At 40.0% G+C, this 60392-nt stretch overlaps 11 protein-coding genes across 11 annotated transcripts; 7 read left to right on the top strand and 4 right to left on the bottom strand.

Moving 5' to 3' along the window:
* The first annotated feature begins 15046 nt into the window (after positions 1–15046).
* Positions 15047–15773, top strand: K441DRAFT_338152 (uncharacterized protein). Its single transcript, XM_067641249.1, has 3 exons — positions 15047–15401; positions 15464–15606; positions 15709–15773. Exons 1-2 carry the CDS (start codon positions 15233–15235, stop codon positions 15574–15576), a joined length of 282 nt encoding a protein of 93 aa, XP_067507394.1. The 5' UTR covers positions 15047–15232; the 3' UTR covers positions 15577–15606; positions 15709–15773.
* Positions 15609–23236, bottom strand: K441DRAFT_693767 (pre-mRNA processing splicing factor 8). The gene is made up of 2 exons (XM_067652669.1): positions 19861–23236; positions 15609–19781 (listed from the first exon to the last, which is right to left on the bottom strand). Exons 1-2 carry the CDS (start codon positions 23024–23026, stop codon positions 15868–15870), a joined length of 7080 nt encoding a protein of 2359 aa, XP_067507393.1. The 5' UTR covers positions 23027–23236; the 3' UTR covers positions 15609–15867.
* An 83-nt stretch (positions 23237–23319) lies between these two features.
* K441DRAFT_693766 (60S ribosomal protein eL34) lies at positions 23320–24440 on the top strand. Its single transcript, XM_067652668.1, has 4 exons — positions 23320–23472; positions 23547–23560; positions 23667–23790; positions 23943–24440. Exons 1-4 carry the CDS (start codon positions 23449–23451, stop codon positions 24123–24125), a joined length of 345 nt encoding a protein of 114 aa, XP_067507392.1. The 5' UTR covers positions 23320–23448; the 3' UTR covers positions 24126–24440.
* A 2616-nt stretch (positions 24441–27056) lies between these two features.
* Positions 27057–30673, bottom strand: K441DRAFT_654723 (uncharacterized protein). The gene is made up of 4 exons (XM_067647731.1): positions 29274–30673; positions 28046–29184; positions 27501–28003; positions 27057–27445 (listed from the first exon to the last, which is right to left on the bottom strand). The coding sequence occupies exons 1-4, from the start codon at positions 30330–30332 to the stop codon at positions 27438–27440; spliced, it is 2709 nt and encodes a 902-aa protein (XP_067507391.1). The 5' UTR covers positions 30333–30673; the 3' UTR covers positions 27057–27437.
* Positions 30674–30761: 88 nt separating this feature from the next.
* On the top strand, positions 30762–32738 carry K441DRAFT_654722 (uncharacterized protein). The gene is made up of 2 exons (XM_067647730.1): positions 30762–31532; positions 31600–32738. The coding sequence occupies exons 1-2, from the start codon at positions 30929–30931 to the stop codon at positions 32547–32549; spliced, it is 1554 nt and encodes a 517-aa protein (XP_067507390.1). The 5' UTR covers positions 30762–30928; the 3' UTR covers positions 32550–32738.
* A 176-nt stretch (positions 32739–32914) lies between these two features.
* Positions 32915–33263, bottom strand: K441DRAFT_545381 (uncharacterized protein; the record flags this gene model as incomplete). Its single annotated transcript, XM_067642810.1, has 2 exons — positions 32915–33125; positions 33214–33263. The coding sequence occupies 2 exons, from the start codon at positions 33261–33263 to the stop codon at positions 32915–32917; spliced, it is 261 nt and encodes an 86-aa protein (XP_067507389.1).
* A 703-nt stretch (positions 33264–33966) lies between these two features.
* On the top strand, positions 33967–35276 carry K441DRAFT_674577 (glycoside hydrolase family 115 protein; the record flags this gene model as incomplete). The annotated part of the gene is made up of 2 exons (XM_067650768.1): positions 33967–34483; positions 34567–35276. The coding sequence occupies 2 exons, from the start codon at positions 33967–33969 to the stop codon at positions 35274–35276; spliced, it is 1227 nt and encodes a 408-aa protein (XP_067507388.1).
* A 686-nt stretch (positions 35277–35962) lies between these two features.
* Positions 35963–37175, top strand: K441DRAFT_684975 (uncharacterized protein; the record flags this gene model as incomplete). The annotated part of the gene is made up of 4 exons (XM_067651832.1): positions 35963–36053; positions 36134–36281; positions 36343–36838; positions 36873–37175. The coding sequence occupies 4 exons, from the start codon at positions 35963–35965 to the stop codon at positions 37173–37175; spliced, it is 1038 nt and encodes a 345-aa protein (XP_067507387.1).
* A 1620-nt stretch (positions 37176–38795) lies between these two features.
* Positions 38796–39827, top strand: K441DRAFT_674576 (uncharacterized protein; the record flags this gene model as incomplete). The annotated part of the gene is made up of 3 exons (XM_067650767.1): positions 38796–39104; positions 39306–39729; positions 39796–39827. 3 exons carry the CDS (start codon positions 38796–38798, stop codon positions 39825–39827), a joined length of 765 nt encoding a protein of 254 aa, XP_067507386.1.
* Positions 39828–50576: 10749 nt separating this feature from the next.
* Positions 50577–50759, top strand: K441DRAFT_477508 (uncharacterized protein; the record flags this gene model as incomplete). The annotated part of the gene is made up of 2 exons (XM_067641887.1): positions 50577–50633; positions 50655–50759. Coding segments are annotated over 2 exons (162 nt in total), but the record flags the coding sequence as incomplete, so codon positions are not given.
* A 6324-nt stretch (positions 50760–57083) lies between these two features.
* K441DRAFT_473521 (uncharacterized protein) lies at positions 57084–57245 on the bottom strand (the record flags this gene model as incomplete). Its single annotated transcript, XM_067641869.1, is given in 2 exon segments — positions 57084–57137; positions 57150–57245. Coding segments are annotated over 2 exon segments (150 nt in total), but the record flags the coding sequence as incomplete, so codon positions are not given.
* Positions 57246–60392: the final 3147 nt, after the last annotated feature.

The raw sequence follows: 60392 nt of genomic DNA, 5'->3' as shown, positions 1-60392 counted from the left end.
GCGTAACCCTTATAAATCTTAAAGTAATCGTGCTTAGTAGAGCTAAGTGAGTTAATAGCGATATAGTTTAAAAGGATTTTATTAAGAAGAGCTTCGCTTTTAATAGATTTTTAGAGAGCTTAACTAGCGTAAGTTTTACGGCCAGATTGTTATAGAGGTGGTTTTAAAATTAGATTCCGAGTCGTAGGTTCTAGATCCTATAACGTAGATTCTTTATATAGTTCTTAAGGAAGTGGTAATATTAATATAGGATAAGGATAAGACGCAAACTAATAATTCTCCCCCTACGGATTAGTATTATACTCCCCCTACTACTTATTCTCCCCTTAGAACGGAATATCTTAAGCTTTAATAGTCTTAAAGATAGTGATGTCCTTAACTCTATATACCTGCTAAGACTAAAAGTCCTATACTTAGTAAATAAAGTTCCCTTTAAAACTAATAAGAGTAAACTTCTTAGCTCTTAGTCCTAGCTTATTAGACTATATAGGTTTCTTATAGCAGTAAACTATAGAGCTAATAGTACGTAGGTGGTTAAGGCTAGGCTTTAAACCGTAGCGCTTCTTATATAGTGTAAGATATAAGAGCGGAGCTAAGGGACTTTAGTTACGCAGATAGGCTACTATTTAAATAAGTTTAGGCCAGAGGTTTTGTAGTAGATAACTATAGATACGTAGGCAGCGAGCTTTTATAGTAAGCGTTCGCTAGTTATGCTTCGCAACTCCGTTCTATTTAGGTAAGTTAGCGTAAGAGAATTTAAGCTTAATACCGCGAGAGATAAACTAGTTCTTTATAAGCCAGTTATCTAATTTACCGTTATTAGATTAAACCCTTTTAAGAGGGCTAAGTTGCTTTTCTAACTAGGTAATATAGTTCTTAATAACGTCTTAAATGCTATAAGCCTCTTTTAACTTAAGGAAACGGACCTCTATCTATCTAGTATAATTATTGGTAAAAGTAATAGCGTACTTAAAGCCTTTAATGCTGACTGGCGTAAGATAGATAATATTAATATAAACCAGTTCGCCTATAGCTATAGCACGCTATTAAGGGCCATAATTAAATAATTTATGCCTTTTTAAGACGGTATAGGTTTTATAGTTAAATAGATTAGTAGGAAGTCCTAGACGTCTTATATCTGCGAAATTTAGGTAGCTAAATCTCTCATACTACCACTAAGAGTTATAATCTAAGCCTATTAGTAAAAGAGTAGTATATAGATTATTTAGTTTATTAAGGCGGTAAAGTCCTCTTTATATAAAGAAGTGCGCCAGTTTTATTTTATCCCTAGTACATAAAAAGCAGTCTATAGTATTAATAGTTATCCTATTTCTTTAGTAGGTAGAGCTAGATATAAGGTTAATAAAGAGGTCTAGAATATAGAGCATGTTACGGAGTCTAAGTATATTATTACCCTATGGTAGAGATATAATAACGTTAATGTTACTATACCTAGTAGCGTAGGTAATGCCGGTAGCGGAGTTAACTTTAATCCTATATTCTTAAAAGTTCTTAAAAAGCTTACGATCCTTATAAGTATGGTATATTACTCTAGTATTAAAATACTATCTATTTGGTTAAGAATCTACTATGTTATAAAGCATAAGGATCCTTTTATAGTTACTTAAAAAGTTAGTTAGTCAATCGTTGCTTTAGTTAAGTAGAAAAGTTTCATTTTAGGCAAGGCACCTTTTCTTACTCTTAGGTTTGCTAGTAGATATCTTTATAGCCCTATAATTGCAAGTCTAGTAATTAGGTAACTTGTAAAAATTACACTATTTTTTATTAGGTGTAGCGGTAGGTACTATATAAGATTAATTTAGGAGTAGCTAAGCGCCTAGTGACATTACGGACGGCTTGTTATTAACTAGTTAATAAGCTTCCTTATAGAGTTTAAGGCCAAGGAGTTCTGTAATAAAATTGTTAAGAGTAGAAGGCGTGTCCTCTTTATAACTAGGCGTAATTTTGCTATCGCGGAAGTTTTAATAGTAATTACCTAAGTTATAAAGAAAGATACCAGTTATCTAAGTATCCGTTACCCTATTTTATATAGGCCTAGTATAAGTTAGATTTAAGTAAGGTATTTCCTTAAAAAGTTGCTTTATCTATTTAGCAGTAGCTTTATATTTAGTGCAATATTCTTTAAGAAAGTCGCCTAAATGCGTATTAATAAGCGCCTTAAGTCTAAGGTGGTAAGAGACCCAGCCAACTTTTATATATAGTCCCTTAAGTATTTCCTAGGCATGCTTCGCCGTTTAGTTTTTAATATATAATTAGAGTTTAAGGCTAACCAATTCGTATATTAACTAGAAGGCTTAAGATTCCCTAAGAGTATACTTTTCTTTATCTTTTAAAGAGGCGTTATTAGCTAAAGTAGTTACTTCGCCAGTAACGTACTTTTAGAGCGCTCTTAAACAAAGCTTATAGCGTTTTTTAGTAGACTATAAGAGGTAGTTATCTTGGCCTTTAAGGATAATGCTAAGACATTTCTCGTTGGTAGGAGTTTCTAATATAGTAAAAGAGACAATTAGTATATAGGTTAAGAGATAAGGATAAAGTGGTAATAATCCTCTTTAAGGATAAAGACTTTCTAATAGTTATAGCTTATCTATCTTAGTGTAGTCGTTATCTAATTAACCACTAGAAAGAAGGCCGTTAGAAGTTAACGCGAATATAAAGGGGTCGCTAAGGCGCTAGTAGTAAGCGAGCTAATAGCGATTTTCTATCCCGGGGATGGAAAATCCTAATTAGTTAGCATAAGTTAGGGTCCGCAGAATATAGCAGAGTTTAGCAGGTAACGCGCCCTAGCGCCGTTATAATTTGGTGTTGGTTAACCACTAATAAGTATCCTTTAAGTTATTGCAATTAATAGGCCTTTTTTAGGGTATATTAAATACCCTATAGCTTAAAAACTTATAAAGCGGATAGCTTGTAAGGCAGGCAGCTTATAAGGTAGATAGCTTATAAGGTAGCTTATAAGGTAAGTTGCTTATAAGGCTAGTAGCTTATAAAAATAAGGCTTAAGCTTATAAAAGCTAAGGAGCAAGCAATATACGTTAAAAGGAGTTAAGGTTTAAACGCGTTTTTTATACTAATTTAAGTCTTAAGGTATAAGGATGCTAGAGGGCGTATTTAACTTAAAAAACTAATAATAAAAAGGCGTAAATTGCGTTAAGCAGACCGGGCTTATAACCTATTGAACGCGTAGGTTAAGGCAAGCGTGATTGCAGAATATCAAGTATAAGAAGTGGTTGATTAAACTATCTGAGTAGGAGGTTGAGATAAAAGGTTGACGACAACCGAGTCACGTGATATAATATCGGGTGAAAATAACATCTGTTGCCTTTTTAATATAATGGACACAGCTTTCACTCTCTGATATCCACTTATAAGATGTAATATAGTTAACGAAGTTGTTGTCCATTACTGTTGACCTGAATCGGATTCTCTTACCACCGCCTTACTGTCTCTGATGCCTATTACCTTATGATTCACCACCCTATTTCTTACCGTCTGTTTCTGTTGCCTGCACTACCTTATGTACACCACCTCGGCGCATCTCGTTGTAAGTGCGTGTCGATCAAGCCTTCCACTAGCCGTATATAGATTGATCGCCGATATCAAATGGAAATATCCGAACAACCTCACCTCGTGATTGTAGAGCTCAAGGCTAAAGTATTAAGTAACGATTAGGTGCTTACCCGGTAGAGTCGTGACGAGGCTCTTTTTAATTTCATATTACTAAACAATATTCGCGATCATAACCCGCTTTCCTTACTAAGGAAGGCTTATACGCCTCTTTAAGGGGTTGTATACAAAATAGTAGAGAGTAGGTAATAGTTGGGATAGGTAATTAGGTGAGCGAGTAGGACAAGATTAATGAAAAAGATTTATATCGCCTTATTGTATATATAAGGCGACGTAATTAAAGTCGGAGTTGCTATATAGCTAAATAGTAGATTTAGGTGAGAAAAGCTTCATTTAATTTTGATATTGGGTGTTTTTTTAAGCATGCTAATCTATCGGAGATTAACCCCATTTTACCTACGATCGGCAGCGCTAGTAAGCACTTACAACGAGATGCGCCTGGGGATGGTGTATAACGTAGCTGACCGGGAAGCGAGCCACCCCACGAAGCGAGCCACATATGGAAATGCCTACCATTTCTAATTTTATAGCAAATTACACCAAAATCAAAAAGCCTTAGCACATTACACGATGCCAAATTAATCCTTGCCCTCTCGTGAAGCCGAAACTACTATATAAAATATTATATAAGATCTTTCTTCTAGTATTAAGCCGTCGATTTATAAGGCCTCTAGCGCATACAGAGCACCTAATCTATCGTTAGACATCGTCCTACTAGCTATCTCCTACAACACAAAGCTTACCTAGGTTTATTATATTCTTTATAAAAATAGTAAATTATTAAATAGCTGTATAAATATTAATCCTAAGACCTTCCGTTAAAGGCTTATATACTTTTAAAAATAGTTTATTCCCTTTTAAGCGAAGGCCGTATTATAGGTAAGCATTAGAGGCAAAGATTTATTCAACACTACGGTCTTAGCACTATACTAAGTTATTAGCTTAACTGCTAGAGAGCTTAGAATGGCGATCTAGTAGTTATATATAATTAGTTTAGGTCCTTCTATACTATACGTAAGCAATATTAAGTTAAGTATTTAATAATTATCTATAAGTTTAACAAAAAGGGGGTATTACTAGGCCTTATAGCGGTGGCCTAAATAATTATATCGGGTAAGATATATAGGGAAGGGTTAAAAAATTAAACAGTTATATAGTTAAGTACTTGTAAGTTAGTATCTATAATTAAAACGATTTACGCAAATAGCTCTCTACCGCCTACCTTCTTAATTTAGAACGCGTAATACTACTAGGAAAGATAGTATTAAATTAGTAAATAAAATAAGAGCCTTTGCGGATATATATACGCTATCTTCCCTAGTAGGTAAATAGATAACTCTTTAGGCCTATATTATATCGAACATTATAATAGATATATAGGACATTTTATAAAAGATTCTAACTGTAAAATATAGTAATATTGCCTAATTTTAGTAGATAATTATTGGAGCTACCTTACCTAGCAATTTGTTAAGTATACGCTCGCGCGTAGAACTATCTTAATAGCTTTACTACCTTATTTAACTTATAAGCTTTAACCACTAGATATAGGTTATTTTAGGCCACTTTCTTACTACTATAGGGAGTAAGTAGATACCTTCTATTAATATAGCCACTTAGGCGTTAATAAAGAATTTTTTTAAAGCTCTACCTAAAGGTGTATTGTAACGGAACCTTATAGCAAGAACTACGATAGGCTCGTTATTGGGCTAGGTGTGTAGGAAATGCAAGTATAAAAGTCAACAACGTAATAATAACTAGTAGAGTGGTTGCCTAATAGATTAACTCTAATTATATTCTAAGAATTACTATAAGGAAGGAACTATCTAGGTAGGGACTAAGGGTCCTTAAATACACAACCGTACTCCTATAAAAGTCATTACTCTATCTACTCTGTCTACTCTATTTACTCTATAATAGATCTTATAGATTATATAGATTATACGGATTATATTACGTAACTCTACTTACTATTCCTCATTATATAGTTCCACGGGTTCTATCCTAGACCGTGCTTATATTAACTAACTAGCTTCTTCTAATTCCTCTTTAAGTAGTTATAATATCGTACTTAAAGCGTCCGTAATACCATCTCCCTCCTCTCTATCTTCGTCTTTGAAGATTTAAAACATCTCTAAGTCGTTCACTAGAGGTGTAATATCCGTCTAATTAATTTAGTTAACATTATTACTTATAATGCCTAAAGCATCCTCTCTTTCTTCTACCGCTTGCTAGTCTCGTACTATTACTGCGATATTATCTCTTAGTGAAATAATACTATCTCCGTGTTCTTATTACGCAAGAGAGGGGTTAGTCTATATTACGTTAGCAAGTCCTTCCTCTTAACAACCTTCCTCTTGTTTGGAGTATACTAAGGCGAACGTTCGTTTGTCCTATAACGTTTATTCTATTTCTAACGCTAAGTATACGCGTCCTATAACTCTTAGTAGTCTTTAAGTTCCCTAAGTAATTTATTATAGGGTTTTATGTTTAATTTAAGGCAGAAAAACTTAAGGGTAATCTTGCCGCAGCGCTAGTAAAAGCCTATCGTCGTTCTAAAGAATCTGCTTATACCCTTAAGGCTTAACAATCTGCCTTTATAAAAGTTTAATATCTTTAATGTGTTCGTAAGAAGGTCTATTTTAAGAAGTAGAAACTTATAGAATAAGGTTTATAGGAACTAGGTAATAAAAGAACGGATTCTCCTCTAATAGAGAAGGAAATAGATCTAAGTAGTTCGGCAACTACTCTTCTTAGGTCCCCCTTAGGTAACTTATTCTTTAGCGATTTTTCTTTATTAATGCTGCCTAACCTAATCTCTTCTAATACTTCTATACCTTTCTTATAGCGTTCTTTAAATTCTCTAGTGGCTCTTAGGTAGTCTTAGTGTAGCCTATCTACTTAACCTTATACTATATTTTATCATCGATGTCCTTATAATTAACAATCTTTAAAACTTGCCATTCGTCTTCTTTTTGTTCTCTATACGTGTCTACTTTATAGACCGGTGGCTTAACATTCCTATATGCTAGCTCTAGCATTGTGATATGCTATATAGGGTAGATCTTTATTTTAGCTAGTAGGTTTAACTTAAACGTAACTAGTGAAATCCTCTACGTAATTTTAAAAGGTCCTAGTCTAACATAATCCAATTTCTTACTTAGTCATCGACTCTTGAAATTTTTGTATAGTAACTATACTTTATCTCCCTCCTTAAGATCTAGTCCCTTAGATCTCTTAGCATTATAGTACTTTTTTATTCTCTACTATACTATCTTAGCTATCTCTATAAGGTCTATATAAAGATTTATTAAATCCTTTATTCTTTCTTTAGCTGTACTACTCGTTTTCTTTACTTGCTATAGTAATAACAATATTCTTAGCTTATATCTATAATTTGCCTTAAATAGTAATGTGCCTATTCCTTCTTAAGGTGTTATATTATATGCAAACTATATAACTAGTAATAGCGATACCTAATTATTCTGTATATAATTAATATAATGCCTTAGATACTGTTCTAGTGTCTAGTTTAATCTTTCTATTTAACCGTCTGTCTGCGGATAATATATAGTGGAAGTTACTACTTAAACTCCTTGCTTCGCTAAGAATACTTCCTAGAATACTGCTATAAATCTTAAATCTCTATCCAATATAATCTTACTTAGTGCTCTATATCTTATAAATACTTCTTTAACATAGATTCTAGTAATATCTTCCGCTAAGATTTCTTCTGTATATACTATAAAGTATCCCTACTTTATAAGCTTATCCACTATTACTAGGATTACGTTATAATCCTATCCAGTAATAGGATCTCTTAATTTTGGCAACTTAATAATAAAGTCCCATAATATAACCTCCTATAGTCTCTCTAGTATTTTAATAGGTTATAGCCCTCCATACGGCTTATACCTCGTTAGTTTATTCCTTTAGTAATTTAGATACTCTTTAGTGACCTTCCTAGCTATTCTTTAGATTCCGTTAATAATATACTCCTCCTAGAGTCTTAATACTAAGCCTATAGCTCTATTATGTCCTTAAGTTAGTCCCTTATAGAAGTCTTCCATAAACTGCTCTGCTATACTTCTTAGGATATACTTCGCTTCTTAATTTTTGTATATATCCGTCTATAGGTCTTCTAGCTGTTTTTCTAAAATCCTTTATACCTAAAAGCTTTCTAGTGTCTCGTAGACTTTCTCTAACTTATTCTCTTAAGTTGCTATAATCTTTGGATAATTATACCTAATTAATCTATCTGTATCTTTTCGCAGTAAAGCCCCTAATAGCTTTTCGTTATTTTATAGTTTAGCTTTTCTACTTAGAGCGTCTGCTTGTGCATTTTCTATACCTTTAATATGCTAAATCTCGAAATAGTATTCTATAAGTATCTCTGCCCATCTAACCTGTCTTTAGTTAAGTTCCTTTATTATTAGGAATCCTATTAGGTTCTTATAATCCGTCTTAACCATAAATAGTTTCTCTATGCCTTATAAGAATGCTCTCTATTTCTTTAATACTATAACTATACCCAACAACTCCTTATTGTAGATGTTATAGTTTAACTCTAGTGGTGTTATCTTCCGACTATAGTATGCCACTAGGTGCTATCTATTTTAATGTCTTTATATAAAGCACGCCCCTAGTATATAGTCTAATATATCTATTTTTACAACCGTCTCTAGTCCTAGTTAATAGATCTTAAAAACTAGCCCTTAGGTAAATAACTCTTTAATTTTCTTAAAGAGTCCCTACTATTTCTTTCCCTATACCTATAGTTCTTCTTTCTTTATTAATTATATAAGTGGCTTAATATTCTTTAACTACTACGCTATAAACCTCCTATAGTAATTGCAAAACCCTAGAAATAATCTTAATTATATAACGTTTTTTAGTTCCTGCTAATTTACTATAGCCTCGATCTTCTTTAGATCTATACTAAGTTAGCCTAGTTTAATAATAAATTTAATAAAATTGGTCTTCCTAATAAAGAACTCGCATTTCTTAATTGCTACTAGTATCTATTCTTCTTATAGTCTCTTTAAAACCCATTTAACGTGTTCCCCATGTTCTTCCTTAGTTATTAAGTAGATAATAATATCGTTAAGATATACTATAATAAATTCATTTAAGTGTTCTCCTAATATATTGTTAATACGCTTCTAGAACGTTACTAGTACGTTTATAAGCCCAAATTGTATAACTAATGGTTTGTATAGTTCTTCCTTTAACCTAAAGGCTGCCTTCTATTTATCGCCTTCCTTAATCCTAATCTAATAGTACGCCTATCTTAGATCTATCTTTATAAAGATTTACGCATTGCCTATCCTATCTTAGATTTCGCTAATTAAGGGTAAAGGATACCTATCCTTTCTAGTAATGCTGTTTAACTATCTATAGTTGATACACAGCCTTAGTTTGCCATTTTTCTTTAGTATAAATAGTACTAGATAACCCGCTAATGACTGCGATGGTCTAATATATCCCTTTTATAGATTTTCCTAAATAAACTCTTTTAACGCTCTACCTTCTTCTTTAGTAAGCTTGTAGATTGGAAAGAACTTTAGACTTATTCCTGGTTTTAACTCTATCTTATAGTCCTATACTGCATATTCTAACAGCTTTTTACTTTCCGGTAACTATAGTTTTTTACTATACTTATAGTATCTCTTTAGTATATAACTTAGTCCTTTTTCTATTTCTTTATAGGTTGCTCCTATTTAATACTATACCAACTTAGCTTGTTGTTATATCTTACGGCGTTAAGTATTTTTAATATTAACTTAACCTGTAATCTAATTAATCCTTAGATTATATTTCTATAACTAAGGTATACCTAATACTGCCTCGTCCTGTCCTAATAGTAGGATATTAAAAGACATCTTAATTTATCTCCCTTCAATAGTTATCTAAATAGGTCCTATTTTAAGATTAATAATCCCTCCTCTATAGGTTATTAGATCTCCTAAAATTGTAACTAATAGGTAAGGTTGCTTCTTTTGTCTGTAAGGTAATCCTATTCTCTTAACTATTACTAGTAAGATATGGTTTCGCGTTACTTTACTATCTATTAGCGCTTTAAACTGCTAATCTTACTAATTAACTTATAAATTTAGGTGTTATCCTTAAATTCCTTTAAGGGTCTAAGGCTCTACTACTGGCTCCCTCTGGTCCTATAGGCCTCTACTTTTCCTAACTATTAGCTACTTAATTTTAGTACACTTAGCTCGTTCTTTAGCTAATACCTAATTCGCTTTTTATCTTTAATATACCATAAATACATATTTTCTAGGCATTTCTACCACTATTGTCCGTCTAAGTATTCTTCCGTAAGGAATCTTCCTAGTTAAAGTACTAAACTTCCTTCCTTTTGGACCTCTACTAGATACCATCTATATATATATTTAGCATTCCTATACTATTACTTGTTCGTTATCTAGTACATCCTTATAAGGTATTTCTAATTCTTTTCCTTTAGATTCTTATATATTTCGCATATATCGTCTACGCACGCAATCTATAATAACGTATAGTATACTAGGTACTTTAGGTTAACTCTTAGCTTATCTTTATCCTTAAGTTTAAACCTTTATTGTGCTAATCTAAACGTTATAACTTTATTTGCAGGTACTAAGATGCGCCTTTTACTTCTCTAGTCCTCTAAACATTTCTTTAGATCCTTTAACGTTATAATTAAGGCTCCTTTAATATACGTTATGGCCTTTTCTATAATCGGGTAGTTCTAAATAACTTTTTCATCTAACTATATATAGAAATCTTCCTACTTATTATTATGTCTTTGCCTATACTACTTTTAGTATAGCTACTAGAGTATATATAGTTTGTCTATAAGGAAGTATCTTCTTATTACTATATTATAATAGCCCTTTATATATTATTCCTTAAACCTAATTAAAATCCCTAGATCCTCTTCGCTTTCCAGTTTAGTAAGCCACTTAGCTCTTAGTATACCTACTCTCAGCCTATTAATAATTCTTCGTACTAGTGCTCTATCCTTTATACGTCCTAATATACTAGATCTCTTATCTAGTTTCTGCTCTTACTATAAGGTAATTCTTGCCCTAAACTCCTCTATGGTTTCTTTTATATCGCGTCTTATAAGTAAATCCTTAAAGTCTTCCTACTTCTTAATCTTAGTATTAACTTTTTAATCTTTAGGCTAAATACTATGTTTTTCTAGTAAGTCTTCTGGGTCTATATATCTGTCTCCTAGTCTAGTTGCTATTTATACCGCAGATTCTCTAATCTATAAAGAAGCTTCTTGCCTCTTATTTATAGGTGCCCTCATTCTTACTCTAAAATCTTAGTCCCTTAGATTCTTTAATCCTAAGCTTACTTCTATCTTAAGCTTAGCTCTAGCCTTAGTCTAACTAGGCTTACTTAGTATTCTTATCTCGTCTTAAGAGTCTTAAATTTTACTTATCTCGTCTTAAGAGTCTTATACCTATAGGAAACTCTATCCTGAGCTTATTTGTATAGTTCTAAACTAAGCTACTACCCTACTCTATTGGTTTTCGTCCGTTATAGGTCCTTGGGTATACCTTATCTTATCTTAAGAATCTTAGTCATCTTTTATCTTATCTTAAAAATCTTAAGCCTTTGGCCTTTTGCCTTTATTAAGTACTAAAGTAGTTTACTATCCTACTTCTCTTATATCTTATAAAGCGATAAACATTATATTTAGTGGGGTTTCGATCCCTACTAATGTTTCCTATTTTATAGTGGAATTATTCTCTACCTTTAGTATAACATCTCTAAGGTCTACTCGCTCCCAGTAAGCGGCCCTTATTACCTTATTATCACGGAATATTTTGCCTATATTAAATTTATCGTCCTTAATATCTAATCTGTGAACTAGTTCATTAGTTCCTCTATATCCTATAGGTGCTAGCTCTTATAGCTAATAGCTTGCGCTATACTTAGCATCCTTATAAATTCGGCATGCGTTATTATAACAAAACGCAAAACTTCTAATTAAATATTCTTTTATTTCTCGCAGTATATTATCGTCCCTCTATATATATATATCGTCTACTAGTCTCGTGCCTTTTACTATATAGTAACTCTGCCTACTTCTATAGTCTCTAACGTAATAACTTTGTTTTCCGCAATTTATGTAAGCTCCTTCTTTAAACCATTTCTCTTGCTATAGAGTCTGCCTAAATGTCTTCTACTAATAAGATCCCTAATTCGGCCTCTGCTCCTTAGACCTTTAATTACTTAATCCTTATCCTCTAGGTTTCTATAGTTTACTCTATCTCTTATAGGCTTCTTTAGTGCCACTTAGGTCTATTAGCTCTGCGCTATACCATAGTTTCTAACTTAGCTTTTGTTGTTACGTACTTTGCGCCTTATATAACTATAGAACTCTATCCTAGCCTCTCTTAGCCTATTCCCTTTAGAAGATCCTATTATTAATCTTAATTGCTTAATCTATTAATTCCCTTAGGGTATCTATATCTTCTATTAGGATAATTACGTCCTAGACTTTAGCCTTAAGTCCTTATTTATACTATATTATAAGCGCCCTATTATTCTACTCTACTTATATTACTAGTGTCTAGAACTATATTATATACTTAATTGCTAAAGTTTATTATATAAGGTTCTGGAGTTTTCTTTCCGCTATAGTTGTTTCTTCTAGGTCTCTAAATATCTGCGTAAGTTATTCTGCGAATCCTTCCTAACTTAAGAATATAAATCGCACATCTTAGTTAGTGGTCGTCATTCCGTTTACCTATATCTCTATAAGGTAAGGTTTAAACTACTTAAGTGCTTTTCCTAATAAGAATAGTCCTATATAGGCTATCTAATCCATAGGTATAGGTAACTTTACTCCCTCTTATAAGACCTTAAAGTATATCTGCGTAAGGAATCCTTTAAGCTTTAACCTTTCTCCTATAAATCTCTTAATTAATAGTAGCTTAATCTTTATTGCTTTTATCCCGTTAAGTCTTTCTTCTAACATTATATTATTAGCTATTAGCTAGTTAACTATCTCCTATAGCTGTCTAACCGTTATAGGTTGCTATAAGTTAGTATCTACCATACTAGTATTACCTTCTATCCCTAAAGTAGTTGCTGCCGTTAATGGCGTCGTAGTGGCTGCTTTTGGTGGCATATTATTTAACTTCTTATATTAATACTGTAACTAGGTAGTAATTGTATAACGGAACCTTATAGCAAGAACTACAATAGGCTCATTATTGGGCTAGGTGTGTAGGAAATATAAGTATAAAAGTTAATAACGTAATAATAACTAGTGGAGTAGTTACCTAATAGATTAACTCTAATTATATTCTGAGAATCACTATAAGGAAGGAACTATCTAGGTAGGGACTAAGGGTCCTTAAATACACAACCGTACTCCTATAAAAGTTATTGCTCCGTCTACTCTATCTGCTCTATTTGCTTTATAATAGATCTTATAGATTATACAGATTATACGGATTATATCACGTAACTCTACTTACTATTCCTCGTTATATGGTTCCACGGGTTCCATCCTAGACCGTGCTTGTATTAACTAACTAGCTTCTTCCAACTCCTCTCCAAGTAGTCGTAACATTGTACTTAAAGCGTCCGTAACATGTATATATAGGTATTTACGCCTAATACGATCTATAGCGCCTAGAAAGCTATAGGCCTTCTATCTTATAATTATACTACTATCTTAGAGACTCTTACCCGTATAAAGGTAAGCCTAATCCTAATTATACTTATTAGGGTTTAGAACGGCTCTATTTAATAGCGACGTTAAGCTCTAGTAGAGTCGTTAGTGTCTTTAGAGTGCGTAAAGCAGTAGGTATATTTAATCCCTTTATATCTTGGCTTTGAAAAGGCTCTATTACATATTTAGGTATAATCTATAGCCTATAAATAAGTATATTAAAGGGTCGTTGATCCGGAAAGGGACGTCGCAGGAATATAGTAGTTGTCCGTGCAATTAGTCGGCGCGTGGGTCTATATCACTACTATAACGTAGTAAAATTAATTCAAGCGATATTAAGATCGAAAGAGTAATATAAAGGCTTCAATTTGGCCTATTTGAAATATATATAAGCTCGTTGTTGATTTTATTATAAATTGATCAAATATCACCTGTATGTGGCTCGCTACGTGGGGTGGCTCGCTTCCTGGTCAGCTACGTTATCCCCTAACCCGTCGATTTAGGTCCGTAGTTTATCGATAAGCGCCGGCCAATTAGATTAACTAGATTCGACAGCCATGCTCAGATATTTGAAACCTTTGATATTGCTCAATTCTTATACAAAATCTCTATGCAAACTTATCCTGTGGAGTTAAGTCGCTCAATATGAGGCTGGCGTCAGGCATCGTTCCTGCAGAACGGTGTCTTGCAGATACTACGTTAACGACTATCCACATTGGCATGTGTCGATTCTCAGGCACGCCGCGTAGTGCGGATGGGACATCCATTATGCTGAGTACGGGTATCATAACGGCATAAGCAATGGAACCTATAGGGTTGTTTCGGATAGAGTTGACCATTTACTCAACATTTCAGGGCATGAGAGTGACACGGATATCAACGATGACTCATGGGCGCACTTAGCCCAGGAAGCAGAAGAGGCCATTGCTGAGGATGACATAGAGTCTAGGAACAACAGCTACCCTACCAACGAAGAGTCTCCTGATTAGGGTCGAAGTAAGAATAGGAGCGGACTAGAGAATGTTAGCCGATTGGGGGCTGGCGGCGGGATAGAGCGTGGTAGCGAATTAGGGCGTGGCGATGAATTTTGCTAATATTTGGTTTGAAAGCGAAGATTATGTTGAGTAACAGGAGTGAACACTACACCATCTCGTCAATTCCGGTGGTTAGCGCAGCCACGTCTGCACGGCCTTTCTGTAGGGGAAGTTTTGGTATTTTACTGTTTAAGGAAAGTAAGGCCGAGATGGTGTATGTGATTTTATTTGTGACCGGTGGCTGTCAGCCAAGGCTGACAGAGGCTGCGGTCGTGGGTACTTTGATGATTGTTTGCTGTGGTTAGCGTCTTCGCCGTAAGATAACGTTTGCGAAGACAAGTCCCCCATGGTTAACACTATAAGATGGCCAAGTTCTGGATGTTTTGTTGTCGGATGACGCGCTAATTGCGATCGTCGTCCTGTTTCCTTTGTGGGTATAGACTAGGGGTGTCTTGGCCATTTGACTTGACTGTATATATTGAGGCTTAATAGCCTACATTAATTCGACAGAGTTCTCCTTCTTGACTGCACCGTTTAACATTTGTCGGTGTAGCTCTCTGAAAGAAAACTAACTGTATGAGCTCAACACGTTAGATGGAGTCCAATTAGGGTTCGCTACTGGGGAGAAGGCGAACTTCGGAAGAGAGGGTCGCCCATTCTTCCCACGCCAAATCCACCATTTACTGATATCTACAGCTCTATGAAATTTGACTAAATTGTCAAGCAAGCCCTGAAAGTGTGAGGCTGCAATATTAGAATCTTGCTCTGGTTCGTCTCGGTCGCCTCGCAAATCTTGAGAACGCAGATTTTTTTCTCTCGATAAACCCCACCAGAGCACAATTGTTATACTATAGCTANCATGCCCTCAATCCAAGCCACAGAATCAATTAAACCTCGTGTTCCCCTCAAGAAACAGCCCCTGAAAAAACCTACCTTCTCTCCAACAGCAAACTCGTACACTGAATCCTCTTCCGCGCGCGGCGATTTAACCCTCACTCTCTCGGTTAAGCAACGTTCTAAGAATAAGGGTAGGAGAACCCGATAGCTCACCTTAGCCTTTTTCAACGAAAATATTCTAAGCGCCAACTAGTTATTGTGTTTAATCCATCTATCACGCCCTCTCCATTTCTCGACCCGCAGGCGATGGAGTGGAGGGTCAAGGCGTTCAAATCCATGAATCGTGCCAGTGGATCCGCTCGATGACGACTATCATCTGTCAGGACGAATAATGGAGTAGGTTGCGAACTGAACGCTCTAGATGATTCACATTTTTCTATAGAAAATGACACTCTGCTCAAGCGCAGGCGCGTCTGATTTAGTTGCTCGTTCCTGTAGTTACTATTTACATCTGCTTTCCCGAGCTCGAAGCTAGAAACACATCCGCAGTAATACAGTCTTCGTGGAAGGTACCCTAAGAACGCCCGTCCTGACTAGCCTAGAATAATGCATCGGGCAACCCACAATCACCCAGTCTTTTTCAACCGTACCCACAGCTCAATCAAAATTATTCTCCCTATCAACCCAGACGTCCTCCAGTTCAGCGAAATTCGCGAAATGTAACGGCCTATGCACGCCATCATAAAACCTGGCAGGCGTATCTATCTTCACCCAAACCGGCTTCTTCTCCACCATGCCAAAACTACTGCCCATGAAGCTGTAGTTCCAAACTCCAGTTTCCGGTACCAAGAAATAGCCCCTAATCTTATCACTCAGAAGTAATTGGCATTTCTCTCCAAAAGCGGTTGAGAAGCCCGCGGGGTTGTCGGACATTGTATCGCGGTTCTCTGCTCCCCACTTGTACCCATTCGGGGTAAGGGCCCACGCGGCGAGAGACACGGACCCAGGTGTAAAGCTTACAGTCATGGAGACAGTCTTCTTGTCCCAACTGACGTGCTGTTGCATCAACTTGGCGTGCTGTGTGACATCGCTCGCTTGCATGTACGGCGGCTCGTTCCCGCTCACCGTATGAATGATACCCAACGGCTCCAGATTATTCAGGTACTCGTGCTGAGGAAGTTCTCTTGGAAGTTGCACGTCTCTTGTATTGCCGACTTGGGGCACCATAACGATTGTGCGAATCTCTTTGATTTGGTCGTTGTCGGGTGGCGATGTACCATAGAGGTATCCTGCAACTTGAATGCGAAGATCGGCGATGGTGATGAAGCGCTTGAGAATATTCTTAGGCATTATATAAGTGAAGTGACTTTCTTCTTTGACATCTTCAGAGTTGATGTAAATGTTGTTTGCACGGGTACGGAGGTTGGAAGTCGCAATTGCTCGAGTGCGCCACTCTGTCTTGGAGGCGAATGATGTTTGTTCGTATTGCGAAGTGGTAGTCACAATAATATCTTCACCGTGTACGTTTTGCGTCTTGGTCGTGACGGCTGTTAACTGTTGTTGCTCCTGCTGTTGCTTCTCGATCTCAGCGGCTTGCTGGCGCTGCATTGATGGTGCGGATATTTCCATGCCCAGGATGATGTCGCGAACCTCACTGCTTGTAAGTGACGAGGTGTTGACGTTGTTCTTCTTGCCATAGTCATTCAAAATAAGATCGCGGAGCTGGGTTTCAACTTTGATCCATTCCTCGTCAGATAGCGAAGGCCAGATATGATGTTCTTGAGTGATGACAGTCTTATCGGGACGGAGAAGAAGTTTGGTCTTGTCTTGATTGACATGCAGGGCACGTAGGATGAGAATAAGACGGGAGAAGGCAGTATAGGAAGAGATTGTCTTAAGCCATTCGTCGTACAGGTTGAAGAGAACCATCTGCGGCTCAGTTGCTCGGAGGANCATGTCACCCAGTTTCTCGACCTTCATTGCAGCCTGGAAGGGTAGTTGTAACTCAGAAGCTCGAATGGAGATGTTGGGGAAGTCAAGTAAGTGAACCTCCAAGGGATCAAGCAAGCCTTTGCGGGTAACGATGAGTTGCTTCGGCTGCTCTTCAACAGGTAGAGATCGAATGAGTGCAGCTACTTCTTCAGCAGTCTTCCATTTCGCTAATTGACCAAGACGTTTCTGACCTGCCCAAACACTGGTGTGAATGATCTTCAAGAAGAGCTGTCCAGTTCGAGGGTTGAAAATAAAGATTGCACCGTTGATAGGCTTGGTGGTCAAGTTGCCTTCAAAGGTCTTGTGAATCGTTACACGGTAAACGTTTGTGTCATCAATGAAAAGTTGAACTTGGTTGCTGAAGAGTTCAGAGTAGTTTTGAGAATTTAGGAATTCCTGGTTGCTCTCGGAAGCATATAGCTGCAGACCCTTTCGGATACGTTCACGCAAGACGTAGAGAGCCGGATTGGCTTTCATGATCTTAGCCATCGCTTGCTGAACGAGCTGTTTAAGACCTGGGAAATATTGTCCATAGGCGGAATAGAGGTTGTATGCAAGGTCAATACCAATCATCAAACCAGTGGCAGAAGGATATATGCTCATGCTGTCGGTAGTGTAGTCGAGATACTTTGCGCGCACATATCGCTCAATATCGTGAGAGTCATAATCACCGTAACGGAGCTGTACATCAACCCAGAACTTGTTCGTCGTTGTCGAGCTCATCGAGTCTTTCGTATCGTACAGGAGCGAAGGGGGGGACACGCTCCACTTGTGACTGGCGAAAAGTAGTATATCAGCGCAAGAGCTGTTCATCTTGTAAGACTTTCTGGGATGAATCGTCTCCTTTTGAACAGTCTCAATGCCAAGCGCCTCCAATTCTTGATCGAAGACCTGGCACAAGTCCATCACCACCGACTCGTGAATTTTCTGCCACAAATGGGCTCGGAAAATTTGAATTAAGGAAATCTTCAGCGTTGGAATTTTTCCGTGTAAGAAGATGCCTGTCAGATCAAGCTGGACCTGGAAACCGACGTAGACATTGGCACGGTTGATAGTTGGGGACCACCAAAGAGTGAAGCGACGATTGGGGATCTGATTTAGACCTGATCGCTGGGCATTGGTGAGCTTTTTGAATTTCATAGATTCTTCGAAACCAGAGGCTTTCTCCCAGAAGAGACCTTCCCAAGACGGGAAAGCGGTGGCTTTGAATAGGGTATGCTCCAAGATGGTTTCAACACCACCAAGTGCTTGGATGACGTCGGTTCGGTAAGCGTTCAAATTCCACAGCTTGCCGTCATGTCGCTGACTTGTCCACCAGAACGGGTTACTCTTCATGTGCTGATAATTCTTAAATTCTGTACGGGCCCTGAAACCTTTGTCGAAGCTTAAAGTACTTCGATCCTTCTGGAATAGAGTGTTGATACGTGGAAGACCACGATCCCAGCTGTCCTCAAGGTCTTCAAGAGTCAGGCGGCGGTTCTGTTGGTTGGCCTCTTGACGCTTCTGCGAGTATTCCATCCACACTCTTTGAGAATCGATGAACTCTGACTCCCATGGAATAATGTATCGGAAAATATTTGGAATCAGCGTCTCCTCATCGTGAGACATACCAGCACGATAGTGGGTCACGCCAGTGTCTGTCTGCTTGGACCATCGCTTGTCGCTCGTAGGGATGAGAATATGGGAACCAGAAATCATACCTAGACCACCAAGTTCCTTCGGCGTGTAGAAAACAGCTGGCGGGAAACGAGAAGGCATTTTAGAATTCAAGCCAATCTTTACACGAGTTTGGATTTTCGTTTCACACTTAACGATAGTATCCAGTAGGTTTACCGTAGAAACGGCTGCCTCCCGGTAGTAAGTGAAAAGAGCAATCAAGCTAGTATTCCACTTATTTGCAATCTTTGTGAAGGTAGTTGAACCAGAAGACATGAGAATTTGCCTGATTCGGTTATTGAATTTTTGAATATCTTCCTCGGTTACTTGTAAGAAGGCATGTGCTGTTCGTTCCTTGGAAGTGTTGTCCACCAGAGACCATACGCTGTCCTTGACCGGGAACTCATCACTCAAATTCTGAATCTTGGGAAGAATGCGGACTTCAAAACCACACATCGAGAAGAGGAGGTTGGGGTTATCTCGGCTGTAGACACTGGCGAACGTATCATCCCACTCAATTGTTGTTACGGATCTCGGGAGGCGATTCTTCAGGTCCCAGAAAACGGCCCTTCCAAGGTTAACGTCGTGGCGCATTAGCCTCATCCGCGAATCGCGAGGCCAGCACTTCTTGTTCTTGTATCCAATGACGTTCTCGAAGTTGGGATCAGGCTGCTCGGTCAAAAACCGCTGGATGAGATCGCGAGACTCATCTGCAGTGAACCTAAAGAATACCCAGATGCGGTCAATATATCTCGTATATAACCGAATTGGATGCCTTGTCTCAGTGGGGCGATCTCTAAATTGTAGAAAGTCATTGGGACTCTGCGGTGGCCCGGCAATCTCGGAAGCCCGCTGTAGGCCGAGAAGGAGTAGATCAATGACAAGACCATAGTACTGAAAGACGAAAGCTGAGAATTGAAGACCTCGGATCATACCATAGCTATTGGTGTGATTCATGGACAAGACCATAGTACTGAAAGACGAAAGCTGAGAATTGAAGACCTCGGATCATACCATAGCTATTGGTGTGATTCATGTCCTTGTAGTTGAGCTGAACATTGTTTTTGGAAGTGATATAATCCGCAAGATTGTGGTCCATGATCAAGCGCAAAAGTCGGTTGAGAAGGGTAAGATCGATCTTTTCGTAAACCTTTGATAGTTGTGTTTCGATCATGACATTGCACTCGCCATCCTGGTATTCCCAAACCTTGTCGAGATTGTTGATACCTTGTGCCCATTTGTACACTAATAGAGGTGGTACTTCGGAGTCAGAAGGCTTGATCCATGCCGGGAAGAGGTGGCGCTGGTCAGCCTGATACCATAGGTATTGGTCAAGATAGGCATCAGTGATCTTCTCCATAGGCTCGATGTCGTAAACAGGGTTGATTGTACTATAATTGTCGTTCATATCAATTCCGACTTCCTTGAAGGCACGTTGCGTGAGCAAGAAGCGCTTGATTCTAGCCAAAGTAGTTCCGGGAGAGTCATAGGCTTGTTCGATTAAAGCCAACTCTTCTCTTTGGCTCTGGTTGAGACGGCCTTTGACAGAGTAGGCCTCTCGGAGTCGTTCTAAAGCAAGTATAAGAATTTTGGTGTCATGTTTGTAAGAGACACTAGGGAAGGGAATAGGCTGGAATTTCCTCGATTCAAGCCAGTGAACGGTGGTCGTGTAAATAGCAACGGCTTCCTCAGAGGAGACGTATGGGCCATCCTTCATATAGTTGTGCTGTCTTTCCTGCTCAGCCTTCAACCAAAGACGAGTCAGACGACCCAAATTCTTCTTCGCAACAGTCTTGTCAACCGTAGCACCTCTTCGGATCCGTTCGCGGTTGTAATGTGCGACGGAAATCCACCAATCAGCCTTGCTCTTCACGTAACGGAGAATGATGTTTTCGATGGGAGCAGGAAGACCGGGTACCTTCCATGGAATATTACTCTTCCAGCATCTCCAAGCTTCTGAAAGATGCTGTAAAACGGTATTAACTTTATTCTGCTTGATACCTTCCGGCATCATATCCATCAGATCTGCCATAACTGATGCTCGGAGTTCAAGGTCGAAATGCGATTCTACACGCTGCTTCGTAACGGTCTTCGCAACGCCCTTGCTGTGACGGCCTTCGAATTGACGTGAAAGTAAATTTCCCAGCCAGCGCTCGAGAAGAGGGATAATCCCCCTCATGAAAAAGAGCCAGACCCTCCAAGCGGGTGCCCAGAAGCCGCATCCAGGTCCTTTGCCAACCGGACCAGAGTTGAATCGGTAGTAGATCAAATGCTTCAAATCTTTGCAAGATCGAATTTGATGCATGAGCTTGTACTTGTATCGGTACATACCGGTCAGTTGACCAACATGGTTGAAAGCATAAAGAATACCGTCCGCAAGTTGGAATGCATCAATATTGCCAAGACGGTATTGTACTTGAGCATCAACAATCAGCTTCGTCAGGCGTAGAATCTCTCGCATCAAGTGGAATGCATTTCCGAAACGCGACTTCTTCCGTTCTTTTGTTGTCAAAGTCTTAATGGGCTTTAAGTTGAAATTGTAGTCGAGATGCAGGTATGTTAGATTCTTTCGATGAATTAGCAAGTTCAGCATATTGAAGCCCTGCCTGCAGACTTGAAGACCCGCTTCAACCCAATCGATAGTTGTCTGCTGGAAGAACTTTGTTGATTTGAGGGACCGCATTAGGTTCTGTTTATTTTGAGCCTTGGGGGCCTTCTTGTGGAGTTCGTTAAGAACGAATGTCTTCAGAAGCTTCTGGTAAGAGACCCGGACTTTGACGGGTTGGCCCTGAGGAACGTGCTCAAGATACCATTGTTTTACTAGCGGCACATCCTGAGCCCTTACCATCCTGCCGGAACGTCTATCGAAGGGATATGGTGCCCACCACAGAGCAATAGCCGGCGATGTCTCATCGGTGTAAAGCTCCTCATCAGCCAAGAATGGCTCCACCTCGCCAGGTAGCTCAAACTCGTCATCCTCGTTATTACCAAATCCAAATATCTCATCCTCGTGGCTGACCGTAAGATTTTTTGGAGCGACTGACCGGGAAGAGATGGGGTTGATGACGGGGTCAAAGTAGAAAGCCGGGAGACTCGGGTCTTCGGCGCGGACATAAACGACCTGGGGGTAAGAATACCAAGAAAGCTTTACGCTTCGCGGAAGTGAGTTGTAGAGGAAGGGGAAAGAGACGCGGTATTCGGTACGGATTGGGGCGCGGAAGATGATGCGATCGATGGCGTTGAACTCTCCAAAGTCCTCGTCGTTCGGGTCAACGTCCTTGTAGAGAGGCTCAAACCTAGGACCACCCGGTATAGCAACGTTCAAAGCTTTAGCAGTGAGGAAGCTACTCAAGTCGAACATATGGAAGTAGTTTTTATCGACTAAGTCGCTTAACAGTGGACGACTTAGTCGATGTAATGTAGCCATTTGCGGCAGAGTAAGGTTCCACTCCTTGTAACTTGGACCATTTACGTGTGGCGTATCAATCAGCGGTCTGTGTTCATAGAACCAGTCGTATACAGGTCCATCCTCGTTTTCATCAAGTTCCATCTGAATAGGTTCCAGGGGCTCGACGTCCTCGATATTTTCAGACCAGGACAACGGCGGCTCCTCGTCGTCGAAAGGTGGGAACCTCATTCTCTTGAAATGCCTTCTATCACTCTTTTCGCGACGCATGCACACCCACATCGTCGCCCACTGCGCGTGAAACACTGGCTCGATAACCCTTGGTATCTCGTTTACCAGCGTCAGGCAGCCGTTGACGTGATACAGTACCTTGACTTCTCTGGCACTCTCCCACGGCATGGGCATGTTCTCCAGCAGCTTAAGCACAGCATGAGGCATGAACTTCAGCGCTCCAAGGTAGCTCCTCTTATCACTGCTGAACTTCTTCTGTGACACATCTCCGATATCTTTCACGATCTTTCGCAGATGCTCAGGGGGCATATCCGCCTTTTGTGTCTCGATGAATCCACCCTTCCGCTTCTCCCCGAACCTCTGTTTCTGCATGCGAAGCCATTCTTTCTTCTTCTGCGCGAACTTCGCGACTTGCGGGTCGGCGGGGGGTCGATATCCAGGAGGCGGAGGGGCGAGGGACATTCCCGGTGGAGCACCGGGAGGAGGGGGAGGTCCCCAGCCCGGGGGCGGTGGAGGAGGGAGGGACGACATGATTTCGTGATGGAAGAAATCGTTGGCGAAGGTTGAAAGTCGAGCTTTAAAGTATAGGGTGAAGATGCAAGGCCCGGGTGAGCACTACTCGCTCAAAAGCGCGCTCAAGGCACGCGTGGGAAGATTATTACAATCTCAGACTTTAAGCAGAGATGAAAGAAAGAGAATGAAATCACCTTCTTCACCTCTCGCGATGGAGGGAGTTGCTGTTTGGAAGAAAACAGTGGCGGCCTGCTCCAGTCGCGCGACGAATCTTTTGCGACGGGCTTGGCGTCACGAAAATCCCGAAGAGGCAAAGCGCGGCTCAAAAGTTTAGCGAGCATTAGCAACTCACGCCCACACATCTCACTGCGATATTCAGACGACGTGACGACCCTCGACCCTAACGACTCCTCCATCGATATCCATAAATCTCCGTCAAGATGCCTTCTACAAGATTGACATATGTAAGTTGCTGATGCCTTGGAACCCCAATTTTGAGTTGCATTGGGCCACGATCACTGACAAATTTCTCTAACAGCGCAGGAGGCAACCGTAAGAACTCCATATCCTGACCGCCATACCGCCATCATCTATGAATTTGACGCCCTTTCAGCATAAAATATTCGGAGGATCCATATAACTGACATTTCGGGTGCAGGTACAATACCAAGTCGAACAACGTCCGCGTCATTAAGACCCCGGGCGGCAAGCTACGATACCTCCACATCAAGAAGAAGGGAAGCGCACCAAAATGCGGTGACTGTGGATTGAAGCTCCCAGGCGTAAGTGGCATACTCTCATTACATGGCAGATGTGCTTGGAAACAGACTATCACAAAGCTGGAAGAGGGTCGAAAATCCTACGAATCGATTGCGCAGCACAGTATATCGATGGCCTTTGTGGGACACAAAATTGACATTGAATCGGCCTACAGATCCCAGCCCTTCGGCCCCGTGAATACGCTACCGTCTCTCGTCCCAAGAAAACCGTTCAGCGCGCCTACGGCGGCTCGCGCTGCGCAAACTGCGTCAAGGATCGCGTCGTGCGAGCTTTCCTCATCGAAGAGCAGAAGATCGTCAAGAAGGTGCTCAAAGAATCACAACAAAAGAAACGCTAAGGGAAGGTAGTGCATGAGGGGGATAGATGTTGAAAATGAAGAATATCAGTGTTTACTTGCATTGTCGGTTCTCTGCCGGGTTCATTATGGCTACTTTGGGACTGGAAGGAGCGAGCTTTCACATCATGTCGTCGTTGTCCAGAGGGGGGAACCTGAGCTGCGCGGAACCGTAGGGATCAGCTCGACAATTGACACTTGAACAAATTCACATGTTCGACTTTATGGCTATTGCTTTGAGTGATGCATAGGACATGTCAAAAAGCATTGCTGACTTGATAGATTTAGCGTCGCAGAGCTCATGAAATTAGAAGACAGGTAATTTGGCCTAGCACGAACCTCGTCGATCACAATATGACAGAGCTTCCTCATACTGATGGCGGAGCAGTCCGTAGACTAATCAATTGGATGATTGTTAGGCCCCAACCTCAGCGTGCGACCTCTAAAGCCATTTTGTAATCTCATGGCGTGGCTAATGCTACAGCCGATGAGAAGTTGAACCCCGTTAAGAGGGTATCTTCATATCATACCTGTGGAAGCTCTCCTCGGGGAGGTAGGTATCTCATCACCCGTTAGGGTCGATAAGAATATGGCTCGTGCATATAACAAGGAACCGTACTCAATCCATGCCTCCTAATTGGCCGAAATCTTATCGATAACATAGGACGATAATTGACGGATGATGGGATAAAGTAGTTTGGATACTTCCGTAACTAATCCACAGAACGGCTGCTATTTTCGGCCATGGCGCAAATCTATTTAATGTTCTTACAATAATTCCATTAGTTACTCCTCCAAAGTAATGGAAAGAAGAGTGCGAATACTCGGTCAAGATTACTTTGGATTTTTGAAAAGGCTACCCGAGCAGCGCACTTCGAATGTTGACAGCGAGACTTAGTAGGTGAAGAATGAGGAGCTCCATCGCTCACCCTCTCGTGTGGGGGCGTCCACGAATAGGCTTCTAGAGGTTTAGCTATGAAGAAAATCTTTTTGGTGATACTAGCGTGAAGTCGAATTGTAGCAATGATAGCGTTTAGATGAGAATCTACGAGCCTTATAATGCAGAATGAAAATACTTTCAAATAGGGGAAATGCCTGCAGGCCAGTTTAAAGCAATCAACTGGAAGTTTGTTGAAACGCGAAATCTTGTAGTAATTTATAATATTCGCATAGTTCTAGTATCTCGTGAAGCTTATCCAATCTTCCGAGGCCCACCTCGTTTAATCAAGTTGACAGCAAACATCTTGACCACTATTTTAGTATTTTTATATAGTTTTAGAGTATATTAATAATCTCCTATACTATTCTTGCTAGCCCCTTTATACTATTTTTAAAGTCTTATGGAGTGAAGAAGTTCTTAAATATTCTTGTTTGTAGTTTTGGCATTTGCGTGGCAACGATTAAACGTGCAATAGACAAACGCCAACTTGCCGAGACCTTCGTCAGATTTTCTCCCAGAAGGAAAAAGTTAACACAGGCTGAACCTGTATATATAAGTGGAATAAGGTAACGTTTGTTCGGATCCACATGCCTAGCAGTGCCCTGGCTGTGCCCTGGCTAGGGAAAAGTGTTACGAAAAACCATACATATAAGATGCAAAAGAAAGAACTTCCTCCCCCACGTGGGCTATCCACGAACCTCCTGATTTCATCCAGATGGACTGGATAACAGTCAGACGCGCTAGCCAATTGCGCCATGGAGGAAATGCCATATATAATCTAAATGCTTGATTTGATTATTAAGGACCCGGGAGCAATTTTCCATATATAATCCTTTGTAAAAATTGTGATGAAATTGAAAGAATTTTCATTGGATCTAGACTCCTTACCGCCTGTCAGAGCCCAGGCTAACGCACCCCACCCCTGTTAGAGAAACAGCAAAATAAACATATTGTTCTTATTGACGCATTATCGTAGTTGATACACGTTTAGATCACATTAATCTTCAAAGCGTCTATTAAATTGTGGAGGTGGGATCCTAGATAGATGCGACTTGTCGAGTCGGTTGATTTCTAGATTTGGCATCAGTATCTAAGCATTACCCAAAGCTTTGGGGGTAGAGCTTGTCCCACAACAAATATGGTCATCGATAATAGTACTCAAACACCCAGGAAGAGGTATTCAAGGATATAGGTTGGCCAACAACGAATTCGTGTGGAGGCTGTTTTATAATTGTATACCACTATCATGCTCTCTCAAAATCTTCATAACCCATACAGCATTTGCTGATCAAGGAAAGAAGAAGCGAGGAAAGAAAAAGAAAAGAAAAACTAGCGCGAAAGTATGATCTTCACTGTGGTATATCCTGTCTTTGACTGATAAGAGAAGAAGGAGAGGGAGAAGGAGAAAAATCGAAAGTGAAATCTCTCAAGAAACGAAAATATTCGCCCAATGACGTTCGACGAGCCCTTCAAGCGATGTTTATATTCTCTTACTTTAATGGTAACATCAATAATAATCGCAAGTTTCTTCTACTGTTTTAGGTCTATCCTCGCGCTCTTGACTTAGGGTATAAAGTGTGGCTTCGATCGCTGCGCCGCGAAACCTACCGAGATTCTAGTTTGCAAAGGATGACTTCTAGCTGAAATCCTTTGTCAATCCGCTGTCGTCGCAAGCTAGGAAGCGGATCATAATACTTTAGCCACTTGCCGAGGGTTCTGAGTGAGGATACTAAGAGTGGCCACTGTTTGCTGAACTGTGTTTATATGCAATGGCATCCTGACCATATGGCGGACGCGTTTCGGAGTCAGCTGTGCGCTTCAAAATTTACCGGGCGCACTACTTACCCTTCTTGATCATCGCTTCCGTCCTTTGCCAACTATTCGATCGAAATGCCGCGGTTCAAGAGTGTTGAGGTGCTGTCGTTGGTTTTGGCTCCAGTCCCGGGAACGGAAGGAGAGCAAATATGTCGTCTCGCGGAGCACGTATGTCGTGCCCACTCCCCACTGCAAATAACATGTGTCTTGTGTATTGATCTGCCTTGAATGTAAAACCCTCAATATGTTCCCGTATCAAGGGCTCGCTGGGAATTAGCGCCTTTGAGCGATTGGTTGAAATGCTTAAATTAAGCTGATAGAATCCACCTTCTACTTCCTAAGATCCTGAGAGTTGTGCGAATTCTGCGCACAGGTTTAGACCGACAACAATCCAAAACTCCTTTCTTCTGTCGCTAAATACATTAGAACCGGCCGAACCTTCTAATCTCTGAATACAACTGTCACTGTAGTGCATGAATACCTCCTGTAACACTAATCCGTCTATCCTTTCCTCCTCTCAAATATGCTGATAATCGTGTTTTAAAAGTCTCTGGTCCGAGCTATTGCACTGTATACCATGTGAGAACATGGCGTTAAGACAATCTGGATATCTTAAAACTTACCCCTTGCATTTGGATGCGGCTTTAGGCCTATATACTCTCTCTGCATTTCTTCCATCTGCGCGGGCTCCCTTTCGCGCTCTTGCTCCCCTTTCTCCGCGCCCCGTGACCCTTGTCGCTCGACCGCCGGCGCTAACGGCGATGCGCTATATGGATTTCCAGGCCCGTGTATTGCAGCTATACGAGGTGGTGGCTGGGGGTGTTGTGGACCACGAGGAGAATAGAGAGGAATAGGCGGTGGGGCGCCTGGTAATGAATGACGTTGGGCTGTAGGAGGAGGAATATTAGGGTTTGGAGGCGGAGGAGGAGCAGGAGCAAGAGTAGGCGGCGGACCGGAACTTGGGCGGGGAATTGATGCGCGCGGATCCGGTAGTGGGTAAGCGGAACGGTAAACTGGCGGCGCTCTTTGATGCGTGTGTGCTGGCGTTGGGGCAGGCGCAAGGAGAGGCATCGGGTTCCTTGCACCACCTCCAGACGGAAGGGCTGCGAGGCCACTTCCCGTTCCCATGCTTTGACTCCGCTTTTCGGATTTGACGCGCTGCTCATGCATGGTTCCTGGAGCACTATTATACGCAGGGGTGATTGGACTACCCGTTGCGAATGCAACTGAGGATGGAGAACCAATTACTCTGGAATCTTTGATTGGGTGTCCGCTGGCCTTCATTTCGGCTATCTTCTTCTCCGCAGCTCGGGCTTTACGCTCAGCCCACCAGATTGTCATGCTTTGACTCCGCTTTTCGGATTTGACGCGCTGCTTACGCTTTTTGTCTGATGTACTGCCAGCTGGAGTGGTCTGGTCTTCAACGTAACCTGTGCCATACTGTGAGAGCGGTGTTGTGGTGATAAACTGCTCGGCAGCAGCAGGTGTAGCAGATCCACTTGCTAAATCTGCTGCAGGAGTAGTAGCTGGTTGAGGGGCGGCTTGGAAAACTGTAGAGGTTGATGGCAATGTGGTAGGGTTCGGTAGAGAGGTTGGTGTAGTAGTTGGAGGCTCAAGTGCGAATTGGTTCTGCCCTTGACTCAGACTCTCCAGCGTTACCGGCGCAACCTTCGGGGTGCACCCAAAGGTCCCTTTCCTTGGACCCTTTTTGATTCCTGCATCGCTCCTCCTCTGCAGATTCTTACTCCCAGGCGGTCTACCTCTCCGCTTCGTCTGCGGCGCAGGACTACCTTCCTCTCCTGAACTCGTCACCGCGCTCTCGCCCCTCATCTCCCTGATACGTTGCGGTAGCAATTGGCTAACCCCAGTCCTTGCTCTCTTGCTTCGTCCTTCCACCTCTGGAGTCTCAGAGCCCGCAACGCCGCTGATTCCTCGCTTCCTCGCGCCACCCCATCCAAAACGCTGAGGAGTTTCGGTTCCTGTTCCCGTTCCCGTTCCAGTGCCATCGAAACGCTGTACAGCGCGCCGCCTCCTTTTTCCAGGTTTACCTTCATCCTCTTCCTCTTCGTCTTCACTAGGAGCGGCGGAACCGAGCATATCGCGGGCCCGGCGCTGGCGCAACTCACGGCCACCAACGAAGTCACGACCAAGGCGCTGTGCGAAAGGGTCTTGTGTTCCAGGTACCTTTTTCGGGTCATACGAGTAATTGTAGAGATCAGCTTCTTTCATATCCTCATGGACAGTGGGGTCGACCGGGATGCGGCCGCCCGTGCATGGTTTCTTTGGAGGATGAGCATGAGGTGCAGTCTGAGGATGATTAGCTACGCCCTAATCAATTGTATCTAGAAAAATATTGCGGGTGGAGAGTATCTATGAAGGATAAGAAAACCAATCACCTTCGCATCTAGGACTAAGTACTGGTCTTGCCATGCCCTAAGAGCACGTTGTGTATTCAATGCCAAGGCATACAGAGTATCAGTAGAACGGACATTAGGAGCGTATCTGGTAAGGGCAGCGATGAAAGCTTGAGGGTCCGTCATTGGTTTGAAACGGGTTTTAACGAGATAATCAGCAGCGTCATCACAATCAGATTCGGATGGTTCATTGTAATCAACAATAAATGGCAGTGGAAGATCCGGATCTGACAGCTCATCGTCGATGGGTTCTAATGGTAGTGGCGGCTCTACTTCAATGGGAGTCAAGCTTGAATCTTGAGGGGTTTGTATGCTGAGCTCTTTTGGTAATGAAGGCCCTGTCTGGGGGGTTGAATCGGCAATTGTAAATGAACTTTCTTGCTTCTTGAGATTTGGTACAGGTGGAGGTTTCCAGGGCTCAGGAGCTGGTTCAAAGTCCATGGAAACATCAGGGCCGGGATCGCTCTCTTGCGACTGCTCTGCATCCTTGCTGCTAGAATTCTTGGCGCTTCCGCTCGGTGAAGCGCGATTGGATAAAACTTCCTCATCAACATCTGTGAGAGGAAAAGTAGGTGCAGCAGTCCGCGTAGGTCGTTTCTTTCGTGGTGAGATGGATTTCATTCCTTTTCCTCGCCTACCGACTCGCCGTCCTGATGCAGGGGTCACTAGTGGTGACTGGGAATTTTCGGCATCTTCGTCAGCAATATCATCCTTCGGAAATAATGGCGGGTTGGACCGTGTTCCAGATTTAACAGGAGAAGCCTGCGACTGGGGAATGCGCGGCTTCTGTCCTAAATCTTCCAAAAACTCCTCGGGCAAGCCGGAAATGGTGAGAATCGGCTTCTTCCAGGATGCAGCAACTTGCTGCGGCGGTCCACCTACGAAAATCTGAGAGTAGGTGGAAATATTTGACGACGAGCGCGTCATTTTACGAGGGATGCTCAAAGATCCATTATTCGCAGTGCCGTTGATGCTGGATTTTGGGGTGGGAGTATTTGCTTTCGAAGAGGCTGATTTGCCTCGTCCGCTTCGTGTCCGCATAGCAAGTCTCCCCGTGTTTAGTATGCCGAAGCACTCCTGAGCTTGACACCGCGATACTTTCGTAACGGATATCAATCCAGGAATAGGAGAAGCATACAAAATTACATGAGAAGATGGGCCTCAAAGGTTTAGCAAAGAAAGACGAAAATTGTCGATAATTGCGGTGAAGTCACGGTATTTAGCGCAGAGTTGAATGGGCGATTAGAATAATACAACAATAAGAAGTAGAAGTTGGGACAGTGCAGCAGCCTGCAATGAACGAAGAGCAAGGAGAGTCAACTTGATCACTGAATTACCGTGGAGAAGAGAATCGATGGGGATGGTGTTGGGGAGTGTACGCGTGGTGATCTTTTGTCTGTCTGGCTTTTGATGCTCGACACTGAGCAAAAAAGAACCACGCCAAGAAAGAAGCTCCTAGCCAATCACGCCCCGCCTTCCTAGATCCGTCTTACGACGTTTAGACTTGTTTTAGCCACTGAGGTAGTAGCAGCGTAACGAGCTTCAACAATCCACCAAGCACAACAGCCAACGCTCCGAGTCAACACACACATTTTTCTTCGAGGCTTCCCCACGAGCTCTCATATGCTGCTTTCATAATGGCTCCTAAAACTGTCGAGGAGCAGCTTGCCGAGCTCGAGTTTGAAGCAGAGGCAACAGCTCCTCCCCCGCCCAAAACATCATCCAAGGCCCCCAAGACCTCACGGGGAAGCTCAGAGCAAGAGATAGATGCGCTCAAAGAGCTTGAGGAGCTCGAGGCGCTCGAAAAGTTTCAACATCCTGAGCCTGCTCGACCATCTAGCAGGCCAAACACCCCCAAGCTGTCGTCGTCTTCCACCACAAGCAGGAATCGATCACCAAGGAGAGCGGGTATAGCCACACCATCCTCCACTAGCTCTGCCCGTACGAGTGAAGATAATGTTAAGCCGCATATGCCACGAAAATCTGGGGAAAGCACGAGGTCATTCCACCAGAGCTTCACCGCGACCGAGGAAGCTGCACAGCCAGGGAGAAATGCTCAGGTCGCGCCGGAACAAGAACCACCGAAGCAGCAGTCTGGAGGATGGTGGGGTGGTTTACTATCTACAGCCAGCGCAGCTGTCAAGCAGGCAGAAGCAGCCGTCAAAGAAATTCAGAAAAACGAAGAAGCGCAGCGGTGGGCAGAGCAGGTCAAAGGCAATGTTGGAGCTCTTCGCGGGATTGGTACAGCTCTGTTTCCTATGATTATCCATCTCAAACATAGTGGCTGACTGTTCTTGCTTCAACACAGGCGGCGAGCTCCGCTCCCGCGCCCTCCCAACCTTTACGAACATCCTCCACACACTCGCACCACCTATTTCCCAACATGAACGTCTTCAGATCCACATCACGCATGATCTCATCGGCTATCCCTCCCTTGATCCCATAATCCACCAAACTTTCTCAGGAGTAATGGCCCAGGTGGAAGGCGGAGATCTCCTTGTGATCCAAAGAGGTTCCGAGTCCACGCATCGTCGCGCTTCAGAAGCAGGCTTCACAGGCGGATCAAGTGGTTGGAACGATGGCCCCTGGTGGCGACAAGCCGAAAGACGTGATTTGGGCGTAGTGAAAGGGCTTGTAGAAGGTACTAAACTGACGCGGGCGAGCGCAGAGGCATATGCAGCCGATTTCTTCGCCTTACGAGGCGGTGTCGAAGAAGCTGCCAAGCACGCAACTCAGATTTTGAGCGAGAGCAACCCCGTGCGGAGTAGCGACATCTTCCTTGCACTGCAAGCTGTCAGCTATACTGCTCCAACTGATCTTTTTGGCGGCTCTGGTTCTTCCGTAGATGACGCCAAAACACATGGAGTGGAAGAACCAAAAGACGAAGACGAACTTGTTGCTTTCGCCATCTACCTCTATGACCCTATCCACAGCATCAGTTTCCGCACGCTCACTCAAGCATTTCCGCTCAAGTGGGTAGAGTGGCTTGATGCATCTGTCCCCGCAAGTTCTGAAGCCGACGGTCAGCAGCAACTACCGGAGGAGATTCTGGAGATTATTCAAAGCGGAGGTGTTGACCCAAGGGAGTGGGTTGCCGAATGGATGGAGGAAGTTATCAGCTTGGGAGTGGGCGTTGTCGCGCAGAGATACGTAGCTAGGAGAATGGGTGTAGGAGAAGGGGGGATTGGGAGGGGTAAGGCAAAGGAGATGATCGTAGAGGCTGGAGGAGGGGAAGCTGCTAGAGCGGGCATCATCTGAGTCTCGTTTTCCGCTTTTTGAATTAGCTGTCAATGTGCGTTACTTGTTCTGTGTTCGGAGGAGACGTTAAATCATGTATGAGGATTAGGCGTTGCACAGGGCCTGTACTACCTAGTCGCTATCTTCAGGTCGCAGTTGAATTAATGGACGAAGCTTAATCGAGAGGTTGAGAATATCCCAAGCAGTTACGCAGTCTCTACGCCGCGCAAATGCTCATTCCAAACGCCAACATATGCCTATTTCCCCACCCACAATTCTAGTGGTATAACTCCCTAAACTATCGTTACATATTTCTTTTCGGCACAGTCTTCTCAAGTCCACGTTTGTCATTTCCTCGTCCATGTCTCTTTTTATATCTCTCTCCACTATTTCCCTTTCCTCTTCTCACCTCCAATCCTCCCCTCCTTTTTTCCACCTTTGAGCACTTCCAAATGTCCCGCTTTTTCTGCCAGGTTCTTTTCTGTCATGGCTGTGAGACCGGAAGAGTGCTTCTTCATGATCTTTTGCTGTTGGATGAGTTTGGCTTTTTTGGGCTTTATGACGCGGGCACCGCGTTTGGGGCCGAGCGCTGACGGCCTATGAGAGGAAGAGTTAGTGACATGCCCGGTCGGGTGAAGCATTTTGAGTGAACAGTAGGAATAGGTACGAAGAGCGTTTCACTAACTTTTTGGAGTTTGTAGGTTTGTGCGCTTTTTTTACCGCACCTTGTGCCATTGCCGTAGTATTGGCTCAGGCTCCAGAGCAAGAGAGAAAGGGGGAGACGTTATACAGCAAATGCCGTGCCAAGAATAGCTAGTCTTGAAGTTTTACCGGGTAAGCGGTGCCTCGATTCGCACAAACGGCCGAAAAAGTTCGCGATGCTTGGCAAAGTCTGTGGAGCTAGAATGTGGGGAACTATATTTTAGCCGTGAAACGGTCCCTCTCTCGCTCCTGTCTCTTCCACCAACCCGTATTCAAACGACTACCGAGTAAACGAGCCCCAATACTACGCACTACGAGCGACTTTGCATTGCACCAGAACAGCTTGCATTTCCTCCGCCCGCTCAAGAGAGGTATAAATCCCGGCTGAATATCAACCGAAATGGTGTTTGACCATCTATCGTGATTGGATTTCTTCGGAGGCGATGGTCCCTTGCACGGTAGTCCCAGGATCTAGATCGTGGTCTATTTCAGTTTATCCATCAAATATACCCGGGATCACCGCCAGCATGTGCACGCAAGATGAGGTTTGTCCGCTCGACGTTCCTGGCTCAATGGCCTTCACTGTGGAGAGACGACCAGGGCGCCGGAGGAGGGCCAAACGGGAATTGCCCTGGAATATATGTCTGAGGTAATGATTTATACTGTGTTCCTAATTCCTTTTTATCTGAGCTTCGGTTTTCTGTGTTACTGGCGCTCGCGATACTTCTCTCCTAAAATGAAGAAGCTTTCAGATTCGATTTTTTTTGTCCTCATTTTCCTCCTGACTTTTCTGCATCCTGCACGTGCGTTAGGTCACAATGCAGCCATCAGCTTCAATGATGCACCAGGCCGTTTAGAACTAGCAACTTGTTATACGTCTGTCCAGCTCATTCTCGACGCAGCCGACTGGCCCGGTGTCCTGCGTGTTGCCGATGATCTCGCAGTAGATTTTGGTCGAGTAACATGTGCCAATGGCTCTGTGTCGGTTACCAATGGTGCACATATTTCACCGTTAAATGCCTCGATGATCTTCAATATCACTCGCAAGCCGAATTTGGATGTCCCCGGAGCCAAAGCAAAGCCAAAAGGAGGTATAACCATTGCTGGAACATTAGGGAAATCCGCAATCATAAATGGATTGGTAAAGCAAGGCAGAATAGATGTGGGAGGCATCAAGGGACAATGGGAAGCTTTCAAAAGTCAAATTGTTAGGAGCCCAATGCATACAGTCGATCAAGCTTTGGTGATTGCAGGTATAACTTTCCTGAAGCAAACGCACTTCAAGTTTCTGGGATATAAAGTATTTAAGAAAAGACACTTATTAATTATTCTCTAGGAAGTGACAAGCGCGGCACGATCTATGGCTTATACGACATCTCCGAACAAATTGGGGTCTCGCCATGGTACTACTGGGCCGACGTGCCTCCGAAAAGTCATGATATCGCTTGTGCCTTTCGAACCGCCAAGGCACAAGCATCAACCTTTGTTAAATACCGTGGTATTTTCCTCAATGATGAAGCGCCAGCTCTGACCGGTTTCATCAATGCGAAATACCCCGCAGGAAAATACGGTCCAGGCTTCAACGCTAATTTCTCCTCTACCGTTTTCGAGTTCTTGAGGTCAAGAGCAAACTATCTGTGGCCTGCGCAATGGAACAGTATGTTTAACGTCGACGACGCCCGTAGTCAACCCCTAGCAGACGAATATGATATTGTGATGGGTACGAATCACATAGAACCTATGATGCGTGCAACAAAGGAATGGAACACTTTTGGCCACGGTCCCTGGCAATGGAACCTCAATAATGCATCCATTTGTTCATTATTTGTGGAAGGCGCGCAGCGCGCCAAACCCTATGAAGGCGTCATGACAATGAGAATGCGTGGATCCGGTGATACCGCTATGAGCGCTGGAATCGGGACCGATATGCTAGAGAATATCGTGCAGATGCAAAGGCAGATTTTGATAGACGTATATGGGAATGCAACTGTGCCGCAGATGTGGTGTTTATATGAGGAGGTTCAAAGCTATTACGAGGCGGCATGAGGGTCTTAGATGATATTACTTTGTTGTGGACGGAAGACAACCGGAGGAATATTAGAAGGCTACCCGCACCAAGCGAGACTAATAGATTAGGTGGTGCTGGAGTGTATTATGTGAGTATTGTCAAATTAGAATCACGAAGTATGCCTAGATTGACTAAGCCGGTTATTAGCATTTCGATTACGTTGGAGATACTCGCGATTATAAATGGGTAGGCAAGAGTCCCCCAAATTCCTGAGAACCGATATTGACTATGTAGATCAATACCATTCAACTGCAGAAGACATGGGAGCAGATGTCCCAGTGTCGAACGGACTCGTGTGTTGATTAATCTATGAAAGGGAGTGAATAGGATCTAGGATTTCAATCCTAAGGGGATTGAAATTCAAAGCGATAAAAGCCAACCAAGGCAAGATATTTTCTTCCTCATATATGTTTCCGTACAATTCAACACGATAAGTAGAGGAGAGATGCAAGGACCCTGATAAATGTCATCGGAGGATTGAGCCAATATACTCTCTCGTAATATGGGCTCTGATTGTTATTCCGCCAACATGCGATATCGGTTTGAATGAAAACGCACAAATGTGTTGCCTCCTGTTCGGGGTTCGTTCTGTTGATAAACATCGACTTCCAGCTTCCCCTTTTCCTTTCCCCACTCGCGCCAAGCCAACATGGTCCTGCGTCCAATGTCAGCGTTCACGATACACACTTCTCTTCTCTTCGACCCTAAGAAAGATTTCGCAACAGACACTTCAATTACCGTAGACAAAACTACAGGTCTTATCACAGAAGTATACCGCCGCCAAAGCATCCTTCCAAGCCATGTCTCCCCTCCAGACATTGATCTCGGGGCAAAGTCGTGCTTCCTGGCTTCGTAGACACCCACACGCACATTTTTCTGCATGCATACTTAGAAACGCCTTCATTAAATCAAATGCTCGATGAGAGTCTCGTTGAACGTGTCATTCGCGCCGTCAATCATTGCCGCACCGCCCTTCTGGCGGGGTATACAACATACGCGACCTTGGCACTGAAGGACTGCAAGACGCCGATACCAATGTGTGAGATGCCATCAATCGCGGTCTGACGCCGGCCCGCGTCTCTTTGTAGCAACAGAAACCATCGTCCCTTTAGGCGGCTACGCTATCAGGCATGGGAATCATCTCGGTGGGACCACCGTCCCCTGCTTTTCTGATGTCGCTGACGGCGTTGGTGACGTTAGAGCTGCTGTGAGGGGACGACTGTGTGTCGGTGTCGATGTTGTGAAATTTTACGCCGATTATCGTAAACGTGAATTGCGGTTCCGCCACAGAAATGGCCTGTGCCCCGCCAATTCAGTTCCCTGCCGAAGACCGCAAGTGCTTCTCTTCACACAAAGTGAGATAGATGCGATGGTTGCGGAGGCTAGGAGTGCGAATTCCCCCATCGCAGCTCACGCAAGCGGTGCTGCCGCCGTCATTATGGCTGCCAAGGCCGGCGTGACGACGATTGAGCATGGGTCGGGCGATGAAGCGCTGCAAGCTATGAAGGATTCGGGAGTCATCTTTGTGTCGACTTTGGCGGTTTTGGAGATTTTCTTGGGATCCCGGGATCAAGTTGGCTTGCGGAGGTGATACCGGAGCTTTTGCTCACGGTGATAATGCGAGGGAGATTGAGTTGATGGTTGCGGCTGGGGTGCCATTGATGGAGGTGCTTACAGAGAGTACGCTACATGGGTGGAAGGCATGTGGAGGGGATAGGTGTGGGCGGAAGTTTGGATGGTTCGAGGAAGGGGCAGCTGATATTATTACTTTGGACGGAGATTCGAGGGAAGATATATGTACTTTGAGGAAAGTCAGTTTCGCTATGAAGGATGCTAGGATTTGGGAGAAAGACGGAGTTGCTGTTGACATGGTTTAGAGCTCGCTGCATCATCAAACAGTTGTTATGAGCGATCGGTACGCAGGTGTGATGTTTCGAGTCGTTGTCTAAGTAGACACATCATGGTGATACTGGAATTTTTTGGCAGCAAGAATTTTAGGAGGATGAGAGAGCAGGAGTGCTGCGGCTTGATTTCTATTAGTCTTGCTACTATTGATTGTTAATAGCTAGAATGAGTTGTCTCTTGCTTTGACGGACGGACTGCAATGAGGGAAACTATGAACTCTTCAACCCCCCTAAAATCCCTAAATATTACATTATATTCATCACCACATTTTCGATTATACAAAGCTACTGTGAGTCACATATGAAATATGTAAATACGTTAATTTAGTGCCGGTCGCACAGCCAGGAGCTGCGCCACCCAGCGGTGCAACATCTCACCCCTGCTACTGTACAGCACGTCAGGCTCGGCATCTCAACCCAGCTGCGGTATACCAACCTCATTGTTAGCCGGTAATTTACAAATAGCGGGTTTGATAGTACGGACGGATATTTTCCTAGTGTCAGAAGTGCTACTCACAACATGTAGCGCACTAATTTTACCTCCCCACTAGATGGGCTGAACTTCCATCCTATCACATCCTCGAAATCGTGATTCATTGACCACTCACAAGCATCATTTGATGATAGTCCATCTATTGCGTAAAGCTACTCTATCTTCCGGACTCTATATACATGGCAGACTCACCAATGCGGCTGTGCCAAACCTGCGTTCCGTTTTAAGTCATGAGGACAAAGCTTCCTCCAGCTGAGCCCTGTACCTTAAAGTGATCTCGGCTCCCGGCAACTTCATTATAAAATACCACAAACCTTTCGTTTCTCAACCCTCTCCCTTTCGCTTCTCCTTATAAATTAACCTACTGTATTCCTTCGTACTTTCCATCCGTTTCATTGATGATGGCTTCATCAGTTACGATGTTTCGGACGTAGCCAAGCCTGCCGCAGCAAATGTTAATCCTGAAACTACTCTGAGTTCATCAATGGCTCCCTCGTTGGGTGGTGACTAAAGTAGGGGCAACATCGCCTATGGAAGAGGAGAAAGCTTTACGATTTAAAATCGTGAACCCGAGGCTCTCTGAGCTTGCTTTGAGGTATCCCAACCGCTTTCAATGCTGTCGATGCATTTAATATGCCTATTTTCTGGTTGGCGGCAGGGTGTATCTCACAGTTATTATGAAAACGCCTTTCCAACTCCATAAACACCACGTATTACAATACTAAGAACACTTACGTTTCAATCTACATCAACATCCCTTAGCACAGTCAAATGACGTTCCCGCTGACTGCGTTGACCTCCAGAAAACACCAATCCCGACTCCTTGGCCTTCCCCGCGAGCTGCGCGACATGATCTATAACTATGCCCTCGCCTCACCTATAACTCACTGGGAAGCTCGATATCTTTACTATTACAAACGTCGCGACCGTACTAGCACTCCTGAGAGACCTCTATTTACGATGGATGTCCGTGACAGGTATAGTAACCCTGGGATTCAAACCTCTCCTCGCCCTATCTCCAACCTCTATGCTGCTCCTGCGCGCGTCACCACACAGCCCCGAACATCCTCCGTACAAATCACCAAATCCGTGCCGAAGCCATGAAGATTTTCTATGCACAAAATGCATTGTGTTTCAATGACGGATTCGACCAGCGAGATTTCCTCACAGATCTGAACCCTCAGTGCAGGAACACGATTCGGCATACTTCCCTTATGGACATCGGTTTCGGTGGATCCAGCTCATCATATGAGAAACCATGGGACGAGCTTGCAAGAGCAGGTTTAGGATGCTTTGACTTCTTGCTCTTCTCTTCGCCGGTTGGAAATCAGGCCGGAGTACGTCGAACCCCGCATCAGGGAACTTTTACACCTACGGGAGAATGGAGTGGAGGATATATCGATGGCGCAGTGCGTCAACCTTCACGAAGTTCGGCGACCTAGCACGCGTCAGGATATCTTCGATGATGTCTAGTTTGGGGTGTCCCAGCCAGTGGAGTTTCCTTCCCGCATTTAGTCAGCGCCGTTGGAGTATGTGCGGGCACTACCCGCCAACAGATTTGGGCTTTTCGAGGTCTTGCCAACCGATTTCAACATACCGTCATACCCTAGTGTCGTCAGGCTACGAGGTTGAAGCTAGAGGCAATTTACTATAAGACGCCGAGTAATCTTAACGCGAGCCTGGACCCTCTCGAGGCCTCAATCGATATAGAGGGGAGAACCGAAACCTGGAAAGTGAGAGTGCGGGGTTTGCCTAGTATGAAAGGGGAACGTGCCAAACTTGTTAAGAGAGTGTGGTTGGAAGATGGGCAGAGACGAGCCAATGGATTGCCTACAAGGCGTGAAGAGGGGTTAAATAGGGCAAGAGAGGAGGCCCTCGAGGCCAAAAGAAGTGTGATGGGGGCCAGGGAGAGTCAAGCAAACGAAATCAGGATGAAAGAGAAGGAAGATAAGAATGCAGACAAGGGACAGCTAAGTAAGATCGAGGCGAAGAAGAAAGCCAAGAACCAGAGGACGAAGCTGAACGGGAAGATTCGTAAGTCTGAGCAGGACAGGTTGAGGGAATGGAAGAGGGTCAGCGGTACATGATAATGTATTGCAGTATCTGCAGAGTCACATTATGCTCTTCCATAGGCAAGAAATGCCTCTTAACTAATGTCTTGATCGGTTCTAGCATTGCAGAGATGAAGTAGAGCTGATGTTAAAAGTACATGACTATATGAGTTGATATTTTACACCTCTCTTTCACATAGCACCATAGGTGAGGGAGAACAGGCCGTCCCGTCCGCTCCGGCGTACTTAAGCCCTTAACCGGCGGATTAGTAGTTAGGTGGGTGACCACTAGCGAATACCTGCTGTGCTATGTTTTTGACATTCCAAGCTACTTTTTAAAAAAAAAATTTGGTCAATGATAATTATATACCCCCGCCTAAACAGGCTTAGATCTTTCTTGTTTAGGTTAAAATATTATATATATAGGTCAACAATAATCGTACACCCCCCAAATGATACGCATACACCCCCTAACCAATATGCATACACCCCCGTCTAAACAGGCTTAGATACTACCTGTTCAGGTTAGAATATCACGTGAATTTGACTTATTTGCATCTGCATTATAAAAATTAAAGTGTTAAAATATAACTTTTGTAACTGCAACACTATAATTAAGTCTTAATTTAAACTATAATATAACTAGTAGACTTTAAGTTAAATTTAGAATGCACTAAAGGACCCCTTAGTAAAATCCTCCTAAAAGGCTAAAGCCCTAAGACCCCTAAAAGCCTATTAGATACTACCGCTAATATAGTAGTATCTTAACTTCTACTACTATCCTTACCACTATTTTTATAACCTATAATACTACCTAGCTGCTTTTAAGTTAATTAATTGGATTATATAGTAGCCTATAAGGCACCGCGTAAGCTAATTTAGGTGCTACTACCTCTGCTTAACGCCTACAAACTGCCTTTACGGGCACACCCGCGTCCTTGCCTATACCCGCGCCTAGTATATCTAGTATTTTATTTAAATGCTAATAGCTTATAATAAGTTGAGGTATTAACGCGAGTTACGGAAAAACTGGAGCTCTTGCTGCACCCGGCCCAAAAAGACCAAAAACAACCAAAAGAACCCTGAAAAACACCCAGAGAATCCCCCTGAGATGCATGCATCGCAGGGGAGGCACACGTCGAACGACGGTGGTTCGCACTCGCGCGCGNCNACNAGAACCACGCCTAGCAATGGCCCTCTATAACAAGAACGGGCGAATACTACACTATAAAACGGAAAGACCTCTATTAAGAAGGCATCTGATAAAATATAAAGCCTATTAGACGCGTCTAGTATCCGCAGTTACAGGGAAGCGACCGTTAGCTATAATAAACTAATATAGCTAGTAGAATAGCTCCGCCAATCTAGCGTACCTTAGGCGCCCCTTTAGTAAACCCTTAACCAAATCCTCTAACGGCTAAGCAAAATTAAAAATAAATAAAATCCCTCCCTACTAGCGAACCGTACCTAGGCCGCTATAACTACGCCTTTATAGTATAGGGAGCCTACCCCCCTAAAGATAATATCCGGATATATAATTATAATATAACTAAATATAGAGAAAGCAGAGGGGCTTAGGGGATAATTAGAAACAGAAGTCCTTATAGAAATTTATAAAGAGGTCTATAACGCCGTTATAGTCCAACACCTTAGGAGTGAAAATATTAGAGTTACCCTAAGGGACTAATAGGTAAAGGAATAAGCTATAAGGGTAGGGGATAGGCTAGGAGAACGTATTGGTATAAAAGTGCTTTATAAAGATTACCTAGTTGAAGTCCTAGCAGTTCCCCTAAGCCTTAGGGTAAAAAAGGGACGCTAGGCGGACAATACGGTAACTATATATAAGATAGTAAAATAAACGGAACGCCTTATACTAGGACTTAAGATTACCTAAATCTAATAGCTTTAATAGGAAAATGCAAACTAAGCATATAATAAGAATAATAAAAGAATATAAGGGTTACTAGAGACTTGCTAGGGAGACGCTAGTTAAACATATAGCTCCCTTATTATTAGCACATATACACTAAGAATATAAAAACTCCTTATCTAAAAAGGTATTATTATAAATGGCCTTATATATAACGCAAGGCTCTATAACTATAAACTCCGCCTAGAATAATGCTACCACTATATATAATAGGGACACACCTAATCTATATGCGTAGTATAGGTGTGCTACGGCCACTATATAGGCCCCCACAATATAAGAAACTGCTTAAATTAAGACTAAATAAAATGCGTAAACTGCTACTAAAGCATATATAAGGCGTAGGAGAGAGGAGACTGTATTAAATACAGGAGACGGAAGGTAAGGGCTTAATAGCTGCGGGAATAACTACACGCTAGGTTATATAAATGGAAATAATAGGTAATAAGCTAGGGGGGCGTAGGTGCCTTTCTAGTATTTTCTATCTTTAATACTAGGGGGCTAGGCTAGCCATCCTAAGCCTTAACGGGCTAGAAGCGTTGCTGCGTAATATTACTAGACTATATAGGAATATAAGGGTCACAGGGGACATAAGGGAGAGGACGCCCTATAGAAAGACTATTATAGATAGCTATAGTAAGCTTAAGACTAGGATAATTAAGAATTAGACTTAACGCGGCAAATATAACATTTATAGCCGACTCTTAAAGGGCATATAGCCAACTAGTAAGAATAGGGGAGAAACTGGAGATAATAATAGATTTAGATATAGAAGCGCTACTAGGAATATAAGACACGGGAATAGAAAGCTCTATATAAAATAAGTAGTAACTAAGATATAGATATAAGAGACAAAAGCTCTAAATATCCTAGAGAAAGTGGAAATAGAGAAAGTAAGGAATAAAGGAGAGGCAAAGGACCCCCGCTGGGGGTCCGCTACCTATCTATTATATAGTATAACTACGGCAATATAAACCACCGTCTTGCAAGGCCCTTACTAGACAGCTTAGACCTAGAGAAATACTACATCCTTACTATATAAGAGCCGTATTATAATGCCTATATATAATTAATATACTACCCCTAAGGATTCCAGCTCCTATATAAACTAAAAGCAGCTATACGCGTGTGCTTTATAATTAGTAAGGCTATTAGCCTATTCTTATAGTTATAATAGGCAGTTAACCTAAATATTGTAGTTATAATAATTTAGATATATAGGGGACCGGTTTAGATTATTAATATATATAACCCTAGGGTTAAAGGGGTCCTATAAATAGAGAATATTATATTAGTAATAAGCTTACTAGAAACCGAAGATATAGAGTCTATTCTATTAGGAGATATAAACCTCTACTACCTATAGTGGGGGGGTATCCATATTGCTGCCGAACGACAGGTAAAGTGCCTACTAAAAGCTATAGATACCTAGGGCCTTAAGCTAGCTACCCCCCTAGAAGCAATTATATAGCAATAAGGCACCGCTAAAAGTATAATTAACCTTATATTTATAGACGAAGGCCTATACTAGAGACTTAAAAGGTATAACCCTAAAGAAGAATAGGCACTCGCTTTAGACTATATCCCTATTTAAATACAGCTAGATCTAGATATTAAGGCATAATTAAATAGTAAAAGATATGTAATAAGAAAGCTTAAGACAGACAGCTTCCTTAATATAGTTAAACAATAACTTTAAGACCTAGAAGAAATCTACCCGATACCAAATAAGCAAGGCTTAGTAGCTACCCCTAAGGAAATTAACTAAAGACTAGAAAGGATCTAGGCAGTAATTAAAAATAGGTTAGAAGAGTACTACCTAGTCTTAAAAGCGGGCCCCTATATACGACACGCATGGTCCGCATAATACGCGGTTCTTATTACTAGCTAATAACAAGCAAGAAGAAAATATATAAGTAGCCACAATCCTAAAGACAAAAGATATTATAAAGATATAAGAAACCAGCTAAAGAATACCCTAAAAAAAGAAGTAAGGAATAGCTAAAAACGGTTTATAAATAAGCATACTACTAACCTAAGCCTCCCCTATAACAAAGGTCTTTGGAGGATAGCAAAATAGGTAAAGAGAAAGGCAGAATATCTAGTAGAAGACCTACACCTTCCGCCCCTACAAAGACTAGGTAAATTACTAGCTATAAGCAATAATAATAAAAAGGCGAAAATCCTTATAGAAAGATTTTTCCCCTAACTAGCTTTAGTAGACCTTAGCAATATCACGGGCGAAACACTGGCGACTTGCCTAAGGGTTAACAGTAATATAACAACCGAAGAAATGGCCAGAACTATTAGCCGCCTTTTAAATAATATAGCACTAGGACTAGATAGGATTCTAAATAAAGCCCTAAAGACCTACGGACCACTAATAGCACCTTAGCTTATAGATATAGCTAGAGTATATTTTATAATAGGCTACTACCTAAGACTCGGAAGAGCTATAATAATATTTATCCTATATAAAGAAGGTAAAGCAGACTACTTATTTCTAGGGAGCTACCGCCCTATTACCTTAGAGAATACCCTTAGCAAGATCTTAAAAAGGGTAATAGCGGACTATATAGTAGATACGGCAGAGGAACACGCCCTACTACTATAAAGCTAAATAGGGGCAAGAAAGAACCGCTTAATACTATTAGCACTTACGCTACTCGCTACTACTATTAAATTAGTATAGGCGATATAAAGGGACTTTATAGTATTAATGCTTAGCCTAGATATTAGTGGCGTTTACAATAACATACCCCATAAGCGTTTTCTATATATCCTTAGAGTAAAAGGCTTCCCAAAATAGATTATATAATTTGTTTAAGGGTTTATAGGCTAAAAAGAAACATTACTAGTCTTTAGCGGATACTAAAACCCCCCTATTACAGTTGCAACAGGAATACTATAAGGATTACCCCTCTTACCTATACTTTTCCTTTTCTTTATAAGCAACCTACTTAACTTCTTTAAGGAAGGGGCGACCTAAGAGATAGGCTTTATTAACAACATAAACCTAATTATATATAGGCTAATAGCCGCAAAGAATTGCAGAACGTTAGAGAAAGCTTATAACACCTATATAGATTAGGCAAGACGATATAAAGTCCAATTCTTACTAAAGAAGTACCAGCTAATCTATTTTATAAGAAAACGCAACTAATCTATAGATCTCTAGCACATAATTCGCATCTAAGGCTTTAGGGGTTAGCTAGTTTAGGGCCTAAGAGTATTAGGAGTATAGGTAGATAGTAAGCTTTAGTAGAGCGTATATACGGCCTAAGCGGCCTATAAGGGCTAAGTATAGTATATTATATTATCTAGGATCGTTAATTCTATATAGGGCCTATGCTTTTAGAGGTCACGCCTACTATATATAGCAGTTGTCCGGCTAACTATGATATATAGGTCCAGTATTTGGGCCATTAGAGAATCTAAGAAAGGCCCCCCTAAATTACTCCTTAAACCACTCCAAAAGGTCTAAATAGCCTACCTCTAGAGTATAATAGGCGGATATAAGCGAACGGCTACAGCACTGCTTAAGAAGGAAGCTAATATTCCCCCCCTATAACTATATATTAAAGCCGCTATAATATAAAGGGCGTAAAAGGAACATAACTCTAATATTATAAAGTATATTAAGACACGCCTAAATAAACTATAAAGGGACCCTAGGGCGCCTTATAGGAGAATAAACTAACAACCCCAAAGCAGGGAAGATATATTAGAGAAATAGGTAAAGAAAGTAGAAGAAGAATAGTGCTGCTTTAGGGCCCAGGCCTATATAGAGGAGGAAGGGAGATATATAAGAGGCTAGTAAGGATAATAGTAAGAGAGAGAAAAGAGCTAAAGTAAAGTATAAAAGAACGCCGGGAAACTAACTACCGTAATATAATACTGGCTAGACTAACGCTAGAGAGGCGTATAGGAGTTAAAGGTATAGAGGTTAACTAAGGCAAAAAGAACCTAAGCCGTAGCATAGTTAACGCTATAGGGGGTAAACACTCTAGGGCTCCGAGAAGGCCTAACAAAGGCAGAAAATATAATAGTAATACTCTTAAGAACAGGAGTAATAGGACTAAAAGACTGGCTCTACTAGGTAGGTATCCTAGTAGGTAGCTTAAGATGCAAATATAGCTGGCTAAGATAGACACTAAAGCACGTAATATTACTATGCCCCTTATGTACTAACTAAGAAGTAATACTCTTAGTAGCTAGCACAGAAAACTATAAGACACTACTCTTAATATAAAAAGGCCTTAAGGCGGTTACCTAGTGGCTTATTAGCCAAAATATACTAAACTAGTTCCGGGTTATAAAGGAAATAGCAATAAAAGGCAGGGGGGCGAGCAATAGGTGCCCCCTAATGACTCTATAGCAGTAAAGTAAAGTTTGCGATACTAGCGCGTCCGTAGGCTTGTTACGGCAGCAGTAGTTCCTAAGAAGGTCAAAAAGTAAGGTAGTAGGAGCACTACAGGTGACTCGCAGGCGCCTCGCAGGCGCCTTATAGGCGAGTCCTAAAAGGCGGGGAGATGGATTACGGGGTTTTCTTAAATAGAGTTTTCTCCCTATATGTATATAAGGAGTAGTCCGCGTAGGCCCAATAGGGATCCGAATCGGACGTTAAGCAATGAATTATTATTATATTAACGCGAGTTGTATTTATAGAGCTAGTTAGGCGGCCACGGCGGCGCTTAATAATTATAGGCTCTTAAATATAAAGTAGAGGATTAATAGGTAGGCTAGGAGGAGGATCCGATTAAGGGCGATTAAACCACTAGTATTTATTAATTTTGGTAAGCTAAATCTTAAATACGGAGGTGGCGCTTCTATATAGCTGCTGGTAGAGTATATAGTAGTATAGGAGGCCGTATACTGCAGTTTAGGCGCCGCTATAGATTAGCTAATAATTAGGAGACTTTATAAGCTTTAGTTAGGCCTTAAGGTAGTAGAGGCATTAAGGTGTTACTTTATATAGGATATTATTAAACTCTAGCTCGCGAACGTTATATAGTAGGCGGTCTTAGTACTTTGCTAGGGTTATTATATAGTTATTTATCTCGTTCTTAATAAGGTTTTTATTAGGTAAAACCTAAATAGATAGTTATATAGCCGTAAGGTACGGGCGACCCTAGGGTAACCTAGGGGTGACTCGCCTATAAGGCACGTGCTCTATATATACCTAAGGAAAACCCTTCCTACCTTGCATACAGACTTCTCCTTTTCCCTTAAGGATTCGTCTCTATCTATATAATATACCCATTGTTCTATTATTAGACTCCCTATCTATATTCTTACCTTATATTTAAATCCTTACTAATCCCCTTAGGAGGATAGCCAGTTTAATTTTTCTATAATGCCTTTAAAAAGAAAACTAACGCCTATACCTAATAATAATACGCTAGCGATATAACTATAGAACGCCTTAGGATCTAGTATAGACAAAACCGCTAGAAGTACACTAGTAGCATCTAAGCCATTTTCTAAATCTTAAAATGATTAGATATCTATAAATACTAAAGACTAGTTTAACTTATATACCTAGGCTTAACAGGAGCTTAGTAAGGTTACTAGCGTTTTACCTAATACCGCTAATATAAAGGAGCTAGATAAGCTGGCTAAGAAAATAGCTAACTTATAGAGCATTATTAATTTAATAAAGCCCTCCTGTTACCTCTTTAGTAAAGAGTATAAGTTATATAGCAAACGTATACGCCAAATAAATCTTAACGCCCTAGTTAAGAAGTTACTACCTAATATTAGCGGTACTATTTAACAGTATTTTAACCGGTAGATCGTCGCAGTTAAGAACTAATTTAAGGTTAATGACGCTGACTACAATTATAAGCGACGCACGCGCTAGGCTATTAAAGGTCTTATAAAAAAGAAGATAATTGCCTAACTAGTTTATTACCGGTTAGGTATTAAGGATAAGGGTTCTTTACTATAGGACGAATTTAAGACTATAGTTTAAGACTAGATTAGGAACCCTATAGTAAGACGCTTTAATAACGCTATAATATACTATACGGCTATTATAAAGGAGAACTAGAGGTTTAATGTCTTTCTAGCCTATATATATAGCTTAGAGGACCTCTTCTTATATACCCCTTTTATTAATCCTAAATAATAGGTAGACTTTTAGTTCTTATATCTCCTAGCCTACCTATAAGTAGAGCTCTTCCGCTAGAACTTTACCTAATAGGTAAGAACCGCTAAAGACCTCTTTAACGAAACCCGCTATATAGAGTAATTGCTTAATACTACGAAGATCGCAGAAGATCGCGTAAGTAGTAGCGGCAAATTATCGCGTATAAAGCGCGGTCGTAGTATAGGCTTTATAGACTTAGGCTTAGGGAATAGAATCTAAAAAGGGCGACGCTTTTCTAAGTAAACTCCTAGGGAGATTACCTAAAAGCTAGATAGCTTAGGGGACCCCTTAGACGCTAGTGCTATATAGGTGAGTTAAAGGACCGTAGGTAGCTACTATAAGGAATACTAGAAGCAGGCTAAAGAGAAGTTAGCTGAGGCTTCGGAAAACCTAAAGCCCTAGTAGTATATCTCTCTTAACTATAACTAGGGCCTAATATAGAGGGAGAGAAGAAACGTATTGTGGTATATATCGTAATAAATACGCCCTAGGGCGAAGTCCGCCTATATACTTTATACAATAATAGGTACTAAATTAACCTTATTAATTAAGATATCGTCTATAGATTTAACCTGCCTATATACTACGCGCTATATTTATATAAACCTATTATATGTTTTCTTAATAGCAACTAGATAATAATCTAGGATGCTTATAATCTAATAGTTACCGCTAGCGACTCCTAGGGTACTTCTCGCACTATTAGCCCGCAGACCTTTTAGGGTGGCTTATTTAATAGTTATAATATAGTTCTTAGATAGGATTGGCTCGCGGAAGTAGATCTATTAATTAGCTTTTATTCTAGACAGTTTATCTAGGGTACTTTAGACCTTAGACGCCTCTAAATAGTTACCCTTAACGCTCTCCTAATAGATATTAAGGCTAGTAAAATAGTCTATTTACTATAGCTAGAAGACTCCTTTTTTTATGCCGGTTGTAAATACAATAGAGGACCTATTATTACTGGCAGCGAGTACCTATATAGACCCTCTAGATGTAGAGACACCGGTTATAAATATAGTAGAAAACCTGCTGTTATTAGCAGTAAGTACCTATAGAGACCCTCTAGTGCTAGCGTAGATTACCTATATATAAGGGGGAGGTAATTAAAACCCTAAAACTATTAGGTATACTATAGCAGAGCTATATACACTCTCTATACAAGTATACCTATAAAACGTATATTAGCCGCACCCTTCTCTCTACTAGCTCCCAGAAGTACACTATTATATAATAGTTACTTTAACCTCTATAGCCCCTGGCCTACTAGAGGTATATAAGGAGGAAATTAATATTTTCTCTAATAAGCTAGCAAGTATACTACCGTAGAACTCTAAGTACGACTATATAATTAACTTAGAAAAAGGTAAGACGCTACCGTAAATGCCCCTTTATAACCTTTTATAAAAAGAGTTATAGATCTTATAAGAGTACCTAAATAGTGCTCTTAAAAAGGGCTAGATTAGGCCTAGTAAGTTACCTACTAAAGCGCCTATCCTCTTTATGCTAAAAGTAGACGGTATAATGCGGCTATATATTAACTATAGACGCCTAAACAAGATTATAATTAAAAATTGGTACCCCCTACCGCTAGTTAGTAAGCTCTTTAATAGGCTTAGCTATATAAAGATATTTATAAAGCTAGATCTTTATAATGCGTACTATAGAATTTATATTAAAAAGGGAGATAAATAGAAGACCGTATTTAAGATATGCTACCGTTACTTTAAGTACCTAGTAATGCCCTTTAGTTTTACTAACGCCCCTATAACTTTTTAAAGCTATATTTATAAAGCTCTAGAAATCCTAATAGATACTATTTATCTATATAGTTTACCTAGAATAGTGCTGCTTTAGGGCCCAGGCCTATATAGAGGAGGAAGGGAGACGCGTAAGAGGCTAGCAAGGACAATAGTAAGAGAGAGAAAGGAGCTAAAGTAGAGCACGAAAGAACGCTAGGAAACCATCTACCGCAATATAATACTGGCTGGACTAATGCTGGAGAGGCGTATAGGAGTCGAAGGTACAGAGGCTAACTAAGGCAAGAGGAACCCAAGCCGTAGTATAGTTAACGCTATAGGGGGTAGACACCCTAGGGCTCTAAGAAGGCCTAATAAAGGCAGAAAATACAATGGCAACACTTTTAAGAATAGGAATAATAGGACTAAAAGACTAGCTCTACTGGGTGGGTGTCCTAGTAAGTAGCCTAAGATGCGAATATAGCTGGCCAAGACAGATACCAAAACACGTAATACGGTTATGCCCCCTACGCACTAACTAAGAAGTAATGCTCTTAGTAGCTAGCATAGAAAACTATAAGATACTACTTTTAATATAAAAAGGCCTTAAGGCGGTTACCTAGTGGCTTATTAGCTAAAATATACTAAACCAGTTCCGGGTTGTAAAGGAAATAATAATAGAGGGCGGGGGGGCGAGTAACGGGCGCCCCCTAATGACTCTATAGTAGTAGAGTAAAGTATACAATACTAGCGCGTCCGTAGGCTTGTTATAGCAGTAGTGGTTCCTAAGAAGGTTAAAAAGTAAGGTAGTAGGAGCACTACAGGTGACTCGTAGGCGCCTCGCAGGCGCCTTATAGGCGAGTCCTAAAAGGCGGGGAGATGGATTACGGGGTTTTCTCAAGTTAAGTCTTTCTTAAGTTGAGTTTTCTCCCCATATGTAAATAAGGAGTAGTCCGCGTAGGCCCAATAGGGATCCAAATCGGACGTTAAGCAATGAATTATTATATATAGTTTACCTAGATAATATTCTTATCTACTTAAATAACGAGGATAAGTACGTTAAGCACGTTAAGTAGGTACTACGATAGCTCCGCGCTTGGGGCCTATACGCTAAACTATTAAAATATATCTTTTATACTAAGAACGTTAAGTTCCTAGGCTTTATTATTACCCCTAGGGGTATTATAATAGACCCTAACTATATAAAAGCTATTAAGGAATGGCCTAAGCCTAAGTCCTATAGAGATATTTAGGTCTTCCTTAGCTTTACTAACTTCTATAGGCGATTTATTTAGAATTACTTAGATACCGTATACCCCCTATACGTATATCTTATATAGGTATATCGCGACCCAATATTAGATAGGGAGAAGAAGAAGAAGCGTAAGTTAAAAGGGCCTATTAAATGGTATTAACCCTAGTCCTGGCCTAATGACGCGTAGTAGGCGTTCTGTAAGCTACGCGCTGCGTTTATATAGGCTCCTCTACTTCGCTACTTTAACCCTAATCTACCCCTAATAGTAATTACTAACGCTTCTAACTATACCTATAGCGGTATACTTCTATAGCCTTTAGGGTAGGGAGATTAACTTTACTAGCACCTGATTGCTTATTATAGTTAGAAGCTTACTAGCCTAAAAGTATAATACAATATATATAATAAAAAACTACTCGCTATAGTATAATGCTTTAAGATATAGCGCTATTACCTTAAATACGCCGCGCATATAACGCGTATACTCTATAATTATAATAATCTTAGGTACTTTATAACCACTAAGAGCTTATCTACTTACTAGGCCTAGTACGCTAAAAAACTAGCTAAGTTTAATTTTAAGATTAAATATAAGCTAGGTAAGATAAATCCTACTAATATACTATTCTAGCGCCCAGATTATACTAAAGGCTTTAAAAATAGCAGTAAGAGGATAATCCTTAATACTATACTGCCTATATTGTAGTAAAAGTTATAGGTTATAGGCCTTGTGGGCGGCCTTAGTGCTACTATACTAAACTAGTAAATAACATACGTATAGTATATAAGTAACCCTTATAAACTTAGCGCTAGCGGACTAAAGCGTCCTACTATTTTCTTTAAGACCACCTTAACTAGCCTAATAGCGCTTAACCCTAAGGAAGACCCCTTAGCATAGGCTATAGTTCTCTATAATAACCTAGCAAGTTACCTATATATTATACATTACTTCACTAGCACTAATTTTACGTAAAGTCTTGTGCTATAGTAAGAGGTAATAGTAGCTACCTTAGCCGAAACGGTGTTTATAGAACACCCCCCTAAGTCACTAGTTAATTTTATTTATAAAGTATAAAAAAGGGATGCCTTTATACACTCTATATGTAATTAGTTAACCTAAAAACGAGTTCCCGCTAGTAATAAGGACTACACCCTTAATAATTAAGGACTTCTAAGGTAAAATAATAAGGTCTAGGTGCCGAATTATATACTACTATAATAGGAGATCCTTAAGCGAAATTATAACGATCCTATGGGCGGCCACTATGGTTTTAACTATACCTTTAAGGTAATCGCGTAAAAGTACGCTTAGAACGGCCTTACTTAGGACCTCTACAAATACCTGGATAATTATAATACCTACTAACGCTCTAAATCGCGCCGCTATAAACCCTATAGTAAGCTATAGCCTCTCTAGGCCACCACTTAAGCCTAGTAGTATTATTTACTTAACTTTATTACGGATTTCCTAAAGTCTAAGACTCCTAATAGCGTAAAGTATAACTCTATCTTTATCCTTATAGACCGTTTTATAAAGCTAGTACGCTACTATCTAGTGCGTAAGATAATTAATGCTACACAACTCGTAGAACTCTTATTTAGAGTCTTTATATAAATAGGGCCTCTAGATAATATCATCTCTAATAGGGGTAGTGTATTTATAAGCGAGTACTAAAGCACTATATACTACTATCTCCGCGTTTAATATAAACTTAGTATTATATTCTACCCGTAGATAGATAGTTAGATAGAGTATTAGAACTAGGAGCTTAAGGTATACCTACGTATATTTACAAACTAGGAACAGTCTAATTAGGCCTCCCTACTTAAAGAAGTAGCTTTTACCTACAACTCTAAGGTCCATGCTATAATAAAGCGTTCCCCTATTAAGCTCGCCTATAGTAAGCTACTAAACGTCCTAGACAGAGTCCTAGATAGCGTTTAAGACGCTTAGTAAGGTAGGGAGGGGTCTAAGTTAATAAATGTCTAACTCGTAGAGACGCATTTATAACGCCTACGCCTTATATATAAGGTAGTAATAGCGTCAATAATATACGCCTAAAAGCTTTAGGTAAAATACTATAATTATTACTACCTAGCTAAACACTTTGCCGTTAGTAAATAAGTCCTACTCTCCTCTAAGAATATCCGTACGAAACGTCCCTATAAAAAGCTTAACTATAAGTTTATAGGACCGTTTTAAATCCTAGAGTGTATAGGGCAGTAAGTATATAAGCTAGAGCTTCTACCTACTATAGTATAGCTCTACCTAGTCTTCTATGTCTCCCTACTAGAGCCTTATAGGTTACGCCCTAGGTTTTAACCCCTAGCAGTAAAAGAGCTTAAGAAAGGCAGCTGGGAAGTAGAAGCAATTATTGCCTACTAGGATCGTGCTAAACAACTATAGTACCTTATTAAATGGCTAGGATGGCTAAATAAGTATAATAAATAGAAATATAAGACAGAACTTAAGAATTATTAATAACTGTTAGATAAGTACCGTAAGCGGGATACCCTAGCCTTATAGCTAAAGCGTAGGCGAAAAGTAAGCGCTGCTGTTAAAATATAACCTATATTAAAGCGGAACAGAGGATATCTAAAGGGATTAAAGAATAAGTAACGATTGCTATAACTCGTAGGTAAGGCTACGGTATATACCAGCAATAAAGCTTAATTTAAAAAGCACCCTTCCTAAACCTAATCCGTTACTCTATACTAGCTAAGCAGATTATTTATATACTAGAGAATAGGCCTATTTATAACTAGGGTCTATAACCTACTAGTAACCCACTAGTGGTAACCTATACTAATAACTTATACTATTCTATATATATACTATATAGATAATATATAAGGCTAAAATATAGGTTAGCGGTGGGTTTAATGGGTATATAGCCTTACTATCCTAATCTAGCTATATATAAATAACCTATAACCTACCCGTAAAGTATATACGGCGCTACGCTAGTATAGCGTAAGGCTAAAGTAAGGTCAGCGGTAGATTTAATAGGTATATAGCCTTACCGTTTACGAATCTAGCTATATATAAATAACCTATAACTGTAACGGAACCTTATAATAAGAACTACAATAGGTCCTATTATTGGGCTAGGTGTATAGGAAATGCAAGTACAAATGTCGACAACGTAATAACAACTAGTAGAGTGGTTGCCCAATAGATTAACTCTAATTGTATTCTAAGAATCACTATAAGGAAGGAACTATCTAGGTAGGGACTAAGGGTCCTTAAATACACAACTATACTCCTATAAAATCCTTCTTATACGTAATATACGTGTATTTTATCTACTCTATTACGGATTATATAGATCCTATAGATTATATAGATTACGCCACGTAACCTTGGTTACTATTTCTCGTTATATAGTTCTATCGGTTCCATTCTAGACCGTACCTAAATTAACTAACTAGCTTCTTCTGTCTCTTCTCTAAGTAGTTATAATATTGTACTTAAAGCGTCCGTAACACCATCTCCCTTCTCTTTATCTTTATCCTTAAAGATCCTTAATATCTCTAAGTTGTTTACTAGAGGTGTAATATCCGTCTAATTAATTTAGTTAATACCGTTACTTATTATACCTAAAGCAATTTCTTCTTCTTTAACTGCTCGTCGTATTCGCACTATAGCTACGATATTATCTCTTAGTGAGATTATACCGTCTCCGTATTCTCGCTGTTTGAAAAAGGGGTTAGTCTATATTACGTTAGTAAACCCATCTTCGCGATAACTATCCTTTTACTTAGAGTATACTAAAGCGAATATTTATTCGTCCTATAACGTTCGCTTTATCTCTAATACTAAATATATGCAACCTATTACTCTTAATAGTCGTCTAGTTCCCTAATTAATTTATCTTAGGGTTTTATATTTAATCTACTGCTACGCGGCTAGATAATAAACTATCTATTACTCTAGCGGAGTTGCGCCGTTTTTATAATACTAAATAAGAGGCTGCTAAAGCTCAGTAACGGGCCCTTAAGTCTTATCTTACGGCGTCCGCTCAGTTACTTCGTCTTAAAAAAGTGCGTAAGAAGGTTTATTTTAAGGAGTAGAAACTTATAGAATAAGGTTTATAGGAACTATGTAATAAAAGAATAGATTCTCTTCTAATAGAGAAGGAAATAAATCTAAGTAATTTAGTAACTGCTCTTCTTAGGTCCCCCTTAGGTAACTTATTCTTTAGCGATCCTTCTTTATTAATACTGCCTAACCTAATCTCTTCTAATACTCCTATACCTTTTCTATAGCATTCTTTAAATTTTCTAGTAGCTCCTAGGTAGTCTTAGTATAGCCTATCTACTTAACCTTATACTATATTTTATCATTAATGTCCTTATAATTAATGATCTTTAAAACTTACTATTTGTCTTCTTCCTGTCCTCTATACGTGTCTACTTTATAAACTAGTAGCTTAACATTTCTATATACTAGCTCTAGCATTACAATATACTATATAGAGTAGATCTTAATTTTAGCTGGTAGGTTTAACTTAAATATAACCGGTAAAATTCTCTATATAATTTTAAAAGGTCTTAGTTTAACGTAGTCCAACTTCTTACTTAGTCGTTAACTCTTAAAATTTTTATATAGTAGCTATACTTTATCTCCCTCCTTAAGATCTAGTCCCTTAGATCTCCTAGCATTATAGTACCTTTTTATTCTCTTTTATACTGTTTTTATTAATTCTATAAGGTCTATATAAAGATTTATTAATATCTTTATTCTTTCCTTAGCTATACTACTCGTCTTTTTTACTTACTATAGTAATAATAATATTCTTAGCTTATATCCGTAATTTACCTTAAATAGTAATATACCTATTCCTTTTTAAGGAGTTATATTATACGCAAACTATATAACTAGTAATAGCGATACCTAGTTATTTTATACATAATTAATATAATGCCTTAGATACTGTTCTAGCGTCTAATTTAATCTTTCTATTTAACCGTCTATCTGTGGGTAATATACGGTAGAAGTTGCTACTTAAACTCCTTGCTCTATTAAGAATACTTCTTAGAATATTACTATAAATCTTAGATCTCTATCTGATATAATTTTACTTAGTGCTCTATATTTTACAAATACTTCCTTAACATAGATTTTAGCGACATCTTCCGCTAATATTTCTTCTGTATATACTATAAAGTATTCCCACTTTATAAGCTTATCTACTATTACTAAAATTACGTTATAATCTTATCCGGTAATAGGATCTCTTAACTTTAGTAACTTAATAATAAAGTCCTATAATATAACCTCCTATGGTCTCTCTGGTATTTTAATAGGTTATAGCCCTCTATATAGCTTATACCTCGTTAGTTTATTTCTTTAGTAATTTAGATACTCTTTTATAACCTTCCTAGCTATCCTTTAGATTCTATTAATAATATACTCCTCTTAAAGTCTTAACACTAAGCCTGTGGCTCTATTATGTCCTTAAGTTAATCCCTTATAGAACTCTTCTATAAATTACTCTGCTATACTTCTTAGGATATACTTCGCTTCTTAATTTTTGTATATATCTACTTATAGATCTTCTAGCTATACTTCTAGAATCTTTTATGCCTAAAAGCTTTCTAATATTTTATAAACTCTATCTAGTTCTTTTTAAATTGCTATAATTTTCGGATAATTATACCTAATTAATCCATCTATGTCTTTTTGCAGTAAAGCCCCTAATGGCTTTTTATTGTTCTATAGTTTAGCTTTATAGCTTAAAGCGTCTGCCTACGTATTGTCTATACCCTTAATATACTAAATCTTAAAATAGTATTCTATAAGCATCTCTGCCTATCTAACCTATCTTTAGTTAAGTTCCTTTATTGTTAGGAATCCTGTTAAGTTTTTATAATCTGTCTTAACTATAAATAGTTTTTCTGTGCCTTATAAGAATGCTCTCTATTTCTTTAATGCTATAACTATACCTAATAACTCCTTATTATANATGTTATAGTTTAACTCTAGTAGTGTTATCTTCCGACTATAGTATGCTACTAGGTGCCATCTATCTTAATATTTCTATATAAAGTATACCCCTAGTATATAGTCTAATATATCCGTCTCTATAACCGTCTCTAGTTCTAGTTAATAGATCTTAAAAACTAGCTCCTAGGTAAATAACTCTTTAACTTTTCTAAAGAGCTTTTACTGTTCCTCTCCCTATACCTATAGTTCGTCTCTCTTTATTAATTATATAAATAGTTTAATATCTTTTAACCATTACGCTATAAACCTTCTATAGTAATTATAAAACCCTAGGAACGATCTTAATTGCGTAACGTTCTCTAGTTTCTGCTAATTCACTATAGCCTTAATCTTCTTTAAGTCTATATTAAATTGGCCTAGTTTAATAATAAATCCTATAAAATCGGTCTTTCTGGTAAAGAACTTGCATTTCTTAATTATTATTAGCATCTATTCTTCCTATAGTCTCTTTAAGACCCATTTAATATATTCCCCGTGTTCTTCCTTAGTTATTAAGTAGATAATAATGTCATTAAGGTATACTATAATAAATTTATCTAAGTGTTCTTCTAATATATTATTAATACGCTTCTAAAACGTTGCTAGTACGTTTATAAGCCTAAATTGCATTACTAATAGCTTATATAGTCCTTCCTTTAACCTAAAGGCTGNNTTNTATTTGTTNCCTTCCTTAATTCTNATCTAATAGTACGCCTATCTTAGATCTATCTTTATAAAGATTTGCGTATTACCTATCCTATCTTAGATTTCGCTAATTAAGGGTAAAGGATACTTATCCTTTCTAGTAATGCTATTTAACTGTTTATAGTTAATATACAGCCTTAGTTTGCTATTTTTCTTTAATACAAATAGTACTGGATATCCTACTAATAACTATAATGGTCTAATATACCCTTTTCATAAGTTTTCTTAGATAAACTCTTTTAATACTCTACCTTTTTCTTTAGTAAGCTTATAGATTAAAAAGAACTTTAGACTTGTTCCTAGTTCTAACTTTATTTTATAGTCCTATGCTATATATTCTAATAGCTTTTTACTTTTTAGTAACCATAGTTTCTTACCATACTTATGGTATCTCTTTAGTATATAGCTTAGCCCTTTCTCTATTTCTTCATAGGTCGCTCCTACTTGGTACTATACTAACTTAGCTTATTATTACATCTTACGGCGTTAAGTATCCCTAATATTGACTTAACCTATAACCTAATCAATCCTTAGATTATATTCCTATAACTAAGGCATTCCTAGTACTACCTTATTATTTCCTAATAGTAATATATTGAAAGACATCTTAATTTATCTCCCTTTAATAATTAACTAAATAGGTCCTATTTTAAGATTAATAATCCCTCCTTTATAGGCTATTAGATCTCCTAAAATTATAACTAATAGGTTAAGTTACTCCTTTTATCTATAAGGTAATCCCATTCTCTTAACTATTACTAGTAAGATATAGTTTCTTATTGCTCTACTATCTATTAGCGCTTTAAACTACTAATCTTGCTATTTAACTTATAAATTTAGGGGTTGTCCTTAAATTCCTTTAAGGGTCTAAGGCTCTACCACTAGCTCCCTCTAATTCTATAGGCCTCTACTTTTCCTAACTATTAGCTGCTTAATCCTTATATACTTAGCTTATTCTTTAGCCAATATTTAGTTCGCTTTTTGTCTTTAATATACTATAGATATATATTCTCTAGGCATTCCTACTACTATTATCCGTCTAAGCATTCTTTTATAAGAAATCTTTTTAGTTAAAGTATTAAGTTACCTAACTCCTAAACTTCTGCTAGATGCCAGCTATGTATATACTTAGCATTTCTATATTATTGCTTATCTGTTATCTAATATATCCTTATAGGGTATTTCTGATTCTTTTCCTTTGGATTCTTATATATTTCGTATATATTATCTACGCATGCAATCTATAATAGCGTATAGTATGCTAGGTGCTTTAGGTTAACTCTTAGCTTATCTTTATCCTTAAGTTTAAACCTTTATTATGCTAATCTAAATATTATAGCTTTATTTGTAGGTACTAAGATACGCCTTTTATTTCTCTGGTCCTCTAATTATTCCTCTAGATCCTTTAACGTTATAATTAAGGCTCCCTTAATATAAGTTATAGCCTTTTCTATAATTGGGTGGTCCTAAATAACTTTTTTATCTAACTATATATAGAAATCTTCCTACTTGTCGTTGTGTCGCTGTCTATACCACTTTTAGTATAGCTGTTAGAGTATATATAGTCTGTCCGTAAGGAAGTATCTTCTTATTACTATATTGTAACAGCCCTTAATGTGTTGTTCCTTGAACCTAGTTAGAATTCCTAGATCCTCTTCGTCTTCTAGTTTAGTAAGCTACTTAGCTCTTAGTATGCCTACCCTAAGCCTATTAGTAATTCTTTGTACTAGCGCTCTATCCTTTATACGTCCTAATATGCTAAATCTCTTATTTAGTTTCTATTCTTACTATGCAATAATTCTTTATCTAAACTCTTCTATAGTTTCTTTTAGTTTGCGTCTTACGCTCTAATCCTTAAAGTCTTTTTACTTCTTAATCTTAGTATTAACTCTTTAATCTTTAGTTTAAACACTATATTCTATTAGTAAGTCCTTTAAGTCTATATATCTGTCTCCTAGTCTAGTTACTATTTATATTATAGATTCTCTAATCTATAAAGAAGCTCCTTACCTCTTATCTATAGGTGTCCTAATTTATACCCTAAATTTTTAACTCCTTAGATTTTTTAATCCTAAGCTCGCTTTTAACTTAAGCTTAGCTCTAGCCTTAGTCCAACTAGGCTTACTTAGTGTTCTTATCTTATCTTAAGAGTCTTAAATCTTACTTATCTCGTCTTGAGAATCTTGTGCCTATAGGAACTTCTATCCCGAGCTTATTTGTATATTCTTAAACTAAGCTACTACTCTACTCCATCGGTTTTTGTTTATTATGGGTCCTTAAGCTTACCTTATCTTATCTTAAGAATCTTAATCGTCTCTTATCTCATCTTAAGAATCTTAAGCCTTTGGCCTTTTGCCTTTATTAAGTGCCGAAGTAGTTTACTATTCTACTTCTCTTATGTCTTGCGAAGCGATAGATATCGTGTCTAGTAGGGTCTTAATCCCTACTAATATTCCCTATTCTGTAGTGGAATTATCCTCTACCTCTAATATAATATCTCTAATGGCTATATATTCCTAGTAAACCGCTCTTATTGCCTTATCGTTATGGAATGTTTTACCTATATCGAATTTATCGTCCTTAATATCTAATCTGCGAACTAGTTCGTTAGTATCTCTATATCCTATAGGTACTAGCTCCTATAGCTAGTAGCTTACGCCATACTTAGCGTCCTTATAAATTTGGTATACGTTATTATAATAAAACGCGAAACTTTTAATTAAACATTCTTTTGTTCCTTATAGCGTATTATCGTCCCTTTATACGTATATATCGTCTACTATTAGTCTAGTTCCCTTTATTATATAATATCTCTAACTATCTTTATAATCCCTTATAAAGTAACCTTGTTTTCCGCAATTTATATAAGCTCCCTCT

This window comes from Cenococcum geophilum (assembly GCF_001692895.1).
Source record: "Cenococcum geophilum 1.58 unplaced genomic scaffold K441scaffold_8, whole genome shotgun sequence".
In the NCBI taxonomy this organism is placed as follows: domain Eukaryota; kingdom Fungi; phylum Ascomycota; class Dothideomycetes; order Gloniales; family Gloniaceae; genus Cenococcum; species Cenococcum geophilum.
The sequence above is the reverse complement of the archived record's forward strand: the minus strand, read 5'-3'. Positions and strand labels throughout refer to the sequence as shown.

Bases quoted from the DNA above. Each gene is read 5' to 3' on its own strand.
- K441DRAFT_654723 (XM_067647731.1), bottom strand. From the start codon at position 30,332: ATGCGGACACGAAGCGGACGAGGCAAATCAGCCTCTTCGAAAGCAAAT. The intron at 29,185-29,273 runs GTGATTGGTTTT...AATCATCCTCAG, and splicing joins ACTTAGTCCTAGATGCGAAG to ACTGCACCTCATGCTCATCC. The intron at 28,004-28,045 runs GCATGAGCAGCG...GAGTCAAAGCAT, and splicing joins AATAGTGCTCCAGGAACCAT to GGGAACGGGAAGTGGCCTCG.
- K441DRAFT_654722 (XM_067647730.1), top strand. From the start codon at position 30,929: ATGGCTCCTAAAACTGTCGAGGAGCAGCTTGCCGAGCTCGAGTTTGAA. The intron at 31,533-31,599 runs GTACAGCTCTGT...GCTTCAACACAG, and splicing joins TGGAGCTCTTCGCGGGATTG to GCGGCGAGCTCCGCTCCCGC.
- K441DRAFT_338152 (XM_067641249.1), top strand. From the start codon at position 15,233: ATGCCCTCAATCCAAGCCACAGAATCAATTAAACCTCGTGTTCCCCTC. The intron at 15,402-15,463 runs GTAGGAGAACCC...AGCGCCAACTAG, and splicing joins GCAACGTTCTAAGAATAAGG to TTATTGTGTTTAATCCATCT.
- K441DRAFT_693766 (XM_067652668.1), top strand. From the start codon at position 23,449: ATGCCTTCTACAAGATTGACATAT. The intron at 23,791-23,942 runs GTAAGTGGCATA...ATCGGCCTACAG, and splicing joins GTGGATTGAAGCTCCCAGGC to ATCCCAGCCCTTCGGCCCCG.